Source organism: Aegilops tauschii, chromosome 3 (genome assembly GCF_002575655.3).
Source record: "Aegilops tauschii subsp. strangulata cultivar AL8/78 chromosome 3, Aet v6.0, whole genome shotgun sequence".
In the NCBI taxonomy this organism is placed as follows: Eukaryota; Viridiplantae; Streptophyta; class Magnoliopsida; order Poales; family Poaceae; genus Aegilops; species Aegilops tauschii.
The window spans coordinates 56685311-56756267 of NC_053037.3; the positions used below are offsets into that span (position 1 = coordinate 56685311).

Genomic DNA, 70957 nt, shown 5'->3' on the forward strand with positions numbered 1-70957 from the left:
ATTCACAGGAATAACAATAAATCTGGATTTACCACTCGAGCTTGCTCACCGGGAACAGGTTTTCCACGCGGATAGATATGGATATAATGTTTTCATTACTTGATCAGGATACGATGATTTGGAAAGGATTGACTCTGCAGAGTTTGTACTTAACCACAGCCAACGGATTTCAGTAGTCACGGGGAGTAGTTCCGTCTATGGTGTTTTGGAAGAAACACGTCTAACCAGTACACACCCAATTTAACCATCCGAAGCCAGGGATCACCCTAAGCATCGTTCAAGAAAAACCTTGAGACGGGGAGGCTACAACCTCACGTAGCATGGGATCAAATTTCTATACGCGCGCTATAAGGGGGTGCCCCCCCTCTCGGTCCCAACCGGAAACACCCATGCCCCCTGACCGGATGACTGGCTTTAATCCTGGGCCAAGGTACCATCATCCCGGCCTCTCTGTTTGGTGTGTACACGGAAAGAGGTTACCAACTTACTAAACCGCATCCCTGGCAATGAGACATGTGGTAGCACGGAAGGGGGAAAGAACGGTAACGCGGCTCCAACCACATTAACGTCAGAGAAAGTCGGATGACGCAAGGCTGGCATGCTACAATAGTACCACCTTGCTGCCCTTCATGTCACCACATGATTTGGCCATCTCTCATCAGAGATCATCGCAACTTTGGAACATGCGAACAAAGGAAGAACGATAACGTGGCTCCAACCACGTTAACGTCGGAGAAAGTCGGATGACGCAAGGCTGGCATGCTACAACAGTACCACCTTGCTGCCCTTCATGTCACCACATGATTTGGCCATCTCTCATCAGAGATCATCGCAACTTTGGAACAACCGGGTAGTTGCCTTGCAAGCAACGAGGTATTTACTGACACTCATATGCCACGCACCAACTTTCACGCAAACATGCAAAACACCTGTCATATCAAATGTTCAAAACATGCTTGTCTGGTTCGGAGAAGTCGGAGTCTAGCTCGGCGAAGTTCGCGCCTCCGTCACCTCTCCCGGAACCTACGGCAATCACGAAACGGGTACTAACGTGAAAACCAACACATGCACAGAAACTTTGCCAAATATTTTTCAAATAAATCCCATAAAAAACTAGACAAAATTTGAAGAATGTCAGAAAAAGAATCACTCAAAAATACCTTTTTATTAAAAAGTTATAAAGGTTTCTGTCCAGGGACTTATCTGTAATGAAACAAAAAAGTTCCAGGGTTTTAACTGAGAAAACAGAAAACGCTTCGGTTGGGAATGCGCAAGCGCAAAGGAGAAAACGTATTTGCCCGAAGGCGCCAACAGAAAACGGTTCACAAATAAAAGAACAGAGGCTGACACGCGGGGTCCACATGTCAGGTTTGAAAAGCTCGCCGTCGCCCGAAGACTGCGGTGGACGCCGGCGTTGAACCACGGCGAGTTAGGAGAAACGGAGGGTACCAAGAGCTTCAGCGTCTTCTTCCGCGTCGGTGGGTGGTGGACTCGTCCAACGGGGAGCACCATGTCGACGGCGACACTATCTCCGGCGGACGGCGGCTCGGGTGAGGATGGGGAACTCCGGTGGAGAGCTGCAAACTACGAATTGAGGCGCGGGTCAGAACGAGGGATGCAAGGCGAAGCTACTGGCAAGAGAATGGAGGCGGAGGAGCACACACGGGGGCGAATCGGGCTGGATCCCGTGGCGGGTCGCGGCGGCCGGAGTCGAGGAAGGAGACCTCCTCGGGGCTCTTCCAGTGGCTAGGCGTGCTCTAGGGGGAGTGCAGGGATGGTGGGTGCTCGAGTTGAAGTTCGGGGCCTCTATTTATAGGCAGATCGACGGGGTGGCCGTGAACGGGGAATCTCCGGCGAGCGATTACGGTGGAGCAGTGGATTGGAAGGTGGTTTGAGCGGCCAGGCAGCATCAGTGGGGGTTACTGGAGTCGTTCCACAGCTAAACGGGGCTGGTCTCGGTGTAATGGCGTCGGTCCACGGTGAGGTGACCGCACGGGCTCAACGGCGGCAGAGAGCGCGCTCCGCGCCCTGCGGTTCACGACGAGAGCGGCAGCGCATTCGGGGGAGTGGAAGGCCACGCGGCGGGCTCCGGTGGTTTGGGCGGCGCTGGGTGGAGTCGTCGGCGCCGTGTCTCCCGCTGGCGTCCGCAAAGCCGCCGCCGGCGTCGGTCACGGGGCGGCGCACCTTCTGCTGCTCGTCGCCGACGCCCGCAAAGCGCCAGGCGTTCGTGCGGTGCAGGAACAAGAGGGCGGGCACGAGGAGCAAGGTGACACGGTGGCACTGGCGAGATCGATGTCCATCTCTGTAGAAAACGACAGTGAGCACTGAACTGAATCTCTGAAACTTCTGAACTTGACAGTGACCATGCACTGCAGGTGTTCGACAGAAAGTTTTGGCTATGAGATAAATTTTTCTGGAGCTGTAACTTGGTGAGATGACCACTCAATGCACCCAGAGGCTGCATGATTTTACTTGGAATTTTTGGAGAGAGTTTTGAATGAATTCCACCAAATTTGTCAAATCTGGTCCAAACTTGCAGCAGATGTAGTTTGAAAATTTTGAACTGAAGACCAGTGGATCTTCATGGTTCTAGGTTGAGGGTTCAAAGGACTAGGAGGGGAAAAAGGTTTGGTGGCAAAAATCAAAACAGAAAAAGGAGTTCCTTTGTAAATCTCCAAGTAGTAGGATAGAAGACAGAAATTTGTTTGAGTAGAATTTGAACGGAAATAATCACATGGAGAGGTTCAACCTGCTGGATTAGGTGTAAAACATGATCCAAAGGTGAGGGAAGGGTTAGGGGAGAGGATTTGCACTAATGCCATGGCAAGAAGGAATAGTTGAAAGTGGCAAAGGACTTTCCAAAAGCCATAGTGCAAATTCAAAAAGATTTTCAGAAGTTATTCTCCCAAATGAAAAACATTTTGTCTTGAGCCCAAATGAAGAGCAAGAACTCCCAAGGCCAAAGGCAGATCTTGGGTGAATCCAAACAAAACTTTTTCCCTAAAGAAAATGTATGAGAGGGAGAGTTCTCTTGAAGAAAAATTTAAATCACCCCCCCCCCTCAAGTCAAATAAAATCTTTTGAAAAATCCAAATAAAAACTTGGGTGTCACAGAAGGTTCCTTCTCTTCTTTGTTTGATTTCGAATCCGAGAAAGAACTTCAACTCTCCCATCATAGACATCTTGAACTTTGAGGTCATGAGAGCGGCAAATTCTTCATTGAAAGCTTTGTTAGGGGAACCAAAACTAATATCATCAACATATAGTTGGCACACAAACAACTCCCCTTTGACCTTCTTAGTAAAAAGAGTGGGGTCGATTTTCCCGATTTCGAATCCACGATCTTGTAACAACTCCGTAAGATGCTCATACCACACACGTGGGGCTTGTTTAAGGCCATAGAGCGCCTTGTGGAGTTGATACACATGATCGGGGAAATAGGGATCTTCGAACCCGGGGGGTTGTTTGACATATACCAACTCATTTATGGGACCATTAAGAAAAGCACTCTTCACATCCATTTGTTGCAAAGTGAAATTATGATGAGAAGCATAAGCAATCAACAAACGAATAGATTGAAGGCGAGCAACGGGAGCAAAGGTTTCACCGAGTCGATACCCTCGACTTGGGAGTAGCCTTGTGCCACCAAACGAGCCTTGTTGCGAACAATGATTCCATGAGCGTCTTGCTTGTTCTTGAATATCCACTTGGTTCCAATGACATTATGATTACCGGTTGGCCTTGGCACTAACTTCCACACTTGGTTATGTTCGAAGTTGTTGAGTTCTTCATGCATGGCGTTGAGCCAATCCGGGTCCTCAAGCGCTTCATAAACCTTTTGGGGTTCGACACAAGAAACAAACGCATGATGTTCACAATAGTTTGCTAATTGTCTACGAGTGCTTACCCCTTTCTTAGGCTTCCAACCACATTCTCCATGAGATGACCTTTGGTGGTGAGCTTGGAAGCGATCTTAGCGGCACGACGCTCCAATTCCTCCTCGGAAGTGGAGTGAGGAGGGGTTACTTGATCATCTTGAGCGTTGTCTTGAGCTTGTTCTTGATCTTGAACTAGCTCGAGGGGAAGAACTTGACCTTGGGCATCATTTGATGGATCACCACCATCTTGAGGTTGATCTTGCCTTTGATCTTGTTCATGAGGTTGAGGGCCTTCACTTTGTTCTTCGGAAGCGTGTGGGTCTTGGGTTGGTGATGGCTCCACTTGAGTGGAGCATTGTCCTTCTCCTTCGGCCACAAGGGGTTCCTCAATGGGTAGGATATATCCAATACCCATTCTTCTTATGGCTTGGGGAGGAATTTCATCACCTACATCACAAGTACCACTTTGCTCCACTTGGGAGCCGTTATTTTCATCAAACTCCACGTTACACGTCTCCTCAATAAGTCCCGTGGACTTATTGAGAACACGGTAAGCATGGGAGTTTGTAGCATAACCAACAAATATGCCCTCATGAGCTCTAGTCTCAAATTTAGACAAACGAAGACCTTTCTTGAGAATGAAGCACTTACACCCGAACACCCGAAAGTACTTGAGGTTGGGCTTGTTACCGGTGAGGATCTCATATGGAGTCTTGTTCAAGCCTTTGCGAAGATAGAGCCGATTTGAAGCATGACACGCGGTGTTGATGGCTTCGGCCCAAAAGTTGTATGGAGACTTGAACTCCTCCATCATGGTCCTTGCCGCATCCATCAACGTCCGATTCTTCCTCTCCGCAACACCATTTTGTTGAGGGGTGTAAGGTGCGGAATATTGATGCTTGATCCCCTCATCACTGAGAAACTCATCCAAGGTGTAGTTCTTGAACTCGGTGCCGTTGTCACTTCTTATTGTCAAGATCTTTGCATTGTGCTGACATTGGGCTTCATTTGCAAAGTCAATGACTGTTTGTTGGGTCTCACTCTTCCTCTTGAAGAAATACACCCACGTGTATCTGGAATAATCATCCACAATTACCAAGCAATACTTTCTACCCCCAAGACTATCAAAGGATGGAGGCCCAAAGAGATCCAAATGAAGGAGCTCCAACGGCCTCTTCGAGTAAATAAGAGTCGTGGGAGAGTGAGCCTTCTCATGAAGCTTTCCTTCGATACAAGCACTGCAAGCACGATCTTTGGCAAAACTAACGTTCGTTAGTCCACGGACATGGTCCCCCTTGAGAAGACTTTGCAAAGATCTCTTATTGACATGGGCTAAACGGTGATGCCAAAGCCATCCCACGTCAACTTTAGCCATTAGGCATGTCGCGGTCTTAGTGGGTTGCTTCGAAAAGTTAATCACATAGAGACCGTTCTCGACATGCCCAACAAAGGCTACTTTAAGAGTCTTGCTCCACAAGAGGGCCACGGTATCAATATCAAAGAAAGTGGCAAAACCCATGATAGCAAGTTGACGAACGGAAAGTAAATTGTATGCAAGGGACTCAACTAGCATGACCTTCTCGATCATGAGATCATGAGAAATGACAACTTTGCCGAGTCCCAATACCTTAGAAGACGAGGCATCACCCCACTCGACATTGGTGGGCATAGATGGAATCTTGTGCACGTCCACCACCAAGTCCTTGCTTCCGGTCATATGATTTGTAGCTCCACTATCGAGCAACCATGATCCCCCACCGGAAGCAAACACCTACAAAAGATCAATGCTTGGTTTTAGGTACCCACTTTGTAATGGGTACTTTGATGTTAGTAATAAGGGTCTTAGGAACCCAAATAGACCATTCAATGTACTCATAAGGAGAACCAACGAATTTGGCATAAACATGCCCATCACTAGCACGGCATAACACATAAGAAGGATTAAAGTCGACGGCTTTGTTGGAAGGAGTGGCATTGCTCTTCTTGACACCGCCACCCTTCGCATTGTTCTTCTTCTCCTTGGAAGCACCCTCTCCCTCCTTCACAAAAGTTTGCTTGAGAGGAGGAGGTCGCTTGGTCTTGTCATTCTTCTTCTTGTTCTTGGAATTGGGTGTGAACCCAATCCCCTCCTTGGCCACAACTTCCTTTTGATTGCTCAAGAGGTCATTGAGGTTCTTCTCACCTTGTATGCATGACACAAGGCCTTTCTCAAGTTGCTCCTTCAACTTAGCATTCTTCTCAACAAGATGCACATGCTCGCAACACGGGTTAGTAGCATTTGCATTATCAATTAACACCATATGAGGAAAGGTGGCTTTCTCCTTTGTTAGCTTCACTTGGAGTTGATCATGAGACTCCTTGAGGCTAGCATGAACACCCTTCAAGACTTTGTGAGCCTTGTCGAGAATGCCAAACTCCTCTTTGAGTCTAGCAAGATCAACCCCAAGTTTTGCCTTCTCGGAGTTTAGCACACGAGACACAACAAGAGCATGATCAAGATCTTTCTTTAACTTAGCATGATCATCGTTGTATGACTCCTCAAGAGCCAAACGAATACCACGCTCTTCGTCAAGAGCATTGGAGAGATCCGAAATCTCATCGGCATAGTCACGACTATGCCCCTCCATCTTAGAGATGGTATCTTCATGAGCCTCGATCATGTCATTGGCTTCACCAAGTTGTTCCAAGAGAGCAACGAAGTGCTTCTTGGATTTACCCTTGAGTTTACCCATAAAGATCTCAAACTCATTTTCCTCCACATTTGTCCCCTCATGTTCATCAATGCTATCCGTCGAAGAAGGATGATCAATGATGGTAGTTTTGATGTTGGAGGTTACCTTATTGGTGGCTTTAGCCATGAGGCACTTGGCGGTGATGTTCTCATTGGGTGAGTCGAAGAGAGACACCCGTGGAGTCTTCGCAATGGCAACGGAGGCCATGGCAACCGACTCACTATCTTCATCATCGTCATCATCCTCGTTGTACTCTTCTTGAACCACCAACGCCTTGGGAGGAGTCTTCTTGGTGAAGTTGCTCTTGTTGGGGAATGACTTGGCCTTGTCTTTTCTAATGAGCTTGCCACCATTGTCTTCCCTCTTCTCGTAAGGGCACTCCGCAACAAAGTGGCTAACATTGCCACAATTGAAGCAAGTCCTCATCCGTTGCTTGCCCTTTGCGCCACTTGAGTTGCTTTTGTTGAAGTTTGGCCTTGTGTTCTTCTTGCTCCAAAATTGCCTTGAAGCAAGAGCCATGTGTTCATGATAGGCATACTTCATATCTTCGAGGTTGCCCTCCTCTTCTTCCTCTTCATCCTCTTCCTCCATACTAACCTTGGCCTTTAGAGCAAGGTTGGGCTTCTTAACTCTTTGAGAGTGAAGAACCGCATTGTCGGCGGTCTTGTCCAAGATGCTCATAGCCACAAACTCATCCAACACTTCACTTGAGGACAAGGTGTGAAAGTCCGGCCTTTGACGAATTACGGAGGACATGGCTTTGTGGTAGGGCATCATTGCCTTGAGGAACTTGCGCTTGATCCAATTGTCATCCGTGTCCTTGCTTCCATGATCTCGGAGCGAGACTGCGAGTTTGGTTACTCTCCGAAAAAGCTCACGAGGTTCTTCATCTTCTTTCATTGCAAACTCGTCGGCTTCATCTTGCACCACTTCATAGTTGGAGCGTTGAATGCTTGCGCTTCCCCGATAAAGGGAAACAACTTGGAGCCACGCATCTTTGGCCACGGTGTAAGGCCGGAGATGAGGAAGATCTTCGGGTGGGATGGCTTCTTGGATGATGAAGAGAGCATTTTCATTGAATTGATGATCCACAACTTCTCTAGGAGTGAAGTTACTTCGGTCATGCGGATAAAAGCCTTCTTCAATGATTCTCCAAAGGTTAGTGTTCACATGATTTAAATGACGCTTAAAACGATAGACCCAAGAATCAAAATCTACATTCTTCTCAATCTTAGGGGCCAGGCCGGCATGATTCAAATGAGTGGAAGGGAGCGGTCCACCATAGACAGGTGGAGGTTCCACATGGGCAAAGATGCCGGTCCCATTTTTATCACTAGAACAAGGAGCCTTCTCGCTCGAAGCTTCCCCCTTGTCGGAGGTAGCATCCGTCACCTTGTTAGCGGGATCACCCACTTTCAACGGTGCGGTGGTAAGTTTAAGCCCTTCTAAGAATTTATTCAACATGCTTTCTACCTTGGTCGTCATGGAGGTTTTCAATGTGTCCAACGCCACATTGAATTCCTCACGAGAGACCGCGGTTCCCCCATCTCCCGTAGACGAGACTGGATTCTCACCGGAGTGCTCCTCCGCACCGTCTACGACGTCAACCATACTCTTTGGACGGTAAAGTCCTTAATAAAGAGACGAGGCTCTGATACCAATTGAAAGGATCGATATAGTTGACTAGAGGGGGGGTGAATAGGCAACTAACAATTTTTAGCTTTTCTTTACCAAATTAAACTTTGCATCAAAATAGGTTGTCTAGATATGCAACTAAGTGAGCAACCTATATGATGCAACGACAACAAGCACACAATCAAGTAAGAGATATAACACAAGTAAACTAGCTAAAGTAAAGGAACGAGATAACCAAGAGTGGAGCCGGTGAAGACGAGGATGTGTTACCGAAGTTCCTTCCTTTTGAGGGGAAGTACGTCTCCGTTGGAGCGGTGTGGAGGCACAATGCTCCCCAAGAAGCCACAAGGGCCACCGTATTCTCCTCACGCCCTCACACAATGCGAGATGCCGTGATTCCACTATTGGTGCCCTTGAAGGCGGCAACCGGACCTTTACAAACAAGGTTGGGGCAATCTCCACAACTTAATTGGAGGCTCCCAACGACACCACAAAGCTTCACCACAATGGACTATGGCTCCGCGGTGACCTCAACCGTCTAGGGTGCTCAAACACCCAAGAGTAACAAGATCCGCTAGGGATAAGTGGGGGGAATCAAATTTCTCTTGGTGGAAGTGTAGATCGTGGCCTTCTCAACCAATCCCGAGCAAATCAACAAGTTTGATTGGCTAGGGAGAGAGATCGGGCGAAAATGGAGCTTGGAGCAACAATGGAGCTTTTTGGGGGAAGAGGTAGGTCAACTTTGGGGAAGAAGACCCCTTTATATAGTGGGGGGAACAAACCAACCATTACCCCCCTTCAGCCCCGAAGAGAGCGGTAGTACCGCTGTGCCAGCGGTACTACCGCTTGCCACTATAAGCGGTACTACCGCTGCACACCGCGGTACTACCGCTTGGCCCACAGCGGTACTACCGCGGAGGGAGGGCGGTACTACCGCACAGGAGCGGTACTACGGCCCCCACAGCCGCGGCCAGTACCGTAAAACCCGACACGAAAAAGGAGCCCTCGAATCGAGGCGGTACTAGCACGAGACCACCGCGGTACTACGGCTTGGGGCCACTAGCGGTACTACTGCTCTGGAGCGGTACTGCCGCCCCCAGAGCGGTACTACCGCTTGTGGCGCCCAAGCGGTACTACCGCTCCGTCCCGCGGTACTACCGCTGGGACCAGAGTTAGTACACACATGGGGCTACTAGCGGTACTACTGCTCTGGGCGGTACTACCGCTCCGGAGCGGTACTACCGCTTGTAGCACCCAAGCGGTACTACCGCTCAGGGCCGCGGTACTACCGCTGGGACCAGAGAGGGCACAAAGAGAGGAGACCCAAGCCCATCATCGAAACAGAAAGGCTCGGAGGGAGGGGCAAAGGAAGTGAACGTGATGATTCCGCCCTAGCCTTTCCAAAACGGACCCCCTCTTGATAGTACGGTAATCCCTATGAAACTAGTCCACCAAACTAATCCGAAAGCACTACACCGTCTTTGCTTTAAGATCCGAGGGGAGAAAATCATCTCGTGCGAAAAGGATGAATCTCTGAAAAACACTCAACGCACACGATTAGTCCGCAAAAGCATTGTCATCAATCACCAAAACATCTTAGGGATAAAAATGCCCTTACAATCTCCCCCGTTTTGGTGGATTGATGACAATACGGGATTTGCACAATTGGGAAATAACAAAGGAAATAAGCAAACCCCAAATCTCTAAAATATAGACGGGCTCCCCCTAGATGTGTGCCATCAAGATAAGTGCTTTGAACTGCACGACACACATACTAGGATCAACACTCCCCCTGTATTTTAGAGACCAACAACCTAAGCGAGATACAAGATAGCAGGATATATAACATAATGAAGCCTATAACTCATGAGATATCAAATGACTAGACAAAGATAAAGATATGATAATGATAGGGTAGCATATGTCTCACACCATATGACTCGAACTAAAGTCTCACTGAACACAAAACCAAGCAAAACCAAGCAAAGCACAAAGTAGCACATAAAGGACAAAGGCAAAGACACACTCGCAACACAACGACACAAATCCCTAGGTGATGGCTAGATGTCGACAAAACCATCAAAGATGCCTAAAAACCCTAGTGAAGGCTAGATGTCGACAAAACCATCGAAGATGCCAAAATACCCTAGGTGATGGCTAGATGTCGAAAAAACCATCGAAGATGCCTAAAAACCCTAGTGAAGGCTAGATGTCGACAAAACCATCGAACATGCCTAAAAACCCTAGTGAAGGCTAGATGTCGACAAAACCATCGAAGATGCCTAAAAACCCTAGTGAAGGCTAGATGTCGACAAAACCATCAAAGATGCCTAAAAACCCTAGTGAAGGCTAGGTGTCGACAAAACCATCGAACATGCCTAAAAACCCTAGGTGATGGCTAGATGTCGACAAAACCATCAAAGATGCCTAAAAACCCTAGTGAAGGCTAGATGTCGACAAAACCATCGAACATGCCAAAATACCCTAGGTGATGGCTAGATGTCGAAAAAACCATCGAAAATGCCTAAAAACCCTAGTGAAGGCTAGATGACGACAAAACCATCGAACATGCCTAAAAACCCTAGGTGATGGCTAGATGTCGACAAAACCATCAAAGATGCCTAAAAACCCTAGTGAAGGCTAGATGTCGACAAAACCATCGAACATGCCTAAAAACCCTAGGTGATGGCTAGATGTCGACAAAACCATCAAAGATGCCTAAAAACCCTAGTGAAGGCTAGATGTCGACAAAACCCCCAAAGATGGCTACAAACCCTATTTGATGGCTAAAATACATAAATTCTAAACAGATCAGATTTCATCCAAATACTCTAAATACCATCACATTTAGCATTAATTCAAATCCATACATAATCATAGTACTAGATTAGTACTTTACAGATCCATAGTTCAGGAAATTAAAACCATAATCTCATTACAGCACAGCCAACCACACCCAACAAAAGGTAAGCAAATGCCAAATAATAGTGCCCTCTTCCACAGCCAGGTGATCATTCATTTAGGATGGCCTTGATCCCCTGCAGCTTCAAATTGCTCTCCTGCAGCTTCACATTACTCTCATGCAGCTTCACATTGCTCTCTTCAACACTCTTCTGCAGCTCATCAATTTGGATCTGCAAGTTCTTCCTCTCTTCAGCTAGCTTGAGCTTCATGTTCCTAATGACACTGGCCTGAGCAGCTGCCAGGTTCTTCACCATCTCATACTTCTCCTCCAACTTCTTGGTATCAGCATCTGTCTTTTCTATCTCTACCCTACGTTGCTGGGCATCCACAAGTGCATTGACATCTTCAACCAGCTTCTCATAGCTGGCCTGCAACTTTTTCTTCTCTTGTGTCAGGTTATGAACTTCAAAAGAATTCATCAGAGTGTCCTCAGCCCTCTGTCTCTTGTTGTCTTCATACATCAACCATAACTTGTGCAATGCATTCTCAAGGGTATTGGGCCAAGCAGGATCAATCCATTTAACTAGTCCACAGTCTCTACCTTCCTGAAATAAGGTAGTATTCAAAACCATATTAAAACCTTTCATCACAACCAAAGCTAAAGATATTATATTTAAAAACTCCCAAGATAAAGTACATCAAAAAGAAAGCACTGATGTTCTGCTCTCAATTATACAATGATGTGCTGCTATTAGGAATAAACTAACCCATGCATCCACTATACTTTAATCTAATTAACATTGTTGCCAGAGTAAAAAAAAGACTGCCTAAACACTCTCCTCGGAGTAAACAATGACTGGCTCAACACTCTCCTAAGAGTAAACAATGACTGCGTCAACAGTCTCCCAACTTAACAATAAATAAACAATGGCCAAATCCTAACAATGATTGTGCTGTCACTTAGAAGCATATACCTTCTCAGCGCAACAGAGAAACCTCCTCCCAGTTAGAATTTCTTCAAAAGCAACGCGCCTCTCTGCTAACTTCCCGTGACCATGGCACAAAACCTGCATTTCAACTTCAGGGCCCTCAAAATCGGAGTCCTCAGTTGAAGCAGGGACCTGGGAGTGCAAAGAAATGCATAACATTTCATCAGCTAACACAGCTAACACACAAGCTCCTTTGAGAAAAATATCCCCAAATCATAGAACAAACCCTAACCCTAACCCTAGAAAAATATCCCCAAATGCATACCTGCACCCTGCCGTCGTCAGAATCAGAGCTGATGTACTGCCTAGTGTGCTCGCTGTTGTCGTCGCTTTCACTCCAGGACACCATGACGATGCGGCGGCGGCGGCAGCGCGACGCGGAGCGGAGCGGCCGGCGGCGGCGAGCAAGAACAGAGCGAGAGCGAGAGCGTGCGAGAGCAAAGTGAGAGTGAGAGTGAGAGACAGAGGACACTTAAGTTCACGTGCGAGAGCGCCGTCTAACGGCGTCTAACGGCTGTCCGACCAGCCGACAGCGCCACGTCGGCAAAAACCGGGCCCCACCTGTCATAAATCCACTTATCGGTGCCCGATCCGCCGATCAGTGGTATTTGCAAATTGTTTACGAGAGAGTTGGTGTTTTTTGCCAAGAAACTATAACGTAGTGATTTCTGCTAACCTAGCCCTCAAATTGGTGGTTTTCTGCAATTTACTCTTTTTAAGGTGTTTTTCTTTGTAATTTTTCAGAATATTTTGAAAAGATGATTCAATTTTTTGGTGAAAAACATTTTTTTGAAAATTATATTTTCGACACACACAGACAACTCTCTCTCTCTATCTCTATCTCTCTATCTCTCTGTTACTTACGAAAAGATGTACGGACTCGATCTCCCTTCCCGTAGTAGCAGGGTTTACGAAATACATTAAAATCAGCAGGACGTTAAGCACCGACGTATGCGTTAATTGAAATAAAATTCAGACAAAGCACTGAAATAAATCAAAACCTAATGTATGCTTCTTCTGCTAAACTTCAGATTGCTTCGAAGGAAAATATGAATACAACCAACTTGTCTTGCTCTATTTTTCACGGCTCATTGTTTCCATCAAGATGGACAATGCTAACATAAGCAGAACAGAATGTGACTAAGCGACAACCAATGCACTATCTTTAGGACAGCATTCAGACATGAATTGCAAAGACGCAGCATGGATAAATACCTTCACTCTTCTAAGTAGTTCATCATATCTCCGATGTCCTTCTTGCAAAAATCTTTTTGTACAGTTGAAAGGACCCCTTACTTATTTCTGTGTTCAAGCTCATTAACTGCTGAATTATACAAATAACATGTAAGATTTTATCTCTCCTGATTAAAGCAAAGCATTGACAATAAAATCTAGAATATCTCCTTATTTGCATGAATCTAATGCAACTTCAAGCATGTCCAATACACTCGTAATATTTAATCCAATTTTCTCCTTCTGACTCAAAGATCAAGAAGTATTTGATAGCATGAGGCTGAAGGAATCAAACACGACCTTGCACCGTTGAACGATAAAAAAATATCCATTGATCTGTGGAGGTGGCCAGCTTGTAAATACATCAGGATAGTCAGATGGACAGTCCACTCACGACGTTGTTATCATCCAACAAGAGCAGCAACGATTCGCCAAATTCACCTTGGCCGCGCATATGAGGATCTGCAAATATGGGTTGAGAAGGAACAACATCAATCAGCAAGAGCCAGCATGAACAAATTCGCTGCAATCTCACATGCCCGTATAAACAGATGAGACATGAACTTGAGGACATTTTTTTTATACCACAAAATCTGGTGTTAGTATTGCTGAACAACGGATGCACGTACACGAAGGTTGCTCCTTTATTGATTCCTAACGCGCTGAGGCTGCTCGAGCTTATCCTCTTCACCTCGCCATCCCGTTTCAGCGCCTCCGTACACACAACCCTGCCACCGTAGCCCCTGGCCAGCGCTACCTAGCTTGGCTCCACACGGCCACCGCGCAGCCGTCGGCGCGAGGGACTGAGGCACTGTCCTAGGTGTCGTGGTAGCCAGCGTCGTGGTGGGCTCGGTAGAGCACGGGACGGAAAAAATGACAAAATCTACTTTGCGTGCCACTACGCTTCACTTATATTCAATTCTGACAAACCTTGAAATAAGGTTATCCTCATCTCTATAAGGTGCATATGCTGATGGGTTGCCATGGGTTGAATTATCTTTATTAGGATCGTGAAGTGTTGGTGTGAGAAGCTACCCTAACATCCTTCATTGACGCATACTTAAGGTCTGCACTTCCATCGAATGAAAGAGTGGTGATGCATGGAATAGTCTTTTAGCGGGGGAAACATACAATATGATTCTTACATGTGCATGAAATAGTCTTTTAGCGGGAGAAACATACAATATGATTCTTACAGGTGCATAGAATAGTCTTTTAGCGGGAAAAACATACAATATGATTCTTATAGGTGCATGGAATAGTCCCTTAGCTATCCGCATCCGGTTGCATTTTGCAAGAAATTTGACGAAAGTGAACAAATTTGAGAGATATTTAGACAAACCGGACATATTAATTCATACTTGAATAACTTTTAGACAAAACGTGATGCTTTTCATCTAGACTGGAGGACACTTATTACATTTTGACTTATTTTAATTAAACCGTACTCTAAACCTAGTCTAAATGACTATCGGCCCCCGCTCGCCCATTTTTGCCCGGCCATGAGCCCCGCGAACTAAAGTTCCTGCTCCGCCTTGTACCCTCTGCCTTCGCATCCTGCAAGCGGCTAATCGGCTGACGAAAGGGCGGTGGCCTTCCTGAGACCAGAGTGTCGGCGACCCCCATGTTGTACTCTTCCTCACTGTCGACGGCGCCCTTGGACGTGCTGACTTCATGATCGTTGCGCTGGGGCGCGGGTGTGGCGGAGCTGGCAGCGTCACCCTTGTCTTTGCTCTTGTCGTAGACTTCACCGACCGCATCGTGGATCTTCTTGAAGGCGGCTTCTAGCTCTGCTTGACGTTAGCCATACCACCAGCGGACGCGACGGATTTGGCAGGCGGTGCAATAGGAGTCGCTAGGGCCTCCTGCTCGGTCTAATCCACGTCCAGCGCAATTGTCGTGCTAGCGGCGAGGTGCTCCACCGCACTCCTGTTCCGGATGAGGGTCGATGCTGGAGATGCCCTTATGTACTCTTTGAGAATTTACGAAAAAAAGTAGATCCTGATGATCCGGACAGTTGCGGCCGTTTTGAGGGTCGATGTGGGAGGTGCCCTTATATACTCTTTGAGAGTTTAATAATTCGTCTATAGTATTTTATAACATTATCAAAATATTCGAATTCTAATGATTTTTTATTATGTAGTTTTTCTTATCGAAGGTCCTTTGATTTGTAATTCATTCCCAACGTTTTTTTTTTTTTGCACTATTAAGGCCAAACGCAAGAAAATATCTCCATACTAAGGCTGATAAAAACAACATTGTGGTTGAGCGACCTGCACGTAGACTCCCCATCAGGCCATCACGTGTACCTCCACCGCTTAGCCTATCCATTCGTCTCCAGCGAGATGCATCTGTATCCCTCTCATCCCCATCCACATGTGCTTCCACAGATATGTGCAGTCGTTGCTTCAACGCTGCAGAGCCAGCGGGATTTGCCGCGCTGGGAGAGCCGGCTGTCCGGCGAGCGCCAGCGGGATTTGTGTCAATTTTGTGGCTGCATGCAGTTTCCACAGCATCTCTTTCCACCGGAGCGCCCGCAGCCCGATCCCCTCCCCTCTCCTCCGTGTATGTGTATCTCTCTCTCTCTCTCATTTCCTCATCTCTGTCAAGTAGCATGCTTGTTCGTCCTTGCTTGCACATGTATGTGCTAGTCCTGTTTGACGCGTTTTTTGTGTCTGTCTGTTTTTTTTTAAAAAAAACCTATATTAATTAATTAATAATGTTCCTTACAAAATTCGCCACACAGGGCGGAACACTATTAAGAAGAATCCCATCAAATTTATTTATAAAGCTAAACTTCGCAATTTCATGCGCCACCTTATTGGCCTGCCGATTAATTTTTGCAATTTTAAAATTCTTGAGCATCGTCAATATACTCAAGGCTTTTTTGTGTCTGTCTGTTTATTCCCAAAGCAGCTGGTTGATATTCCAAACAAATTCAGAACGTATTTGAACAGGTGAGAATCAGTCTAAGAAGGCGAGGTGGGACTATTCAAAGCAAATATCCTTTCCATTGTCAAACCGACGTGCTAGCCGAGTTGGTCGCTGCCTTAGCACATGGCTCGTGAGGTTATGGGCTTGATCCCCACAGCAAGCAATATTTGTTGACTGTTGGCCCATAAGAGAACGTTTCATCTAGCCCGTATATAAGAGAAAAGCACGTTCGTATGGGGCATTGCTCTATGGCCTAAATTCGTCACCGACGTACCACCCTTTATTAGTACCACCTCGGATATTAAAAAAACTTATGGGTTGGATGGACGAAAAACGTATTATAACATAAGAAGAAAGCGTATTGTGACGATGAACCCGACAAAGTTAATCCGTACTTTATTATTACTAGCACAAGAGCCCGTGCGTTACAACGGGATAATACTTATCTCTCTCCCTCCATCTCTCCCTCGGTGTTGATGCTTTCGATCTTCTTGAGCAAGTGTATAGTGTTAGAGCTTGATGCTCCTCTAGAAGGCAGCACTCATATTGTTGTACATAAATCAATGTAAATAATTAAGGAGCAAAGTCATATAAATTCAACCAAAATGTTACAAAATAATTTAAACCAATATGATATTTCTTTTTCTTTGTGTTTCGAGAATCCAGTGATTTGTTGTACATGGGGCAAAGTACAAAATGTGCCCCCAAAATGATAAATAAAGTTACGATCAGAATTTCTAGAGATTAAATTTAACTTTCTACATCTCTTAATTATCGAACCAAGTCAAAATCAAGCTCTCCAAAGTTGCTTACACCAGTAATCTGCGCAAACATGTGCCCATTGTGCTCTCAAATAAATTCCACAATATCATTTGTACACGTATGTCCATCTTATAGTTCGTATAATCCTCTTATAGTCATGTTTTACAGCTTGAGGCTAACAATTCTTTCAACCTAACATCGTCTATATGCCCCTTATGTGGTACATTGTGCTACTGTAAATTTTCTCTGAAAATGTAATGCATTCCACTTTCACATGGTTCGTTTAGCTATCGCAGATGGCCCAATATGGTTGATTTATTTTATTAGCATCTAGAAGTACACTAAGTCATGAAAATCAACAATGTTCTTAATCGAAGAAGAATTGAAGAGCTAAGTACTAAATTACTAACCTTCAGATTCTCTGTGCCCATAGCATCACTGCATGACCTCCAAAGAAGTAAGGAGTTAGCTTACAGGAGGCACACCACGACCATCAGGTGCAGCACATACACCACCTCATACCAAGCATACGCCACCGGCATGGATGCTCATGCAATCAGACCATGAACATACTCTGAACATTTATCTCAGCCTTATCTCTAAACATAGGTGTAACCCAGCCTACCTCAGCATTGTGTCGTCCTCGTTAGCACAAATAAATTAGACTTTATTTCTCAGATCACTGCATGCAACGTCACGCATGATGAATCAATCAAAAAACACCATATGAAAACCAAAGCAAAACATTGTAGGATTGGATAATAACTTTCTTTCACGAATTCTAGCTGGCATGTACTCTTCTAAAGCCTGGAGAAGATTAACAATGCTAACAGTCAAATAGAACAGGAGTAAGAGAGGAGATAGAGCAGACCGTGCAACTACACACGCAAAGAGAGGACGACAGTTCCTGCTTGAGAGTTGCGGCTTGGCATGTTCCCCTCAGATCAAGTCAATGATACATGCAAGCAGTCGGCTGCTTCTCACTTGAGGATCCGTTTGGCAGAGGCGGAAGCACCAGGCAAGTAGGACGCTGAGGCGTTCACTCCGGCGACACCGACACTGACAATGTGATCTAATCGGCGCCGGCAATTTGATCCGATTGGCGGAGTTAAAGGTATGAATTGGCCGCGAGTTTTCTTGGACCTCTGTGCCACTCTGCTGCTCTCTATACTGCCTTTCACCCTGCACATATTTGTTTTTGTATGTCCTTTCTGTCTCTTGATAAGCCCTTCCATCAAATTTATATACGCCTCAGACTGCAATTCTGTGGCCGGTGTATTCGTCGTTCCACCGCTGCGCCAGCAACATGAACGCCGGCACATCCGGAAGCGGCACTGAACACGCCAAGATCTACACAGTGGCCTTCCTTTTCCCCTGGTTTGGTTGGCTGCGCTAGGCCCAACAGCAGAAGCATCACTGCGTCTCTCCTCAAAATTCGCAGGAACCTTGGGTCGACCTCGAGTATGGATTCCCTGCCGGCGCCATGCTACGTGAGGCCCAGCTACAGCAGTCGCTCCGCATGGCCCTCGTCGAGATCGTTGGCGGTGAGCAATACGGATTCCCGGCCGGCGCCATGGTACATGAGGCGGCGTGCCTCGGGTCGGCAGCCTTGCACCCGACAGATCTTTAGGTTTATCAATTTGTTCCGATTCGATTCTAGAGATGCGATCTGAGGAAATCGAGAGGATTAATTCATCTTTATGGCGATGGCGATTGGATTGGTTCTCAGAGTCCGTATGATTCTATTCACGAGTCGGCAGGAACACGCTATGAACGAACGGACAAGAGTGGTGGGCTGGATGTAATGGGCTGACTTCATTGGCCCAAATAGATCAATAAAACATAAGGAGCTGTTAATTAGTACCACCTCGCCTATATGTCTAAATTCAAACTGAAAGCGTAAATTTAAGGAAAAAAGCGTATTGTGACGGTGAACCCAACAAAATCAATCCGTGCTTTATTATTAGGGAGAGATTATTATTATTATTATTATTATTATTATTATATTATTATTATTATATTATTATTATTATATTATTATTACTAGTACAAATGCCCGTGCGTTGCACCGGGCAAAAAAAATTGTACCAGTGTTCATTTCTTATATCCAATTCCAATAAACTGTCAATTGGTTTTATCTTTTGCTTTTCTGGAAAACACGGATATTTCTTTACTTTTTAAGAAACTGAACATTTTTTTAACTTTTTAATTAGAATTGGAACATGTTTTGAACCGAACATTTTATGAACACATACATTTTTTGTTTTTTTAATGATTTTGTGAACAAATTAAAATATGAAAAAAAATTGAAACCAAGAACAATTATGAACACTCATTAACTTTAAAAAAAACTCACACTCAGTGGCAGTAACTAAAAAATGAGTGTTGGTGTCCGGACCATGGAGAATAGAGTTAAGATATTCTACCGGGTGGAGATGAGTGGTGTATTTATTTTTAGTGGGACATACGGATGTTGGCATGTTCTATACTATTCGAGAGTTTAATAACTAATCTATTTCTTTTTGGAAATTTCAAAACATTTGAATGCAAACAGACTTATACTATGTCAAATTTTTATATTTGTGAGTCTACGTTTGTACTGTGGTTTTCAAAAGAAGATCTCCTTTAACCTTTGTATGCCACAATTTAATATGTCATGTGTTGCACCAGAAGGAAAAAAATCACCACATGTTGTTTAGTGATTCATTCATGTTGCCACTTTCCATGTTCGCCACCGTCGTCAAAGATGATACAATTTTTGGTGTCCGCGGCTGAAAAAAGTTGATGAATCCACATTCATGTCCCTCGCCGTTGCCTCAATCAGCATCACACTATCACCGGATGGGAGAGTAGTGGTGCATTGAAGTGTGATTGTTTATATACACAGTTATGTGTTAATATTCATAAGCGAAAAGGGTTTTTCTATGCTGTTTTTCTTTTTAGAAAATGTTGGTTATCTGGTTTGCAAAATTATATTATGTTCCTTTTCTTTTTGCACTTTTTTGGACTTGGCCAGACACAAGTTTCTCACGTAGATTGCAGGCTCTCTCTCTACAAAAACGTGCATGCTTTGGAGAGAGCAGAACTGCACCCACGCATCTCTTTCTGTTCGATATCACAATAAAAAGAAGAAAATGTTTCCTATCAGAAGATCTTAGTGTGCCTGCATCCAATGGCTTGGAAAGGCGACGGAGACTACGTTAAATCTCAATCAACTGAAATTTAGCGAATCTATTTAAAATTAGTAGCTAAACTCATTAAAAAATGGGCAGCCAGTTCAAAGTACCTAGCACAATGGCCCATGTTACAGGCGAAAGGTGATGATCGACATATTTTTAAGAAAACTTAGTCGACACTTTTGTACAATTACAATAGTTCTTTTGGACAAACTAATTGTGTCAATGTTAACAATACGAATCATATGCATAGCCAGCACAACTTCATACATAGATCCATTCATCGCCCACAATTGGTCCAATCCATCATTACTGATTTAGTTAATCCATTTAATTATGAAAGCAAGGCAACATGCTTCTTTAGAGGAAGGTTAATATTTATTACTTAACTCAGATAATGAAAATACACAAAATCTTATAATTACCTATTTTCTTGAGTTTAGATATTGTAGCACTAAACAACAAATTAAATTATTGTGACCGCATTCATCTTCGAGAGCACACACACATATATATGCACAAGACATACATCTGCAAGTGTTTCTTACCGCTCTATCACCCTTGAGCTAAAATTAGTGGACCTAGCATAAAATTTGAAATGAGCATATGGCAGAACAGAGACCTATAAAGAGTTCATTTTGTACCTTAGATATGTATAGTACGGAACATCGGGAAAATGCAGACTTTTAGTTAGAGAAATATGTAAGTTGCAAAGTATAATTTAAACCAATTTATCAAAGCTTCGTACCCAAAAGATAGACTTGCGAGGTATAGCGCTGAAAATACTTGAGTATGGGGACAACATCCAGACTGCATCCGAGTCATCTCGTTTCTAGAGTACGCGCTGAATTTGCCCAATGCCAATTGTGCTATTCCCAGGTTTGGGATCCCGCTTCAGATTGGAAAAGACCTTCAAGGCATCTTTGATGACACTCAACGAAAGGCTCTTAATTTTTAATTATGAATTTGCCCGATGCATTTTTCTAAAAATTAGCAAACATGCCCGTGCGTTGCAACATGACTTTAGAAAATAGCTCACGGTCCTAGATCCTAATCCAATAAGCATGACTGAAGACACCCCCACCCCTGAAGTTCAAAGTCTCAAAAAGAAAAAAACATCTAAATATTTGATTCATCGGTATGCCCTTACATATCAGTTAGAATCTAAACAGAAGAACCTCGACACAAAAACTATTGCCAACAAATTTCCTAGCTTTACAACAGATTGCAAAATAAACATTCACATGGATAACATTTCGGATCATGAATAACTTAATACAGCCATTCCCTGGATTTAGGTAAGAATCATATCTAACGTTGTATGGCTCGTGTGTATCAACTACATTTCGTGGTCTATACATGGTTATTCATATCAATGAATATTTGAAATATGAATGCTATTAATAAGCAATCTAATTTGCATAAAGGAAAATCTTACAAAGCCACGAGAGAATACTTTTTAAATGTGATATAGATAGGGGCTTTGGTAGCAATATACTGCGGTAAACAGATGTCGTATATCCTAAGATTGCAAAGTACAACTCATGGTGGTAACAAACATCATTTTGAACATCTATGATCACTCGAAGGATAATATACTATCTGATTGCAACAAATATTTAATATTATATCTGATTGCAGTGCTAACAATTACATGAGGCAAGCTTAATGATAATGACAGGAACACAAACAAAGGTCATAAAATCCTTATTTACAAATGAATGCACTACAATGGGATATATATCAACACTATTAGCTACAGCAACAAATGGGGAAAATAGCCAGGTAAAATGTCATATTAGTCTGTGAAGATGAAACATAATTCAGATGTCTCACCATATCTTTTGGAGATCGAATGTACCAAACCTTAACTTCATGTGCCAAATCTCCCTAGAGATCCTTCATAGAAATTTCTTTTTCGCTTTATTTCGTCTCCTAAAATAGAGCAGTATAAGAAAGTACTGAATATCGCAAATGAATCGGATAAGTAACTTGTTTTTTCTTTATATGTTCTCCTCAATTGATTTAGAAAAAAAAAAAAAACAGTTAGATGGAAACAGTCATTTCTTATCCTAAGCCATGGATGCATCATGCAGGACCAATCTGTGTAGAGTGGAGAAGAAAGCTCATCAGCTAACATAAAAAAATGGAGGAACTCGTATGGCGTATGGGGCCTACATGTAGTAACGTATATCCAGTCTGAATCTAACATATAAAGATCAAAGTCTCCTCACCATGACTCGCTGGAGTTATGTATGTACGTAGCGGCTGCCACTCCATGGCCACCAGATCCCTACCGCTGCAGCATCAATTCCTTGTCACCATGATCAAGGGTACATAGCAGCAGCATACATAAGGATATGTACATATCATGAAGCAATTGTAATCAGCAAGCAGCAGCCTTCTCTGTGTTCTCTGTATAGATGTGTAGTAACCAAGCAGCAGCATGAACAAAATTGCAGCAGCGGGCTGCTGCTCTCCTCTCTGATCTCTCTCTATATGCAATAGTAGTATAGCAGAACATCAAAATTAGCTACCGCAGAGCAATCTCGAAAAAATAGTAGGAATATAATTAAAAAGATTCTAATGTGTTTATTTTGGCATATCGGAACATTCAGTGTGTATATCTGAGTTCTACACCAGCTATAATGGCTGCCAATCTTGGTTAAGTACTGATCAAGTAGCATTGGGCTGAACAAAAGCAATAAACTTCAGTCTTTATGTCCAGAGAAAATTAGGAATAATAGTGAGCAAAGCATATGAACATATCTCATTATTCAAAACTTAAGTTAACAGATCTACAATGTGCATCCTTGTGCACAACCCATCTCTAAGAAATTGTTTGGAACATCATTGATAGAAATTTATTAGCAGAATTTAAGCTATAACATTGTAGGCAATACAAAGGAATTCAGATGTAAGCTGAATCTTCCTTGAACTTTCAGGCCTGGCCACTCCGACCCATTAGTCATTAGTTTAAAGTTCAAAACTGATGATAGAATTGGACGATGGCGTACCTTGGATGGAGCACATGCCGACAGTGTTTCGGCAAACTAAGTGGAGCAGCGAGCTTGAAAGCTTCGGGCGCAACTGGAACTGATGCCAGACGGTGTACAGGAGGAGTTTACCTGAGCCGATTGCACTCATCCCTTGTCCCGCACTTCCATCTTGTTGAGTCATCACAGCTACTGTTCTCCTGCACGCAGCCATGCAAATCATATCAGAACAATGTAACAATCAATGATTTAATTAGCATGGCACAAAGAGTCAGATCGACCCATAATCAATATGTCACGGCATGCATGCATCATGAAGATGAATCAAGCAAGGATATATTACATACCTCGAACTCCGCCGCGGCGGGATCCATCTGCCCGAGCATAGTTATCGCCGCTGGTCGCTCTGTGCTTGTCCTGCGCACTCGAGCCAGTCACCGTCTACGCCGAGGCAGCCCACACCGTATGGAAGAATCGAGACGGAGAAATTGTATAGCGAGACACACACCTTGGCCCAGGGTGGATGGCCATTGTCTCGCTTGTCCTCGGCTTCCGGCAAGGCCCAGTACGCCGTCCCGGCATGGCGGCGAGCGACAGGGGAGGAGGCCTGTGGTGGCTCGGCGTCGCGTGCGGGCCGTGGATCACCTTCTGCTTCTTCATCTTCCCCATGAACCCCACCATCACCCTTCCTACTCGCTCTCCTAGGAAATCCACCTCAAATCCCATGGATTCCTAGCGGGGGTCACTCGAATCGACCGCTGGTTGCTTTTGGTGCCGGCGGGCTTGAAGATTGCAGGAGGTTGGAGACCGAGAAGGCTCAGGGTGGCGCAGGAGAAGATTTGGGCAGATGGAGAGGGGAAGGAGACAGAATTGCAAAGGGTCGGGGTCGGGGAAGAAGATCGGCCGTGCGGCCGCGCGTGGGGGCGGCGGCGCCGCCGCCGTGCCTGTAGGCATCGAGGAGGAGAGCCCGTGCTGGTTTATTTCTTTTTACAATTCGAAGGACGGACGAAAACTGTTACGGACGAATTTACGGGCAAGTTAGAATAGTACCACCTCGTTAATATTACGATTTTGTTTATACAGATCGTAAAAGCGTATTATGACATGAGAAGAAAGCGTATTGTGACGGTGAACCCGACAAAGTCAATCCGTGCTTTATTATTAGGGAGAGACTAGTACAAATGCCCGTGCATTGCACCGGGCAGAAAAATGGGCATAACCTGCTTTATGTGCCATTGTGCATCATTTTTATATTTATTTTTAATAAACATAGCACATGTGCCCGTGCGTTGCAACGAAAAAAAATTAGCCTGAGAAGGAGTTTTCAACGGGATGGTCGCGGCGACATTTGTATACCTGTGATGCTGTGCACAACAAGAATGGGCGTGATGGCATAGGGGGAGCGCAAGGGCAACGATGCTGCTAGCGTTGGAGAGGGGAGAGGTCGACCTCACCAAACCATGCTTCCTCACAACGTGTCCCTTCCCTCCGAGTCGAAGCTTCCTCTCCGAGATGTTGCTCTTGTCTTTTCACCGCCAACTTCCTATTGTCGGAAGCACCTTCGAAAAACAGATGTACAGAAGCCACCTTCTGTTAAAGAGAAAAAGAAGAATGCCCAAAAAATAAATAATTAATCAAAACCATACTTTAGAACAATGTTCGTCATGTTTGGTACCTCGGAAAGATGTTCATGATTTTTGTCATTGCCAATAGATATAAAAATATGTTCACTATACCACTGAAAAATCCTTAGCATTCCCCATGTTCCGGTCAATCACAACTTCACAAGACAAACTTCAAGAATATGTATTCAAGAGGTCAAAGTGAACTGAAGCGGTTGATATATCAAACTAACAGAGTGATATTTCTTCACAGTTTTTTCTCGACAAAAATAGACATACCTCCTCTGAACCCCTTGTATAGTAAAAGGCATCACCGCCCTTGCTTACACATGGGCCATGGAGCCAAATTTCGCCTAAAAACTTACCTGCTAGTTGGAATGGATGACCCTACTTCCCTGAAAGCAACTGAACAGTAATTTGATGTCAAATATAAAATGAACAATAATTTTGTGAAAACAAAAGAATTATAGTATTGCAGCCAGGGAAGAGTAGTGCTACATGCTGACAGTTTAAAACTTTAAAGTATATCTGAGATATAAAATTTACAAAACCAGATAGTAAAATTAACTTGAACACACCGATTTTATACTGGATGGACACCACAAAGTCACAGCAAACCTTACTGACAAATCATTTAATAAAAATAGTGTACTGAAAGGTATATAATAAGGGAAACGATTCTATTCACCCGACCGGTCTGTCATGGGCATCCGCCGGTTCCAATGCTCGGGTCTACCCATCACTATCTTGCCCATCCTTATCCATAGAAAATGGCATCTACACATTTCTCCACCTCTGAGTAGTCATCTTCTTCCCTGAAAAAATAATCATGAGTACCTCGTTAGCTCCAGCGCTAGCTGTGGCAGCGAGCGCTGTGCTGAAAGCCAACAACCCAGGTGTTGGTGTGCCGACTGCGCGGACGCTCGAAACCACCGGACTGCACCAGCCGTCCCCGTGAGAAAAGATGTCGTCCGAGCCGCGTCCGTCATCGCCCGCCATGTCGCCGCCGTCCTGGAGTAACGCCGGTGTCCATGGCTGCCGCCTCCTCGAGCTCAACCGCCGGTGCCACCAGCAATAGTTCCTGCAACATAAATTTTATTGCAAAATAATTCTACAACATGATCTCTGTTGCGAAAAAATCATAAACTTTTTTGCAACATCATCTTTCTTGTAATTTTTTTGAAACATAACCTTTGTTGCAAATATTTCTACAACACGACTTATATTGCAAAAGTTTCCGCAATATTAGCTTTGTTGTAATGGTGAAGGGTGTCGGTCAGCCGCTCGATGGCGTTAGATCTAACATCTCGTGATCCGGCCGATCTTTCGATGGACCCGTAGCACGCCCCATATAATAAGGTCCGAAAAAACAAAAGCATGAACTGAAGGATTGCTTGAAAACTTGATCACTTTATCGTGAGAAAGACATTGCAAGAGCTAAACATACCTCGTTAGGCAAGGAGAGGCAAAGCATGCAACGCTATACTTTTAGTTCTTGCCTGACACCATCCAGTGCTTTGACCTGTTTTGACCGAATTAGAGACTCGCATGTTGCTGTTGGCCTGCCGCCACCCGGCGTCATCACAGGCAAGCTCGTTCATGCCATCTTACAATCAGATCAAAATCTGAGCTGATTAGCCATTGGGCCGGCAGCCACCGGCTCTCTGTTGCGGTTTGCATTGACAAAGCAAAGTGGAGATATTAGAGGCCACTCACGGGATTAAAGTTGAGGCAGTGGTCGGTGGAGTAGGATCAGGATGAGCGGCCACATGAACTCAGCGTTTGTTCATCGAGGGCTGCTCGGCCTTCATCGTTTTGGCGGTGCAAACTATCAGGTGACGATCTGGGGGCGACCATGTATGCGGAACCCTCCCCGCAGCCGCTGACACATGGTGGTGACGCGTAGATCCGCGGTTCTGCCAGCACCTATGATCGGCTCTCCACTCCACCGCGCTCGGCATCTCTTAGCCATCAACAGCACTCTGTGACGGGCACCGCCATCAGGTCAATGAGCCCGTGCGCTTTACGCGATCAACGGCCATGCCTACAGGGTGGTCCATGCCGACGGAACCTGCCGTCATTAACGTTGGGCGTCGTGTCTGGATATCTCCTCATTGTTGTCAACGATCATCATCCATGACCGTGCCGGCGCAGCGAATCCAAAGAACGCGAATCCTCCCGAAGATGTGGACTTGTTGGCATTGGCTTCGGCTGTTGCTACCGTCGGCTTTGGCAAGGGCTCGCACCTGGATGTATTGTCCATGGGATCGGCCTTGGTTTACGCTGCTCATCCGGCAGCACCGTCTGTTGTCTCGGGCGACGTATTTAAGGAAGAGGCTAGCGAAGATAGGCGAGAGACCAACTCGTGAGGGACTCCTGGATCGATCTCGAGGGACAGGGAGAAACAAATCTAGGTGAAACGATGACAGGAAAGCAATCTCCGCTTTTAAGTAGGAAAGCAATCAAGCTGCACTAATTAAATCATTGCCTTCCCGTGGACTCAACTTCTTCATTTGCCTTTTTTTTCTTGGCGTTATTCCTTCCTTTCTTGTCTTTCTAATTGCAGAAAATCAATTCATAAGCCAACACATACACGGCTTTAGCCCAGTTGGTTGTGCACGTTGAGATGAAACGGCAGGTCATGAGTTCGATCCCCATGAAAATCACCTAATTTTTGCTGCGCTCCTCTACAATCTCGGCCCATATGCAAGGGCAAAGTCGCTGCTCACAATCTCGGCCCATGTGGGGCAAAGCCCATGACAGATAGAAAAACGTAATTTGTCAAATCTACACCGATGGCAACATTAGTACCACCTCACGTATATGTTTTAAATTCAAACTGAAAGCGTAAAATTCACAGGAAGAAAGCGTATTGTGTACGTGTATGAGAAAACTTTGACGTGGAATCAAATTTAATGAGAGTTATAAAATGTGGCTCATTTTACAAATCTGCTCGGCGCGCCACTTCTAACAAATCCGAATATTGTACTCCCTCCGTCCCAAAAATTTGTGTCTTAGATTTGTCTAGATACGGATGTATCATTGTCTAGATACGGATGTATCAAGTCACATTTTAGTATTAGATACATCCGTATCTAGACAAATCTAAGACAAGAAATTTGGGACAGAGGAAGTATAATCATCAAACTGATCCTCCTTTTTGATTTCGACTTCTTGGTTTTATTTTTTTTGTAACGTTTTAATAAACATTGTGCATTTTTTTTAAATTTGAACTTCAAGGTTTTTTTACAAAACCGTGAAAATCCCTTTTTTATTCTAGCAACCTAAAACAAAAATTCTAGCAAACTAAAAATGCACACATAGTAATTAAAACACCACTGACAGCAACTTGCAATTTTTTTGATGAATCCCTCGGTGTATCTTTTTTGTGCAACCATTTTTATTGACCTTCTCTAGGATGCGATCCTGAACTTTTCAAAAAGAAAATTATAAGTGAATTCCCTCTGCTTACTTTGTCAAACAAATCGTCAAAAGAACAATTTAATGATGCTTTTGTGTTCTTGTTTTTTGTGAGCTTTGACTTTGCATTCTATATGTCTGAATAGTTGGCATAACTATAGTCTGCTGATTTATTTTCCACCATGTATATTTTCTAAATCTAAAATCGTATTGGTCAACATGGCCGTAAATCAACTTCTTTTGGGCCCAACTTATCTCTTCTCACCCATGGCCCAGCTTAAATCAATATGTTTTGAAGCTAGCGGCTGCTACACAGATAGGGTGATTAAGGCCACTAATTGTCTCCACATAAACATGAGATTTTTTGCCTAGTTTACTACGAGTCCGTTCCATCAGAAAGCACACCATATTGTTAAGTAACGGAGGAGATCGGGGTACGCCTCTTTACTATAAGCTCTGCAGGACTTTGGGGGAATGAACTCAGCAGTTCAGTTTGATGCATGGCGGCCGGTCTAAGAGAAGCTTTGCGGCCGTAGGGATGGTTCGTGAGACCAGAGAGAGCACGGGTACAGATTGAGTACAGGGCGTCGCGGGACAGCGTATTCCCAGCAGTAGCAGGTGCAAGCAGTGACACGAGACAGACAGTTCCGCACGGAGAAAAGCAGAGGACGGGAGGTGCACTGGGTCCCGTGGCAGCAGCAGAGCGCATGAGCCGAGCCATGCACAGACGGCGCTGAATCGATTTGCGTTGGAGGTGCTGACCGCCGTCGACGAAGACGAAGGCGTGCGAGGTGGCGTCAGTCGTGTTGGTGCAGTTAACTGCTGATGGTCCAACCACTGATCCGTTCAAAGTTCACACCGCTCCCAACCTGCAATAGAACACAAGGAGAATCAGGGCTGCATGAACTTGGATGAGAGAGGAGCACATGGAGTGGTGGCTCTCGCCGGCGGCGTCGGGGCGTGGACACCAGTGGAGTGGATCGGACAGGGAGCACCTTAGGAGGAGGGAGGTGGCGTGCACCAGCGAGGTTTCCTGGGAGATGGGGGATCCCGGTCACGTGCAGCCGAGCCAGGGGATGCGGTCGCCAGCCGAGGTCTGATGGTGGGGGCGTGCTGGGGATGGAGGGCGGAGTGGGAGGCGATCTGGGGATGGAGAGAGGTGCGTCAGGGCCGGGGCGACGGCGGCGAGAGGCACGTCGGGGGATGGGCGCCGGTGGTGGGAGGCATGCCGGGGCCGGTGCCGGGCGACGATGACGTGAGGCGCGTTGGGGTTGGGAGGGCCGTCGGCGGGAGGCGCGCCGAAGCCAGGGGATGGAGGTGGGTTAGGTGGAGCCTCACGGCAATGGGGATTTTCAGATCGTGATGGGGATTTTTGGACGAGCGAACGGGAACGACGACGTACCAAATTTTATCAGTACCACCTCGTGTATATGTTTTAAATTCCCAGTGAAAGCATAAACTTACGGAAAGAAGCGTATTGTGACGGTGAACCCGACAAAGTCAATCCGTGCTTTATTATTAAAGAGAGACTAGCAAAAAGGCCCGTGCGTTGCAACGGGAGAAAAATATCCGGCTCTCTTTTCTTAGTGAAAATTCACTGGTCAATGCTAATATGTGTTTCCAGGCAGGTGCATGATGTTCAGATCATAAGATATTTAATAGCGTAAAACAAAAAGGTCATTGCTAGCAATTTTAATTACAAAAAGTAACTTCTTTTAGGATTTGTCTTGTGTTTTCAGGGATTAGAAGTATATGAAAATATAGGAATGCATCAATATATCTCATCCGAGATAAGAAGGACAATTCTTGAGAAAAATGATTGAAAATTTGAAAAACAAATGTTAGTCATGCATGCTTGCATAGTTACCATAGATGGATGAATGCACGATGCATATTTTTTTTATTAGTTATCACTTAGACGTTAATAGTTTGTAAACATTTTGCATATACCAAACTCAAAGCCTATTTGAATATTGTAAATGGTATAATTGACTCAACCAATATCATAACACCAATAACTATATTAGCATACATATGTATTCACCCGCAAAAAAAAGAGCATACATATGTATTGGCTGAGCAAGTAACAAAAGAATTTAGTCCACATATGTATGTTTATGCACAAAAATCTGGAAAAGTTGTTGTCATGACAGGCATAACAATAGGAGTTCTGTACCAACATGGGTGTGTACTAACATTCAGAATGCGTGGCAAAATGAATAGCTACAACACTTAGGCCACAAAATTCACTCAAACTAAATAAAGCTACTTTTGAGAACACTAAAGTTATTTTGAGCTCCTCAATTGATCTCTCCAATAGCTTGACTTCTTCATCCTTCTCCTTTCATCTGCTATTTGTAAGAGTACAAAAGAAGGGTTCTAAAAGAAGAAAAACGGAAGCATTATTAAGAGCAGAAAACATTAATCCAATAGCATGAACACCTGGCTGGCGTCCGTAGCAATTACTTCCCTTTGTTTTGCCACTGGCAAAGCATCTCCAGCTTTTCTCTCAGAGAGGCACCTGGGAGTCACATTATTGCTTCTCTTCTGAGAGCTTGGAGAAGTTATTCTGCAACTTTTGAAGCAAATCGTTCCTTTCATCGTCAAGTAAATTTCTCAGCTCAATCAACACTTCCTCCAATATTGGAGTGGCATTTCTATTATGGGCTAACTCCTATTTCACAGAGCAATCAATCCGTTCAATATGGCTGAGCTGAGGTCGCAAATCAGTGTTCACTATAGAAACTGCATTTGGTTTGCAAACTACACTTGCTGGCTGCTCCTCCAACACCAAAATCTTTTTTTACTCTTCATAATTTAAGAATGTGCATGATTAATCAATTTAAACTCACTGGATTGGATGGATGGAGTGTCTAAATAGTAGGATTAAACAATTGGTCCTTTACTGACTGATTAATTAGTGACCTAAACATTTTTCTGAATCTTTGCTTTAATGGATGTGCATGATTAATCAGTTAACACTACAGTGGGGGAGGACATCCTGATGGAGCGGCGCAACCTACTTGACCAGCAAGCCCCACGCCTTCAAATTATTTTAGGAGATCTAACAACATTAAATAAGAAGCATCATCTCATTAAAGTCCTCTTTATTTATTTTATCGGAGGCTCGGAAGAACTTAGTCTCTTCAAAATAAGAAGCATCATCCATGGTCGATTTCTGGACCAAAATAACTACATGCATAAACGGACTCTCATGCCAAGTTGCAAACAGATCAGGGAAAACACCCACAAACTTGAATAAAACGTTGTGATTTTTCAGCAAAAGTAATGTTATGTGATCGAAATGAAACAACTGTTGTTCAGATATATCAGTTTCGATTGAATCTACTATGGCATTGACAGAAGCAGTAGACATCCAGCCATAAACATATCACTGGCCATAGGTTTTATTTTTATTTTTTGGCATGCACTGGCTATAGGTAGATAACATAAGAGCTAGGATCCAACAGTTAGGCAGAACAAGTAAGACACCAAGTCGCATAATCAAAATATGCCCATTTGCACACATGTAAATAGTTTGAACGTACTGAAACACAAAGAAAGTAGATAGTAGATTATATTGTCCTAAGTTGATCTTGCTTGATAGCATTATCTAGAGAATATCAAAAGGAAAAACATAACTAACCTTGACCTGTTTGTAGCGATCCAGATTTTACACACTCTGGTCGTTTCATCTGAAATCACATGAAAAAGTGTTGCTTTTCTTTGGCCGCTGAAAGGGAAAGTACCAATCTCCACTTCGATCCTCCCTCTGTAATATTATAAGAAAAGCAGTCAACAGAGCATCGCCCTCCCACCATGCCTGTTCTGATAGACACACAAAAGAATACACAAAGCATCTTCCATCAGTTTTTATAACTTGCTAGAAATACATGCAAACATCATCCAACAAATGAACGGCTTGTGCAATTTGTTTGCAAGCAAATAGAACGAATTATTGCAAACCTGAACATAATTCTATTGTCTATGCATCTTTTCTCTCAGCTCTACAAAAAAATTCGTCTAGCAATTTCTAAAAAGAATTTGAATGAAGCTACTGTACGTTTGTAGACAGCCACACAACAAATTGAAGGTCACGGGAGCAACAAAGCATCAGGGATCCTCCTGCGGTACACACGGTCCTCAACGATAGAGTTGCCTGGTTAGTGGGCTGCCGACAGAGCATCGACCAGAGCGTGAATAATCAACGGAGTTTGTAATCGTAGCCCTACACACGAAATTCCATGAGCATGGATAAACTGATCTTGTGATTTGGTAGAAGCAGCAAATTATAGTACCGGCTGAATGAACAGCTTGTGCCATTTATAGATAAACTGAAACCCTCACGTAGTCAGCCAGTACTATAATATGGTAGTAGCAACAGGCAGCTCACCATCTGGAACCCAGCCGCGAAGGTACCACCGGTCGCCGCTATACCGGGGCTCGTTCTGGAACTCCTTCGGCGCACTTCTGGAGGAACCTCGCCAGCTTCTCCGGCAGCGTCACCGGTGGCAGCTCCCCTCTAGTCGCCGGATCCCTTTGTAAAACGGACTCGGTTCGATCAGAGAGGAGGAAGCTAGGGACGTGGTGCGGTGCGGGTAGCAGAGAATTAGTGCCGCCTCTTCCATCCTCAGCCGCCAGCTCGCCGACCGCCCTCTCCATCCCCGGCCTCGATCTTGCCGGCACCCGCCCACTCCATCCCCGTCCACGATCCCGCCGGCGCCACCCTCCAATCCCCTTACTCGAGCCCGCTCGTCTCGAGCGCAACACGCCACGCCATGCCTCCCGCGAGGTCGCCGACGCGCAGATCGGCCCTCTCGAGCTCCTGGAGTCGGACGCCAGCGCCGCACCCTCCCATCCTCTGCCTCCCACGAGGTCGCGACCAGTAGGTGGAGGGGAGCGGTGAACGGCGAAGAAAGCCGCGAGATGGGATTGGGAGGCAGGAGAAGGCCGGCGGCGCGTGGTGAGGGGCGGAGCGGGGCAGGAGGCGGCCGGCGGCGCGAGGGGCGTAGCAGGAGGTGGGCGGGGCGGGGCGGAGCGGAGCGCCGCGAGGTAAAGCGCCGCGAGGACGGGGAGTCTGGATAAGATGAAACAGATGAATCGCGGGTTGAATACATACAGATGTAGGTTTTTTTCTTAAACGAAACGTTTTTTCAATATCACGGGCACCCGAATTAGTATCACCTCGGATATATGTTTTAAATTCGAACTGAAAGCGTAAATTCACGTGAAGAAGCGTATTGTGACGGTGAACCTGACAAAGTCAATCCGTGCTTTATTATTAGGGAAAGATTAGGGAAAGAAAGACTAGCAAAAATGCCCGTGCGTTGAAATGGGAGAAAAAGTACGCATGCCCCTATCTCAATAAGCATGTCTCAAGATCTCCACATGTCCATGTCCTTTTTTTCAACATGACGCCCTTCCGTGTCACCATCTATCCTCTTTCCCACCGTCACTGTCACTGTCGTAGTGCCCGAGACTACTTCTATACTTTGATACGAAGCAAAGCAAACACTGCTAGAAATGAGTAGCGCGTGTTTATTAACATAACTTCCTATCATTAATAATAAATAGCACATAGATAATTAATAGTACATACAATCAATTTTTGCGACCTTTTAATGTAACTAAATGTTTTAGCTAGCTAACAAAATCACTCTGAGATTTTTTTTTGTGGGGAAAAATCACTTTGAGATTATGAAGAAAATTAATGATTTTCCTCAATAAAGAATCAAACCATTACATGAGCAATCAATTGGATTTAAAGAATTGGTCGCTCACAAACATTAAAACTTTTTTTTGCGGGGTCACAAATTTTAAAACCATTACACGATGGAGTTTCCAGACTTGCACTAACTTTTCTTCTCAAGCTATAGTCATGCTCAAACATAGGGCATACGAAAGTGTACAGATTGTGGATCTAAGAAAATTGTGTGTACTCACATTTTACCTCTTTAATAGTTGTGAAAATAACCATATTATTTAATTTCATCCACTGTACAATTTTTGATTTGTTTATTAATGAAACTGCATGTGTTAATTATTTACTTTAACAACCATGCATTAAGTTTTAATGTTTGTGAGCGGCCAATTTTTAACACTTCCGTAAACAATTTTTAACTCGATGAAAAAAAATCGACAAAAAATGCATCCTCTTTGACATGTACTCCTAGATGATTAGGACTCCAGTCGGCTAAAAAAGAGTTCACGTCTCATTTCTTTTCCCCACTTTAAACTTGTTAGAAAAATAGAAAAAATATGATAGAAAAGATCCAATTCGCTGCCTACTTTTTTTTTTCTGTTCGCAGGACTTCGTTCTAGCGGTAGAAACATCAGCGCCATGGCGCGTCTACATTAAATTCTCCTCTTTCCACCTTTATTATGTAGTGCACATGCACAGCGTGTATTAAGAATCTCTCTTAAGGTTAGTCATAGTGGGAGTAACTTAACTAGTAATATAGCGCATTTCAATAATTTTTTGCTTATGTGGCAAGTATTTAATGTGCGGTGGTAACATAATATGTTACTCTAACATAGCGTTTCCCAAGACAAGATGAGTACAAGCTAATAAATAAAGCCATCTATGACACTACTATCATGTTACTTTGCATTATGAAGATAGTAACTTAGACTAGTGTCATGCATATGACACTAGTCTAAGTTACTCCCCACTATGACCAGCCTTAATTTCCCCTGTTTAATTGCCCACCATATTAGGAATCCTTTTCTTAGGAAGGAATCTCTTAATTACCCATTTAATTGCCCATCATATTTCCCAAGCATGCATTAGGAATCCCCTTCCTTAATTATCCCACAATATTACTGATTCCTTTTTGTCCCATTCGATTGCCCATAATATTTCTGCGGTACATAGGGGGTGTTTGGTTCCAGAGACTTTTTTGCGTTGGGACTAAAAAAAAGTCCCTAAAAGTCCCTAGCAAACTAAATAGGGGGGACTTTTTTGGGACTTTTTGCTAAAAGTCCTTAGAAGCACCTCCTTAAGAGTCTTTTTCAAAAAGTCCTAGGGACTAGAAAAAGTCTAGGACTAGAGAACCAAACACCACCATAATCCTTCCTTTCCTTTTCTTTCGAGAAGCCTTACTTCCTTCCTTTGTGGGCACCAACTACGAATCTTCCTATCATCAATTTCCAAGCCGGCTTATTAAGGTGATTGATGATAGATAATTTGAACATGTATATAAATTGGTGGTTGTGCTTTTGAAAGGGCGAGGTGGCACTATTTGCTAACAAAACAACAGCTATCATTTAACGTAGGTTGGCCTAGTTCAGGTGGCTGGTGTCGAGCGTATGGTTAGAAAGTTGCGAGTTCGATTCCTCACGCGCACGCTTGTGTATTTTTTCCCTTCTCGCGTTGCAGGCCATTTTTTTCGTGTTGCACTGAAGCTGGGCCAACGGCCCAGCCTGCAGGCCCAAGTCGGTAGGAGCACATCTAAGGTGATGGTTTTGATGCATGGGCAGTACCACCTCGTAAAAGCGTATTACGACTGGGCGGAAGCGTATTGTGACGGTGAACCCACGGAGTCAATCCATACTTTATTATTAGCGAAAGATTAGGGAGAGATTACTTTTAGTTTGGTCTTAGGTTTAGTTTAGTTTTAGGTTTATGTTTAGTCATGAAAAAAACTAAGAATAATTAGAAGAAGAGGAGGAGAAGAAGAATAGCTAGGTTTAGGTGTAGTTTTTTCCTGTTTTGTTTTAGGTTAATTAGTGCTAGGTTTAAGAAGAGGAAAAAGGAGAAGAAGAAGAAGAAGAAGAGGAGGAGGAGGAGAAGGAGAAGAAAGAAGAAGAAGAATAAGAAGAAGAAGAAGAAGAAGAAGAAGAAGAAGAAGAAGAAGAAGAAGAAAGAGAAGAGGAGGAGGAGGAGGAGAAGAAAGCTAGAGGAGAGGAGGAGAAGAAGAAGACCACCGACACCCTGACCCCGACCGCAACCACCGATACCCCGACACCTGACACCCCGACCACCGACACCCCGACCGCGACCCCGACCACCGACACCCCGACCCCGACACCCCGACACCCTGAGACCCCGACAATCGACACCCCGACCCCCGACCCCCGACACCCTGACACCACACCCCGACCTCGACCCCGACACCCTGACACCCCGACCCCAACATGATACCCCGGCACGACACCCCGACCCCGACACTCTAACACCACACCCCGACCCCGACCCCGACCCCGACCACCGACACCCCGACACCTGACACCCCGACCACCGACACCCCGACCCCGACCCCGACCCCGACCCCGACCCCGACCACCGACACCCCGACCCCGACCCCGACACCCTGAGACCCCAACAATCGACACCCCGACCCCCCACCCCCACCCCGACCCCGACAATGATGATGATGCATTTAATGATCCCGGAGCATATATAGACGATTCAGAGTAATATTAGTAATGTGAGCTTTAATTTTTTATTATGTTCATGATGATGATACACTTAAATTATATACATATTATTCATGTCAGGTATCCAAATTTTTTATGTTGTACTAATTTCGTTTACTTTTTGTCATTGCAGGTGTTGACAGGATGGTGGGCAAGGGTCCAAAGCGCCCCGAGCCTCCTGCGAGCGCTACTGGGAGGGGTGGTTCCGTTATTCCAGCCCAGCCCCTCCGGAGAGCGCTGCTAGACAGTATGCAGACAGCTGCGGAGGGCGCTTCTTCTTCGGCTGGGAGAGGTCGGGGGAGGACGAAGAAGGCTGCTAGAGGTGGATGTGGCAGCGGGAGATGTAGGAAGGCTGCTACGCCTTCCTCGCCGCCACCCTCAGCTGATTCACCCGACCACGTGGACCCGTCTTGGACTCCGGTCCATGACCCTCCGGTCGCCGATCCTTCGCCCCACCACACTCGGGTCGCCGATCCTTCGCCCCACGTGAGTCCAGTCCTAGAGTCTTCGTCCCAGAAGACTCCGGGCCCGGAGTCTTCATCCCAGAAGACTCCGATCCCGGAGTCTTCTTCCCACGAGACTCCGGAGGCTAGTGGCGAGATGGTCGCCGGTGTCTTGTGCGAGACGGTGGCCGACATGGTGTTCCATCGGTTTTGGGTAATTTCTCCTTTACAGAATTAAAAGTCAACACTACCTAGTGATTGTACTAATCAGTGTTGTCTTGTTTGATTGCAGACCTTCTACAGGGTTTCAGAGGGAGAGCAGGAGGCCGCTTCTATGGTTGTCGAAACCGAGTGCAAGCGCCTACTTCAGAACTTACGGCACGAGGCTCGGGTGCAGGCCGTTCGAGACTACTACGCCTCGAAGGGTATTAGGAGGGCCAAGAAGAAGTGTCGCGACAAGTTTCTGAGTAAGGAGAAGTACATGCAGGTAATTACCTATTCTTAAGGCCTTGAACTTAGTTTTCTTGATTTGATTCGTAGGCGTAGCGCTGAAATTTCTCTTGACTAACTTAGGTGCCCTCGAGATGGTGTGTGGATAAGATGGACTGTTGGGAGGCGTTGGTGGATGCGTGGTGCTCTCCCGAATGGCTAGTCGAACACCAAAGGGCCAAGGATAAGCGCGACCAAATAGAAGGTGTGCCACACCATCAAGGGAGCTCCAACCTGTTTGAGTACGAGGATAACTGGGTATGTGGTTTGGTACATGATTCATGCAATTTCATTCTTCATGCTAGCATTTATCCCTTCCAAAATGACTTAATATGCTTAGTTAGTTAAAAAATGGCATAACTACCTTGGATAGTTCATTTATGACATATTTAGCTCCAAAATGACATAATAACCTTAGATAGCTCTATAAAATGACTTAATATGCTTTAGTTAGTTAAAAAATGGCATAACTACCTTCGATAGCTCAATAACGACCTAAACTAATCTTCATTTGTATATCGGCCTAGGAATCCGCATATAGCTAGGCTCTTGCATGAGAGCCCACTACTCTTTTTCACTTGCTCTAAGATGACTTATACACCTAGACGGAGGGAGTAGTCTCAAGTCATTGGATGCATACGCACCCCACATCTCGTATTGGGTGATTTCTTTTTTCATGGCAAAAAACAGGGAACGAGGTGGGTAGTTAATGCACCGCGCCTAAAAGTTTTGGGATTACTATTTGGTTTTCGTAACGTGACTAATGCATCAGTACAGAGGGAGTACAATAGTAGTCTTTGATTGCAATTTTTTGTTGGTAGATTACAAAGCTGAGCGCTCGGTGAGTACAATAGTAGTCTGATTGATGAGACTTCAGATTTGAGCCATCTACCGGAAGGAATAAAACAATACACCATGTATTTATTTACAGAGGGAGTAGTACATTTTTTGTGACATGCATTACTAGATATTGCTAGTCAAATACTAAATCCAGATGGACGTGGTAGTACTACTAAATCCAGATGGTGGTGCTAGTACTAGTAGTAGTACTACCAATGTAGTAGTACTGTACTACCCGTTGGTCAAATTATTACGTGCTGCTCCTCACAGTGAAGTGACAAGACCCTGCGCCGGAGATGACACCTGAGTATAGGCGCCGTGTTCGGCATACCATAGTCAGCCTCACCCTCTGCAGTCACTATCATCATGGCTGTAGAGCTAGCCTGCTTACAACTAGCCGTGTTTGACATAATTTCCCGTGCGTAGATGCCCGTGCGTTGCACGGAACACCAAGATTGGGGGTGGACGTCGCCGGCAGCGGCCATCGCGCCAGATTTTTCCATGGCCTTCTAGATGTGGTGGGGAGGAGATAAGGCTGATTGTGAGAGACAAGGAGTTGTTTGTATATAGGGAACAAGTGCGGGCATCTTTTTGCAAAATTGGAGAAGTTTGGTTTGTATGCGTCAGATCTAGATCCGACGGCTATTGGTGAAAGATGGCAGGCACAACATCATCACCAACTCAGGACCTATTTGATTCGCAGGATTTTGAAAACACAGGAATAGGACACAACAATATTACAAGTTTCAAACTGATATTACAAATGTTAGGAGTAATGCTGCACTTACAAAGAGGGAATTACTAGGACGTAAGAACTTTCATTACTTTAGGTGGATGCAGCATTATAGTACAAACTAAAATCCACCGCCCTGACAAGTCACTAATGGGCAAATAAATTTTTGAGTCTCTGGCCACTTGATGTTTCAAAAAAAAAATCAGCTTCTGCGGAGGCTTTGTTATTTAGGCTTAGACGCTTGCGGTGATCAACACGCCATTCATTGTTGCGCTAGAGAACGCCAAACCTCATTACCTTGAGCACACTTGCCTCCAGAACAAAGAACCCGGACAATTTAATCTCAGATGTGTTGCCTCGGTAGTCGATCAAATCAATTTCTGTAAGATGGAGATCAAGGCATTCGATGAGATTGTTATAGTGCAACACATTTTCACTTTCGGGTCTTTTTTTTATCTGCAAAAGAAGAGAACATATTAGAGCAGCTGGCTGTATAAGATTGCCGTGTCAGCAAGAGGTACCAATATCATTCGCTCATATGATAGGGTTGGCTGGCTAGTGATATTTTTTCACTCTCTCTCTCTCCTTTTCTCTTTCCTCTCATTTACCTAGGAGCACGTGAAGAGCTTGGGCATTTGTTGCCTTCCACTATGTGGCCGATGCCATATTTCTCAAAAGTATGCCACATAATACGTATCGATGTCAAATCAAAAGATTTTGCCACCGCTCTCGTGATGTGAGAGAGTTGGCACCGCTGTGCACACAGACCCACATGTATAAACAAATCAATCAAACCAACTACACCAGCCTCTCACTCTCCCAAACAAGTGTTTTTTATTGCCTCAGTCCTCTCTCTCGCCCACGCAAGTGTTTTTTCATTGCGTGAGTTAATTTGGCACCAGAGCAAAGTAGGTGATCCAGATTGGGGCACCAGGTGAGAAATGGAGGGGCATCGATGCCAAATGCATCACAAGTGAATTTGGCACGTGTTTTGGCCTACATAGTGGAGGGCCGTTATAGCCCACTTTTGTACTACCTCGTATTTAGTGTAAAATTTTGACCATAGATTTACCTAAGTAAATGCCAATGCATGTCACCAAAAATTATACCATTTGAAATTATGTTCAAATACGAATCCAACGATATAATTTTTTAGTGACATGCATTAACATTTTGTCAGTTAAATCTATGGTCAAATTTTGATACTACAAAATAGGAAGAGTAAACCAGGACGGAGGTAGTACTTGCTCTTAGGGTAACCATAGAGTTACTAGTCTAAGTTACTTTCCACTATGACTATCCTAGGCTACTATAGTAGTACAACAAAAAAACAATGCAGGTGATCACATGAGAAAAAAATACTAAAAACATTTCTTTCGGTGCAGTGCGTAGATGCAGTTTTGAACACTACACTTGTCATCGTAATTTGGGAAAATTACAAAAAAAATTGAGCTACATTGTGATTACCGTTTACTAATAGGAAAGAAGTTTCACCTCGATGAGTAGCTTCTCCGTGCACGGAAAGCATGTAAGGAATCCAACAACTTGATCCAGATTGGGGCCGATAGATTTTATTGCCAAGATCTTCACTGTGCGCATAGACTGGGTCATGCTTGTGGGAATCATTTTCTGGAAGACGGTCGTAAATACATCAAGAAGAAATTTAAAAATGTGAATTTCAAGAAGATGGAGAAGAAGATGAGTGTTGTACCTGAACGATTACGGATCCAATAAAGAGTCCGAAGAATTTGGCAGACGAGTACACCAACACTGTCAATTTCGGCGCGTCAATGACCCTGATTTTTGTTGGACCTTCTAGATCAGATACAAGCAATCTCTCAAGGAAAGGTGCATTCTCAATGACCATAACGTGGAACAGCTGGAGTGATCTCTTCCCAATTGATGTCTTCTTGCGGGGCCAACAAGACACATAAATCCATCGGAGATTCGTCGAGGCGATGTGGAGGCTAATGAACCCGTGGATCTGCTGAAGACGAAGGTATTCGAGCGCTGTACAGTTGCGGAGCAGGTGCTCCATAGCCTGCTTCGAGATGCCAACGTCAAAGAGGTCGAGCTGCTTGAGTTGAGGGAGAAGAAGGGCGGGCGCGGCATTAATCTGGGGAAGATAGCAGGAGCTAAAGCTGGCGCGGCGCAGCATTGGCGTGAGGCGGAGCGCGGACGGCGGTAGAGAGCGACATCGTCCAGCTTCAAAGCTGAGCTCCTCGAGCTGATCTAGGGCGGGGGATAAGAACCACTCGTCGAACTTGGCTTGGACATTGCAGTTGGTACTGAACATGCGGATGTCAAGGCGTCTGGCTGGCCCAGGGTGCGATGAAAGGATCTTGGAGACAACGACCATGTGTTTGCAATCCCCGTCACAGAGGCAGCTGTCGACGGTGAGGTTGAGGGGGACGCGGCGTCAGAGGGGGCGCCACCGCTGGGAGAGCAGGGCGGTCCGCACTGTAGATTTGGTGGGGAGGAGGCCGATGATGACGAGCAGCATGTCATCGGGGAGGCTGCTGATGAAGTCCAGGCTCGCCGGATGCAGTTTTGGCTTGAGCCGCCTCCGCTTGTTGGCTGCCTCACCGTCCATCTCAACCGGCGGCGACGCCGGTGTACACGTGTGGTGGTGTGTGTTGTGTGCTGGCCTGCTGGGTGTGCGCGAGTGCGTCCTTCTGTGCATGCCACCGCGCAATGGTGAATTGTGCGCGAGTGCGTCCTTCACGCGGAAGAAGTGTGTCCTCAATGCGCCCTCAATTTACTAGCGTGCGGGGTGCTACCCCGAGTGGTTTCAACTTTGTTTACTTCACCGCGTGTCAGATGGGCCTCTAGTTTACTTATTTTCACCCACTGCCACATGGGCCAGCACACGAAGATAGAGAACACGAGCTGACAAGGCAGCATGTGGACTGGTTGACCGGTCAACTAAACAATATACTTAGCTATACGCTGACATATTGAGCGTATAATCCGTCGGTATAGAGAGTTCGAGTGAGAGGGGAGGCCCGTGAGAGATAGCAGAGAGAGAGAAAGAGCTACTCCCTCCGTTCAATAATGTAGTGCCAACATTTTTTTTAAAGTCAAACTTTTGAAACTTTGACCAAGTTTATAAAGAAATTACTTATATCTACAATACCAAAGATAAATGATAGTATGAAGTAAGTACATGTTGTGATGAATCTAATGATCGTTCCAGATGTAAATGTTTTTCTCCACATATACCTGGTCTAACTTTTCTGAGGTTTGAATTTTCAAAACATCCATATGCTTATGGACGTGAGAGAGTACCTAACTAGAGAGTGTGTGTGTGAAATAGAAAGAGTGACTGAAAAAAGTGTGTGTGCGTGTGTGAAAGAGACATGGACAACACACGATAAAAGTAGAGAAAAAGCGTGTGTGTCTTATGCAAACATATCAAACATGCATCTTTGACAGCGGAAGCAAGGTGAGGAGATAGTGTGTGGTTGTTTTCAACCGAGAGAGAAAGACCCCTAGCACGTGGCCAAGAGGGGTCTGACAAACAAGGGAGAGAGGTTGAGAGAGACGTACGAAGAAAATGCAGTCATGTGGAGGAGAGAGTGTATGTTTGTCATAGAGAGATCCCCTGGAGATCGTGATGGGACTACATGGGTGGGAGATCGAGTGACAAGGTGTGTGCGTGATAGAAGATACCCCGAGAGATATCGAGATAGACGTATGGATGGAAGCACACAATACATGTGTTCCTGATGGCTAGTGAGAGATAATCATACTTAGGGGGGAGTGCGTGCGCCTATGACGGAGTGAGGGATTATGGTACTTAGGGGGGTGCGTGTCACATAAAGAGAGAACAAGGGCGGATAGTGTTAGATGGGTCTATGTAGCACGAGCGAGACATGTGTATGTGTGAACCAGGGAGATATAAAGTTTGAGAGAGATAGAGGAGCCCTGATAAGGCTGAGTGGTGCGTCAGATAGCTGAGAGGGGGAAAGCGATATTCCATCCGCTCGATAATGAAGTGCATGTAAATTTTTTAGAAGTCGAACTTTGGAAACTTTGACCACATTTACACAAATGTTATTTATATCTACAATACCAAAGATACTGTTGGAAATATGCCCTAGAGGCAATAATAAAGTGGTTATTATTATATTTCCTTGTTCATGATAATTGTCTATTGTTCATGCTATAATTGTGTTATCCGGAAATCGTAATACATGTGTGAATATATAGACCACAACATGTCCCTAGTGAGCCTCTAGTTGACTAGCTCGTTGATCAAAAGATGGTTACAGTTTACTAACCATGGACATTGGATGTCGTTGATAACGGGATCACATCATTAGGAGAATGATGTGATGGACAAGACCCAATCCTGAGCATAGCACAAGATCGTGTAGTTCGTCTGCTAAAGCTTTTCTAATGTCAAGTATCATTTCCTTAGACCATGAGATTGTGCAACTCCCGGATACCGTAGGAATGATTTGGGTGTGCCAAACGTCACAACGTAACTGGGTGGCTATAAAGGTGCGCTACGGGTATCTCCGAAAGTGTCTGTTGGGTTGGCATGAATCGAGACTGGGATTTGTCACTCCGTGTGACGGAGAGGTATCTCTGGGCCCACTCGGTAGGACATCATCATAATGAGCTCAATGGGACCAAGGAGTTTATCACGGGATGATGTGTTACGGAACGAGTAAAAGAGACTTGCCGGTAACAAGATTGAACAAGGTATAGGGATACCGACGATCGAATCTCGGGCAAGTATCATACCGATAGACAAAGGGAACTGTATACGGGATTGATTGAATCCTCGACATTGTAGTTCATCCGATGAGATCATCGTGGAACACGTGGGAGCCAACATGGGTATCCAGATCCCGCTGTTGGTTATTGGCCGGAGAGATGTCTCGGTCATGTCTGCATGGTTCCCGAACCCGTAGGGTCTACACACTTCAGGTTCGATGACGCTAGGGTTATAGGGAAAGTATGTACGTGGTTACCGAATGTTGTTCGGAGTCCCGGATGAGATCCCGGACGTCACGAGGAGTTCCGGAATGGTCTGGAGGTGAAGATTTATATATGGGAAGTCGTCATACGGTCACCGGAAGTATTCGGGGGTTTGCCGGTATTGTACCGGGACCACCGAAGGGGTTCCGGGGGTCCACCGGGAGGGTCCACCTGCCCCAGAGGGCTCTATGGGCTGTATGTGGAAGGGAACCAGCCCCTAAGTGGGCTGGGCACCATCCCCCCCAGGGCCCATGCGCCTAGGGTTGGGGGGGAACCCTAAAGGGGGCGCCCCCCTTGGCTTGGGGGGCAAGCCCCCTCCCCTTGGCCGCCGCCCCCCTCTAGATCTCATCTAGAGGGGCTGTCCCCCTTCCCCCTTCGCCCTATAAATAGAGGGGAGGAGGGAGGGAAGCAGCACCTCATCCAAGGCGCAGCCCTCCCCCTCTCCAACACCCCCTCCTCATTCGTAGCGCTTGGAGAAGCCCTGCTGGAGAACCATGCTGCTCCAACACCACCACGCCGTCGTGCTGCTGCTGGAGTTGTCTTCCCCAACCTCTCTCTCCCCCTTGCTGGATCAAGGCGCGGGAGACGTCACCGGGCTGCACGTGTGTTGAACGCGGAGGCGCCGTTGTTCGGCGATTAGATCGGAATCGACCGTGATCTGAATCGCTGCGTGTACGACTCCACCAACCGTGTTATTGTAACGCTTCTGCATCGCGATCTTTAAGGGTATGAAGATGCACTCCTCTCTCTCTCGTTTCTAGTCTCTCCATAGATTGATCTTGGTGATGCATAGAATTTTTTTAGTTTCTACAACGATCCCCAACAATGGCATCATGAGCTAGGTCTATGCGTAGTTTCTATGCACGAGTAGAACACAAGTTGTTGTGGGCGTCGATTTTGTCAATTTACTTGCCGTTACTAGTCTTATCTTGATTCAGCGGCATCGTGGGATGAAGCGGCCCGGACCTACCTTACACGTACGCTTACGTGAGACAGGTTCCACCGACTGACATGCACTAGTTGCATAAGGTGGCTAGCGGGTGTCTGTCTCTCCCACTTTAGTCGGATCGGATTCGATGAAAAGGGTCCTTATGAAGGGTAAATAGAAATTGGCATATCACGTTGTGGTTTTGGTGTAGGTAATAAACATTCTTGCTAGAAACCTATAGCAGCCACGTAAAAACTTGCAACAACAATTAGAGAACGTCTAACTTGTTCTTGCAGCATATGCCGTGTGATGTGATATGGCTGAAAGGATGTGATGAATGATATATGTGATGTATGAGATTGATCATGTTCTTGTAATAGGAATCACGACTTGCATGTCGATGGGTATGACAACCAGCAAGAGCCATAGGAGTTGTCTTAATTTATTGTATGACCTGCGTGTCAATGAAAACGCCATGTAATTACTTTACTTTATTGCTAACCGTTAGCCATAGTAGTAGAAGTAACAGTTGGTGAGACAACTTCATGAAGACAGGATGATGGAGATCATGATGATGGAGATCATGGTGTCATGCCGGTGACGATGATGATCATGGCGCCCCGAAGATGGAGATCAAAAGGAGCAAAATGATATTGGCCATATCATGTCACTATTTGATTGCATGTGATGTTTATCATGTTTTTACATCTTATTTGCTTAGAACAACGGTAGCTTAAATAAGATGCTCTCTCACTGAAATTTCAAGAATTGTGTTCCCCCTAACTGTGCACCGTTGCTAAGGTCCGTTGTTCCGAAGCACCAGATGATGATCGGGTGTGATAGGTTCTAACGTTCGCATACAACGGGTGTAAGCCAGATTTACACACGCAATACACTTAGGTTGACTTGACGAGCCTAGCATGTACAGACATGGCCTCGGAACACGGAAGACCGAAAGGTCGAACATGAGTCGTATAGAAGATACGATCAACATGGAGATGTTCACCGTTGATGACTAGTCCGTCTCACGTGATGATCGGACACGGCCTAGTCGATTCGGATCATGTATCACTTAGATGACTAGAGGGATGTCTATCTGAGTGGGAGTTCATTAAATAATTTGATTAGATGAACTTGATTATCATGAACTTAGTCTAAAATTGTCTTTACAAATCTATCTTGTAGATCCAATGGCCCACGCTAATGTAGCCCTCAACTTCAACGCGTTCCTAGAGAAAACCAAGCTGAAAGACGATGGTAGCAACTACACGGACTGGGTCCGTAACCTGAGGATTATCCTCATAGCTGCCAAGAAAGCATATGTCCTTGCAGCACCGCTAGGTGACGCACCTGTTTTCCCAGCAACTCAAGACGTTATGAATGCCTGGCAGTCGCGTAGTGATGATTACTCCCTGGTTCACTCCGCCATGCTTTACAGCTTAGAACCAGGGCTCCAAAAGCGTTTTGAGCAACACGGAGCATATGAGATGTTCCAAGAGCTGAAAATGGTTTTCCAAGCTCATGCCCGAGTCAAGAGATATGAAGTCTCCGACAAGTTCTATAGTTGTAAGATGGAGGAGAATAGTTCTATCAGTGAGCACATACTCAAAATGTCTGGGTTGCACAACCGCTTGTCTCAGCTGGGAGTTAATCTCCCGGATGACGCGGTCGTTGACAGAATCCTTCAGTCGCTTCGACCTAGCTACAAAAGCTTTGTGATGAACTTCAATATGCAGGGGATGGAAAAACCATTCCTGAGGTATATTCAATGTTGAAATCAGCAGAGGTGGAGATCAAAAAGGAACATCAAGTGTTGATGGTGAATAAGACCACTAAGTTCAAGAAAGGCAAGGGTAAAAAGAACTTCAAGAAGGACGGCAAGGGAGTTGCCGCGCCCGGTAAGCAAGTTGCCGGGAAGAAGCCAAAGAATGGACCCAAGCCTGAGACTGAGTGCTTTTACTGCAAGGGAAATGGTCACAGGAAGCAGAACTGCCCCAAGTACTTAGCGGATAAGAAGGCCGGCAATACCAAAGGTATATGTGATATACATGTTCTTGATGTGTACCTTACCAGCGCTCGTAGTAGCTCCTGGGTATTTGATACCGGTGCGGTTGCTCATATTTGTAACTCTGCGGAATAAGCGGAGACTGGTGAAGGACGAGGTGACGATTGCTACGTCTTGAGCTTGCGTTGGTTTTCCTTGAAGAGGAAAGGGTGATGCAGCAATAGTAGCGTAAGTATTTCCCTTAGTTTTTGAGAACCAAGGTATCAATCCAGTAGGAGGCTCCTCAAAAGTCCCACGCACCTACACAAACAAACAAGAACTTGCAACCAACACAATAAAGGGGTTTTCAATCCCTTCACAGCCACTTGCGAAAGTGAGATCTGATAGAGATAATATGATAAGATAAATATATTTTTGGTATTTTATAATATAGATTGGAAAAGTAAAGATGCAAATAAAAGTAGATGGCAAACTTATATGATAAAAGATAGACCCGGGGACCATAGGTTTCACTAGTGGCTTCCCTCAAGATAGCATAAGTATTACGGTGGGTGAACAAATTACTGTCGAGCAATTGATAGAAAAGCGAATAATTATGAGATTATCTAGGCATGATCATGTATATAGGAATCACGTCTGTGACAAGTAGACCGACTCCTGCCTGCATCTACTACTATTACTCCACACATCGACCGCTATCCATCATGCATCTAGAGTATTAAGTTCATAAAGAACAGAGTAACGCATTAAGAAAGATGACATGATGTAGAGGGATAAACTCATGCAATATGATATAAACCCCATCTTTTTATCCTCGATGGCAACAATACAATACGTGCCTTGCTGCCCCTGCTGTCACTGGGAAAGGACACCGCAAGATTGAACCCAAAGCTAAGCATTTCTCCCATTGCAAGAAAGATCAATCTAGTAGGCCAAACCAAACTAATAATTCAAAGAGACTTGCAAAGATAACTTAATCACACATAAAAGAATTCAGAGGAGATTCAAATATTTCTCATAGATAAACTTGATCATAAACTCACGATTCATCGGATCTCGACAAACACACCGCAAAAAAGAGTTACATCGAATAGATCTCCAAGAAGATCGAGGAGAACTTTGTATTGAGATTCAAAGAGAGAGAAGAAGCCATCTAGCTAATAACTATGGACCCGAAGGTCTGTGGTAAACTACTCACAACTCATCGGAAGGGCTATGGTGTTGATGTAGAAGCCCTCCGTGATTGATTCCCCCTCTGGCGGAGCACCGACGAAGGCTCCAAGATGGGATCTCACGGATACAGAAGGTTACAGTGGTGAAAATAGTTTTTCGTGGGCGCTTCTGATGTTTTCGGGGTACATGGGTATATATAGGAGGAAGAAGTAGGTCGGTGGACGCCCGAGGGGCCCACGAGATAGGGGGGCACGCCCAGTAGGGGGAGGGGGGCGCCCTCCACCCTCGTGGCCGCCTTGATTGTTTCTTGACTTCCACTCCAAGTCCTCTGGATCACGTTTGTTCCAAAAAGATCGCTCCCGAAGGTCTCATTCCGTTTGGACTCCATTTGATATTCCTTTTCTTTGAAATACTGAAATAGGCAAAAAACAGCAATATGGGCTGGGCCTCCGGTTAGTAGGTTAGTCTCAAAAATGATGTAAAAGTGTAAAGTAAAGCCCATAAACATCCAAAACAAGTAATATAATAGCATGGAACAATCAAAAATTATAGATACGTTGGAGGCGTATCAAGCATCCCCATGCTTAATTCCTGCTCGTCCTCGAGTAGGTAAATGATAAAAACAGAATTTTTGATGTGGAATGCTACCTAGCATAATTCTTAATGTATTTTTCTTTATTGTGGCATGATTGTTCAGATCCAAATGATTCAAGATAAAAGCTTATAAAACGTAAAAACAATAATACTTCGAAGCATACTAGCAAATAATCATGTCTTATCAAAATAGCATAGCCAAAGGAAGCTCATCCCTACAAAATCATATAGTTAGGCCATGCTTCATTTTCATTACACAAAATACTCCCATCATGCACAACCCCGATGACGAGCCGAGCAATTGGTTCATACTTTTTAACGCGCTTCAGCTTTTTTCAACTCTTACGCAATACATGAGGGCAAGCCATGGACATAGCACTATGGTGGTATCTGGTGGTGGTTGTGAAGACAAAAAGGGAGAAGATAGTCTCACATCAACTAGGCGTATCAACGGGCTATGGAGATGCCCATCAATAGATATCAATGTGAGTGAGTAGGGATTGCCATGCAACGGATGCACTAGAGCTATAAATGTATGAAAGCTCAATAAGAGAAACTAAGTGGGTGTGCATCCAACTCGTTTGCTCACGAAGACCTAGGGCATTTTGAGGAAGCCCATCATTGGAATATACAAGCCAAGTTCTATAATGAAAAATTCCCACTAGTATATGAAAGTGACAACATAGGAGACTCTCTATCATGAAGATCATGGTGCTATTCCGAAGCACAAGTGTGGAAAAGAGATAGTAGCATTATCCCTTCTCTCTTTTTCTCTCATTTTTTTCTTTATATTTCTTTTCGCTTTTTTTTTTCTTTTTTTCTTTCTTCTTTTTTTTCTTCCCCCTTTTTTTTCTTGGTGGGCTTCTTTGGCCTCTTTTATTTTTATAAAGTCCGAAGTCTCATCCCGACTTGTGGGGGAATCATAGTCTTCATCATCCTTTCCTCACTTGGGACAATGCTCTAATAGTGAAGATCATCACACTTTTATTGATTTACAACTCAAGAATTACAACTCAACACTTAGAACAAAATATGACTCTATATGAATGCCTCCGGCGGTGTACCGAGATATGCAATGAATCAAGAGTGACATGTATGAAAAATTATGCAGGTGGCCTTGCCACGAATACGATGTCAACTACATGATCATGCAAAGAGCAATATGACAATGATGGAGCGTGTCATAATAAACGGAACGGTGGAAAGTTGCATGGCAATATATCTCGGAATGACTATGGAAATGCCATAATAGGTAGGTATGGTGGCTGTTTTGAGGAAGGTAAATAATGGGTGCAAGATACCGGCGAAAGTTGCGCGGCATAATAGAGGCTAGAAAAGTGAAAGGGTAAGTGTGCGTATATCCATGGACTCACATTAGTCATAAAGAACTCATATACTTATTGCAAAAGTTTACTTAGCCCTCGAAGCAAAGTACTACTACGCAGGCCCCTAGAGGGATAGATTGGTAGGAAAAGACCATCGCTCGTCCCCGACTGCCACTCATAAGGAAGACAATCAAAAGAGCACCTCATGCAACAAATTTGTCACACAACTTTTACCATACGTGCATGCTATGGGACTTGCCAACTTCAACACAAGTATTTCTCAATTTCATGATTACCCAACTAGCATGACTCTAGCATTACTACCTTTATATCTCAAAACAATTATCAAGCATCAAATTGATCCTAGTGTTAAATGCACTTTTTATGATAGTTTTTATTATACTCAACTTGGATGCTCATCATTCTAGGACCAAATTTGTAACCATAGAAAATACCATGCTGTTCTAAAAGACTCTCAAAATAATATAAGTGAAGCATGAGAGATCAACAATTTCTTCAAAATTAAGCCACCGCCGTGCTCTAAAAAAATAAGTGAAGCACTAGAGCAAAAACTATCCAACTCAAAAGATATAAGTGAAGCACATAAAGTGTTCTAATAAATTCTAATCATGTGAGTTTCTCCCAAAAGGTGTGTACAGAAAGTATGATTGTGGTGATCTAAAAAGCAAAGACTAATATCATACAAGACGCTCCAGGCAAAACACATATCATGTGGCGAATAAAAATATAGCTCCAAGTAAAGTTACCGATAAACGAAGACGAAAGAGGGGATGCCTTCCCGGGGCATCCCCAAGCTTATGCTTTTGGCTATTCTTGAATATCTTGGGGTGCCATGGGCATCCCCAAGCTTAGGCTCTTGCCACTCCTTATTCCATAGTCCATCAAATCTTTACCCAAAACTTGAAAACTTCACAACACAAAACTCAACAGAAATCTCGTAAGCTCCGTTAGCGAAAGAAAACAAAACACCACTTCAAGGTACTGTAATGAACTCATTCTTTATTTATATTGGTGTTAAACCTACTGTATTCCAACTTCTCTATGGTTTATAAACTATTTTACTAGCCATAGATTCATCAAAATAAGCAAACAACACACGAAAAACAGAATCTGCCAAAAACAGAACAGTCTGTAGTAATCTGTAACTAACGCAAACTTCTGGAACTCCAAAAATTCTAACAAAATAGGAAGTCCTGGGCAATTTGTCTATTGATCTACATCAAAAATAATCAACGCAAAAGCACGTTTGTTTGATTTACTAAAATTATTTTCGTGCGTGCAAAGTTTCTGTTTTTCAGCAGAATCAAATTAACTATCACCATAGGTTATCCTATAGGTTCTACTTGGCACAAGCACTAATTAAAACATGAAAACACATCTAAACAGAAGGTAGATGATAAATTTATTACTAAACATCAAGGAAAAATATTGGGTTGTCTCCCAACAAGCGCTTTTCTTTAAAGCCTTTTAGCTAGGCATTGATAATTTTAATGATGCTCACATGAAAGACAAGAATTGAAGCGCAAAGAGAGCATCACAAAACACGTGACAAACACATCTAAGTCTAACATACTTCCTATGCATAGGCATATTATAAGCAAACAAATTTGCAAGGCAAGTAAAAACTAGCATATGCGAGGAAGCGGAAAGAAACAATAGCAATCTCAACATAATGAGAGGTAATTTAGTAACATGAAAATTTCTACAACCATATTTTCCTCTCTCATAATAATTACATGTAGGATCATAAGAAAATTCAACAATATAGCTATCACAAAACATATTCTTAACACGATTCACATGTATGCAAAGTTGACACTCTTCCAAAATAGTGGGATTAACATAAACTAAAGTCATGACCTCTCCAAACCCACTTTTATCAAAAATACCATAAGATTGAACATTCTCCAAATATGTGGGATCTAAAGTTGACACTCTTCCAAACCCACTTTCAATATTATTGCAAACACTATTATAATCTCATATTCATTATGGGGCTTAAATAAATTTTCAAGATCATAAGAAGAATCACCCCAATCATGATCATTGCAACAAGTAGTAGACATAGCAAAACTAGCATCCCCAAGCTTAGGGTTTTGCATATTATTAGCACAATTGACATCAACAGAATTTATAGTAACATCATTGCAATCATGCTTTTCATCGAAGGAACTACCAAGTATGGGTGCAATAGCAACGATCTCATGTTTAACATAAGGAACTATAGCAAATGCATCTTCATAAATATTGGCATCATGGCCACGAGAATAGCAAGCATCATGTTCATCAAGGGATATTTCAATCAAATCATCGGAATCATCATTGTTTATAGATTCATGCATATCATTATTTTCTTCCAAAGCAACAGTCATTCTCTTAATAAATTCTTTGACATAGACATTATGAGCATAGTTTTCGTAGCAATATTTAAGTATGTCAAAATTTTCAGATTCGTAGAGAGTAATATCATACTTTTCAATCAAAGAAGCAACTTCATAAGCAGCCTTAAAAGCAACAAATTCTTCAATTTGTTCGATATCATAGTAACTATAAACACCCTTTGCATAAGAAGATAAGATTTCATTATCATTAAACTCACATAGGTAGGGAAGGTGTTTTTTAGGGTTCTTAGAGCAACAAGTAAAATCATAAATTTCACAAAGATTCCAAGCATAACACAACAATCTGTTTATTTGATCCCATAAGAGTCTCCCTTTTTCAGACAAATGGTGACGCACAAAATGAGCATGCTCATCTAAAGATTTCCCGTCAACTAGGCTAGTTGGGGTTTCAGCACGAGCGCATAAGGATCGAAGATGATCCAAGTAGAACACTTTAAGTGGATCCATATCAATAGATTTTTAGCAAGCAAAGATGCAAGCAAATAGAAGGCACATGGTAACACAAGATCGAACGGAAAGAGGGCGAATAAAACGACAAGGGTGAAGTGGGGAGAGGAAAACGAGAGGCAAATGGCAAATAATGTAATGCGAGGGAGATGAGTTTGTGATGGGTACTTGGTATGTCTTGACTTGAGCGAAGACCTCCCCGGCAACGGCGCCAGAAATCCTTCTTGCTACGTCTTGAGCTTGCGTTGTTTTTCTTGAAGAGGAAAGGGTGATGCAGCAATAGTAGCGTAAGTATTTCCCTCAGTTTTTGAGAACCAAGGTATCAATCCAGTAGGAGGCTCCTCAAAAGTCCCATGCACCTACACAAACAAACAAGAACTCGCAACCAACGCAATAAAGGGGTTGTCAATCCCTTCACGGCCACTTGCGAAAGTGAGATCTGATAGAGATAATATGATAAGATAAATATATTTTTGGTATTTTATAATATAGATTGGAAAAGTAAAGATGCAAATAAAAGTAGATGGCAAACTTATATGATAAAAGATAGACCCGGGGACCATAGGTTTCACTAGTGGCTTCCCTCAAGATAGAGTAAGTATTACGGTGGGTGAACAAATTACTATCGAGCAATTGATAGAAAAGCTAATAATTATGAGATTATCTAGGCATGATCATGTATATAGGCATCACGTCCGTGACAAGTGGACCGACTCCTGCCTGCATCTACTACTATTACTCCACACATCGACCGCTATCCAGCATGCATCTAGAGTATTAAGTTCATAAAGAACAAAGTAACGCATTAAGAAAGATGACATGATGTAGAGGGATAAACTCATGCAATATGATATAAACCCCATCTTTTTATCCTCGATGGCAACAATACAATACGTGCCTTGCTGCCCCTGCTGTCACTGGGAAAGGACACCGCAAGATTGAACCCAAAGCTAAGCACTTCTCCCATTGCAAGAAAGATCAATCTAGTAGGCCAAACCAAACTGATAATTCGAAGAGACTTGCAAAGATAACTTAATCACACATAAAAGAATTCAGAGGAGATTCAAATATTTCTCATAGATAAACTTGATCATAAACTCATAATTCATCGGATCTCGACAAACACACCGCAAAAAAGAGTTACATCGAATACATCTCTAAGAAGATCGAGGAGAACTTTGTATTGAGATTCAAAGAGAGAGAAGAAGCCATCTAGCTAATAACTATGGACTCGAAGGTCTGTGGTAAACTACTCACAACTCATCGGAAGGGATATGGTGTTGATGTAGAAGCCCTCCGTGATCGATTCCCCCTCCTGCGGAGCACCGGCGAAGGCTCCAAGATGGGATCTCGCGGATACAGAAGGTTACGACGGTGGAAATAGTTTTTCATGGGCGCTTCTGATGTTTTCGGGGTACATGGGTATATATAGGAGGAAGAAGTAGGTCGGTGGACGCTCGAGGGGCCCACGAGATAGGGGGCGCGCCCAGTAGGGGGGCGCCCTCCACCCTCGTGGCCGCCTTGATTGTTTCTTGACTTCCACTCCAAGTCCTCTGGATCACGTTTGTTCCAAAAAGATCGCTCCCGAAGGTTTCATTCCGTTTGGACTCCGTTTGATATTCCTTTTCTTCAAAATACTGAAATAGGAAAAAAACAGCAATACGGGCTGGGCCTCCGGTTAGTAGGTTAGTCCCAAAAATGATGTAAAAGTGTAAAGTAAAGCCCATAAACATCCAAAACAAGTAATATAATAGCATGGAACAATAAAAAATTATAGATACGTTGGAGACGTATCAACGATGCGCGTCGGGTATGGTTCCAAGGTCGATGTGATCGCCGTCGGCACGCTACCTCTACATCTGCCTACGGGGTTAGTTTTAAACCTCAATAATTGTTATTTAGTACCATCTTTGAGCATGAACATTGTATCTGGATCTCGTTTAATGCGAGATGGCTACTCATTTAAATCCGAGAATAATGGTTGTTCTATTTATATGAGAGATATGTTTTATGGTCATGCCCCGCTGGTCAATGGTTTATTTTTATTGAATCTCAAACGTGATGTTACACATATTCATAGTGTGAGTGCCAAGAAATGTAAGGTTGACAATGATAGTCCCACATACTTGTGGCACTGCCGCCTTGGTCACATTAGTGTCAAACGCATGAAGAAACTCCATGCAGATGGACTTTTGGAGTCTCTTGATTATGAATCATTTGACACATGCGAACCATGCCTCATGGGCAAAATTACCAAGACTCCGTTCTCCGGAACAATGGAGCGAGCAACCAACTTATTGGAAATCATACATACTGATGTGTGTGGTCCAATGAGTGTTGAGGCTCGCAGTGGCTATCCTTATGTTCTCACCCTCACTAATGACTTAAAGTAGATATGGGTATGTCTACTTAATGAAACACAAGTCTGAGACCTTTGAAAAGTTCAAGGAATTTCAAAGTGAGGTTGAGAATCAATGTGACAGGAAAATAAAGTTCTTACGATCAGATCGTGGAGGGGAATATTTGTGTCACGAGTTTGGCACGCACTTAAGGAAATGTGTTTGTTTCACAACTCACGCCGCCTGGAACACCTCAGCATAATGGTGTGTCCGAATGTCGTAATCACACTCTATTGGATATGGTGCGATCTATGATGTCTCTTACCGATTGTCGGTGTACAAAAGTAGGGGCTCTCCTTTTGACCCCTTTACTTGTGCACAGGTAGTCGGAGCCACGCGCCGCGGCCACACTTGGGAGGGCAGGGGAGGTGAACCGAGGTGGAACCAAAAGCACAAGACAAGCGAGACGACGCCAAGGCCAAGACCACAGAGAGCGGAGGAACGAAGCAGGTTCCCCCGGCAAGACCCTTGCCGGGGCAGCTCGTCCAAACACCAACAGAGCGGGCCACCCTTGAGCCCATGGTTTCCAACACCATCAACTACGTTGGGCCAAGGCTCGGGAGGCACCTGGTGGCATGCGGATCTTTGTAAAGACAAGAACACCATTCTTAATCAGAAGAGTGGAAGACGACGACCCTCGTCAAGATCCTTGCCGAGGGAAACCACAAGACCCCCGACAAGATCCTTGCCGGGGATGACTACGACGCCGCGGCAAGACCCTTGCCAAGGGCTTCAGCGGGGCCACTGCCAGGCCCGCACCAACCAAGCCTCCACCGCCAATCCCATGCAGCTGCCAGCCCACCAGCCGGGCAGGCACCTGCTTGTCGACGCAAGGCTCCTCCGACAACTCAGTACATGCCTACGTGGTGGCATGCAGATCTTCGTGAAGGCTCCACCACCGCGCCACCTCAGCTGTTTGCCTGCCTACATGGCACCACCGCCTCGCTGGCCCAGGCGCGTGTCGAGACAGGGAAAAGCGGCGGTAAAGTGGAGGGGACACGTTAAGGGCGCATTAAATGCTTGTCCCGTAGTAGCTAGGGATAAGCCTAACCATAGTACCCCGATGCCACCTCCTGGTGCCACTGTGGCGATCCCTTTGCCTATAAAAGGAGACCCAGGGCATCCAGGAGAAGGATTCGGACTCTTGGACAAGTTACGCCCCCTTGCAGCTAGTTCAGGAGCTCAAGAACACTCAATACATCCACCAAAGCAGGACTAGGGTATTACGCATCCCTGCGGCCCGAACCTGGGTAAACGACCCTTGTGCTGACTGTTGATCCTGCTCTTCTCACAACCCCGCACCCCTGCAACCGTAGTAGGGATTTCAGTGATCCCATAGGTGTTGTTTCCCACCGACATCTTTGGCGCGCCAGGTAGGGGGCGCAATTATGGGAATGTCGGGTGGTTGGTGCGACATATGCCAACGGATGGCTTATCATTGTGGGTGCCAATAAGACGTCGGCAGTGCCTGGAAACGGGATGAGGCGAAGACATGCACGCCGGCGGATCTTACCCAGGTTCGGGGCTCTCGGAGGAGATAACACCCCTAGTCCTGCTCTGCGGGGTCTCCGCATGATCACTAGATCGGTGAAAGTAGCTACAATCGCTCCTAGAGCTGTTGGGTTCAAGGGAGAAGAAGAACAAGGCTAGCTCTCTCTTCTCTCTATCTATGGTGTGTGTGTGCTATGCTTAGAAGCCAACCCTTTGCATGGGTGCTCCGGGGGGTTTATATAGGCCTACCCCCCGGGGGTACAATGGTAATCCGGCTGGGCACTGGTCCCAGCCGTCAGTGCTACGCTCGCCGGCTTTTCCGCCGGCTGTTGGGTCCCGCCGACTGGTGGGTCCCGCCGGCTGCCGGCTTCTTGGTCGACAGGCCAGCCCCACCGCCTAGGGTCTTGTCGGCGGCTGCTTACTGTAGCCTCGCCTCTGATGACGAGGGCTTTGTCGAGGTAAGCGTGGCTACAGTGGGCCGCATCGGGGGCTCTCACTGTAGCCTTACCTCGTCTTGTCTCCTTAATGGGGCTCCTGCTTCGAGGAAGGGAGTAGCCGGCTTCTGGGGGCCGGCTACGCCCTTGACCGACTGGGAAAGGCCGGGCCGCCTTCACGCCTCTCTCTGGCTGAAGAGGCCCGCCGCCCGTGGGCCGTACGGGAGTCTGTCGTGGATGACATTGAGGCTAGCATGGCTACAGTGTCGAGCCGCACGGGAAGCGGCCATCCCGTACGGCCTCCTGTAGCCATGCCCGCCTCGGGCTTCGGGGGTAGTGGGCCGCACTGTGGCCACACCCCGTCTTGTCACCGTTATGTGGGAGTAGCTTTGGTGGTTGTGGTCTTGGCCGGCTTCTTGGAGTCGGCGCTCTTTGAAGCCGGCTTCTTGGAGTCGGCCACCCCGCGGTTGTCTTGGGGATGGAGGTCGCTTGAGGCTGGGCCGCCTTCCGTGAGTCGGCTTCAGGGGTAGCCGGCCAGGGAAGGGGGTCCAATGCTTGGAGCGTTGGGAGGCCCAAAGGCCTGATAATTTTTCTGAAGAACCAGGGGTAGTTGGTTAGGCTACCCGTGGCCATTTACTCCGACAGTTGTCCCCGAAGCTGATTGGGCTTCGAGGTTGAGTAGGAGTTGAGAAGCTCGATCAGCTTCCCATCTTAGCAAGCCGGCAGCTGGGAGCCGGCCTTGGTTAGGTGTGCCGCCTGGGTCGAAATCTTCCGAAGTCGGAGGGCGGGAGCCCGCCAGTGCGTGCACCGGGCCGCGGGCCGGCCACTGCCCGTCTGCGAACCACGTGGCCCTTCTTGGCCGGAATGCCTGGCAGCCCACGCGCGTGACGGGACGTCGCCGCAGGGAGGGGGCCCGCCACGTCCGGGCCCTGGCCCAGGCGCGGATTGTCTACATCCCGAAACTGCCCGCACGTCTCGTGCGGCAGTTTCGGCTCGCATTTATGCGCAATAACCGCGAGGAGTGGGGGGAGTGGGTGCAGTTAATCCCACGTCTCCCCCACGTTCGGCTTCCCCGGTCCTGCCTCGCGAAGCTATAAGTAGGGGGAGGTGGAGGGCGGCAGGCCCTCGCACGCTCCTCGTACCTCCACCATCTTCTTCGTTCGCCGGTTCTTGCGACAGCGCCTCGCCGCCGCGCTCTTCCACTACGCATTCCTCCGCCGCCGTGCTTGTTTTCACCATGCCTCCTGCCACGGAGCAGTATGGCGGGGATTGGGATGGCTCCAACGTCCACGACGACCACGTCGAGTTTCTCCGCAACACGCGGCGGCTGCCCAGCGCGGACAAGGTGGAGGTCCGCCTCGCGCCGGCGAAGGAAATCACGCTGGAGCCGCAGGAGGGCGAGCGGGTGGTCTTCCGCTCGCACTTCTTGCGCGGCATCGGCCTTCCAGCGAGCGCCTTCTTCCGCTCCTGGCTCGAATTCTATCAGCTCCAGCCGCACCACCTCACCCCGAATGCGGTGGTGCCGCTGTCGGCCTTCGTCACCCTATGCGAGGGCTACCTCGGCGTCCTCCCCACCCTCGAGCTCTGGGGGGAGTTCTTCCAGTCCAAGCTGGGCACGCGCATGCAGGGCGTGCCGGCTCAGACTGGCGCCTTCATCGCGTCGCGGAGGTCAGTCGCCGACAACCCCTTCCCCGTCATCCCGCTGATCCAATCGGTGAAGAAATGGCAGAAGTCGTACTTCTACGTGCGGAACATCGCCCCACGGGGCGACTACATCAACCTGCCGGCTTACGTAGCCGGCCCACCGGCGGCAGGCGGCCCCAGTGGTCCTTCCGGGCCGTGACTCTGACGCCGGCCGGGTCCGCAACCGTCGCCCGAGTGCGAGTGATGACCCAGTCGGAGGGCTTGACGGGGGCTGACCTTCTGGCCGCCTTCGTCACGCGCCGGGTTCTTCCGCTCCAGAGCCATCCTCATCTGATCTGTCAGATGAGCAGCCAGCTCGATCCGAGCCGGATGTGCACCAAGGACATGCCGCACGAGGAGGTCGCCTATATGGTGAACTACCTTGCGAACTGCAAGCTCTCCGAAGAGTGGCAGTTCGGCAAGGAGCCATACAGCCGATCCAATCCACCGCCCACGGTATGCTCTCCCTGTGTCTTCTTCTTCTCTTAACTTTGTCGCCGAGTTCCTCTTGGCCGACTCTAACTTAGTCGGCTTGTTTTTTGACAGAGTCCTCTTCTCCGGCCGGCCGGCGGGTCAGACACGGAGCGTCGATTCGTCCCCGACCGGACGGAACACGATCTGGAGGACCCCGACCTGGGGGCGGCCGGCATGGACGACAACATCGAGCCGGGTGGTGGCCAAGCCGGCGGCGAAGCAGGCGGCTCCGGGCTCGGAGTCACCTTTGACGACTGGCCGGACGACGACGAAGCCGAAGTCGCCCCGCGCCGCCAGCCGGCTTCTGGGCGCGGCGCGGGGCTCCTCCGCTACACCGCCTGCTCGGGGCGGAGGGCAGAAGCGTCGCGCCGCCCAAGGTCTGTTCGGCAGTCGGACGAAAAAACCCAGGGGCGGGGCAGCCGCCACCAGGCGGGAGGAGGCGGCCGCGAAGGCGTCTCGCTTCCGCAAGGCGGTGAAGCAACCGCAGACCGTGTCGGCGTAAGTTCACTTTCTTTCATATACTCTTTTTCTTTCTTTTCTTTGGTGGTTTCTGAACCCTTGTCTCTTTCTTCAAATGATCAGAGCTCCGCTGTCGCTTGAGCGGGTGGCTGCTGCCTCCGTCGTCGAGTCGCCGAGGGGGTCTGGGAGCACCACCCGCCGTGTGGACCCCCGGGTCGATCTTCAGGAGGCGACAGAACGGAACGCGCGGGAGGCGCGGGCGGAACGGGAGGCGCGAGAGGCAAAGGCACGGAAGGCGGCCGCCGCTCAGGCGGCACTGGAGGAGGAGGCGGCGAAGGTGCTCGCCGACGCCGCTGCCAGGGCCCAAGCGGAGGCTGCAGCTGCAGAAGCGGCGGGGGAGGTCTTGATGGTCACCCCTCTGCGCTTTGCGGTGCCGGGTTCCATGGAGCCCTTGCCAGAAGGAGCCAGCGGCGACCAGCCAGGGCTGGGAAGAGATGACGACGTCATCATCCTGGAGAGGGCGCCGGTGCCGAACCCGCCGACTCGGGCGGCTCAAGGCGGCCGGCCTGATCAGCCGCCTACACAGTCGGCGGGGGGCGAGCCGATCGTGAGGACTGAGATGGCGGTCCGGACACCGCCGAGTCGGCGCGCGGGGAAGGCCGTGTCGGAGCCACAGAAGGCCACGTCGGAGCCACAGCCGGCCGTGGGCTCCAGCTCGTCGGCCCAGGATGCGGAGGCGGCCAGCGCAACCTCAGGGTGGACGCCAGGCGAAGGGACATCCGTGATGAATGTGGCTACGCAGGACGTCCGGACCCGGCTCCAGGGCCAAGCCGCGGCGCCGAGGCAGTTCACCGATGAGTTTCTCGCGACACGGGCGGCCATCCGGGTTAGTCTTCCCATCTAGCTTCTCTTGATCTTGATTTCTTCCGTGGGGGCGCGTCAGCGCACCCACTGGGTGTAGTCCCCGAGTTCCGAGTCGGCTGCTGGGCAGGCGGCTTGGAACTTCTTGGAGGATTTGTCTTTGCTATTCTTGTTCTTACTCCGATCTTCTGTTTATTTGGCAGGACTACCACAATCTTCGTGCGGCCGCCTTCAACTCCCAGGCTCGGGAGCTGACCCAGAAGACCGCCGACCTTACTGAGAGCCGAGGTACGTGCTTGGTTCTTTGTCTCATGTGGGGGCGCGTCAGCGCACCCACTGGGTGTACTCCCCGAGATTCGGGCCGACTGCTGAGCAGTCGGGTCGGATATTCCTTGACGACTTCTTCTTACTATTCTTTCTTCTTCTGCCGTCTCTGCAGCGGCCAATGCCAGTCTGAGGGCACAGCTGGGGGAGTCCCAGACTGCCCTTCGTGCCAAGGACGCCGAGATCGCCGCCTTGGTACAGGAACGCGACCGCTTGGCCAAGAAGTTGGCCGACCAGGAGGAAGGCCACAAGGCGGCTCTGAAGGCTGTGCAGGACCGCGAAGCCACTCTCTAGGCCGAGTACGAGACGGAGGCGGCTGGCTGGGCTGAGGCCAGGCAGACTCTGATCTCTGGCTATGGCCAGATCGAAGATCTGGTTGACGGTAAGCCGCCTACCTCTTCGTCCTTTCTTGCCATCTGCCACTTTGGCTTGTTTTCTGATTTTGGTGTTCTTTTCTTCCTTTCTTCTTCTTTCTTGCGCAGAGTATTTCCCTGGCTATTCTACTGCCGCCAACCAGACCATCGAGGCCCATCGTCAAGCGCAAAGGCAGGCTGGCTTTGAAATCTCGCCAACCGCCGGCCGCTCGCTGGAGGAACAGCTTCTGGCGATCCAGGCCCGCATCCAGCCGGCTCACCGACTGCTCCACCGGCTTCAGCGAGCCGGGGCGCAAGGCTTGGCCGCCCTCTGGCCCGGCCATGTGGTTCCTCGCACCCCCAGTCGGACTGCCGACTGGCTGGAGGTGGAAGTCGGCCGCTTCGAAGCTTGGAAGGCCTCGGCGGCTCGCTCTGGTGCCAGGCGGGCGCTGGAGTTCGTCAAGGCCTGGTATCCCGGCCTGAGCCTGGACCAGCTGACTACCTGGCGGCAGCAAGCCGACACAGAGCTGGAGCCGGCACGGCCGGCCATCATCCGGCGGGCTTCGGCAATCGCCGACTACACCGACACCAGCGTCTTCGCCCCCGAGGTGGACGACAACGGTGTCGCCCAGCCGGAGGAGTGGTTCGGTCTGAACCCGGTGGACGGCGAAGACTCGGCGGAGGAGATCGACTCCAGCGACGAGGGTGAAGAAGAGGAGGAGGAGGAGGGTGAAGACGCCGAGCCGGCTGGTGGAGCAGCCGGCTGGTGGAGCAGCCGGCCAGCCTCAGCCTGACCGCACCTCCAGCACCATGTCGCGCGCGAGTGCGTCGCCTGCCGTAGGTGGTGATCAAGCCGAGACCCGCTAGGCGGCCACCCCTTCAGCCGGCAAGGCCGCCTTCACCGACCAGCTCGGCCTCCGCGTCGCGCCTTAGTCTGCTATCTTTTGTTTTCCTGTCTAGTTACTTTTGGAACAATGTTTGGTTAAGTCTGCACAATTCCACCCACTGGGTGTATTCGAACTTATGTCTGTTGCCAACCCGTTGGGGGCTTTATGTGTATATATAACTTATGCATGCATTTGGCCTTTCCTTGTACTTTGCTTTTTATCCTTCCGCTGTTTCCTTTGCCGCCCTCCCTTGGATGCCGCCTCCCCAGTCCAACAGTTGCTCCGCAATCTGAAGTTGGAGGAGTGCTTGGCCGATTGGGGGGGGGGGAAGTACTTTAGCTTTGCTGGACTAAAGCTAAGTTTTTAGGAAGCCAGCCAGCCGGCTGTTTTTGACAGCCGGCAGGCATATTTGGAGGCCGTCTCTTTGCTATATAGGTTCGTTGTTCCTTAGCCATTTTTCATGTGGGCATCCTTTCTGCCTTGCCTCTTGTTAGTCGGACAGTCGTTTCTTCGAGCTGCGACTTTTAACAAGAGGGGACTCGGGAGCCGGCGCACTACTTTGCTGACTTCAGGTAGAACTTTCAATATAGCTCGAGGCGGCCAGTCCCCGGGCCGACTAGTCGAACCCGGTGCCAGACAAGAATTCGAATGTAATAATTCATTCATGGATATGACACTTGTCATTCATAGATAAACAAAGGCAGTCCCCGAGTACTGTTTGGGGGGCCTGTTGGTTTGTACTTAATACAAAAGGGTAGCGTGATACATACTGCTTTCAACTGTAAAATCGTCTTAGGAGGTTTGCGTTCCATGGTCGCTCTGACTCCTTGCCGGAGTCGTCTCTCTTGCGTGCTCTTGGTTTTTGCGCGTCGATCAAGTAGTAGGAGTCGTTGCCGAGTGCCTTGCTGACGACGAAGGGGCCTTCCCAAGGGGCCGAGAGCTTGTGCTGGCCAGCTGTTCGCTGGATCAGCCGGAGCACAAGGTCGCCCTCTTGGAAGGATCTTGGCTTGACCTTGCGGTTGTAGTAGCGACGCAGCCCTTGCTGGTAGATGGCGGACCGGCTGAGTGCTAACAGCTGGCCTTCTTCCAGTAGGTCGACACCGTCTTCTCTTGCTTCCTTGGCCTCCTCCTCTGTGTACATGGTGATCCGAGGCGAGTCGAACTCGATGTCTATTGGGATGACAGCCTCGGCACCATACACGAGGAAGAATGGAGTGAAGCCGGTTGACTTGTTGGGTGTAGTGCGCAGACTCCAAAGGACAGCCGGCAGCTCATCGAGCCAGCAGCCGGCTGATCGTTCCAGTGGTACAACTAGTCGAGGCTTGATGCCGGAGAGGATGAGTCCATTTGCTCGCTCGACCTGGCCGTTTGACTGCGGGTGGGCAACGGACGCTAGGTCCAGTCGGATGCCCTGCGTCGCGCAGAAACGTGCCAGTGCTCCCTTGGCGAAGTTCGTGCCGTTGTCGGTGATGATGCTGTGCGGTACGCCGTACCGAGTGGTGATGTCGGTGATGAATGTCACGGCAGTCGGCCCGTTCAGCTTCTTAATCGGCTTTGCTTCGATCCACTTGGTGAACTTGTCCACCGCGACCAGTAGATGTGTCAAGCCGCCGCGGGCTATCTTGAAAGGGCCCACCATGTCCAGTCCCCAGACGGCAAAAGGCCAAGTGAGGGGAATGGTCTTGAGTGCAAAGCCGGCAGGTGTTGCTTGGAACTAAAAACTTGACATCCTCTGCAGCTCTTGACTATTTCTTTAGCATCCTCCAAGGCAGTCGGCCAGAAGAAACCGTGGCGGAAAGCCTTGGCCACGAGTGATCTTGAGGCTGCGTGGTGGCCGCATTCGCCTTGGTGGATGTCTTTGAGGATTGCCACTCCTTTTTCTGGCTCGACACAACGCTGGAAGACTCCAGTGATGCTGCGCTTCACAAGCTCTCTGTTGATTATTGTGTATGCTGCGGCTCGTCGTTGCACTAGCCTTGCTGAGATCTCATCAGCCGGCAGCTCTCTGCTGACTAGGAACTTGAGGATGGCTGGGCCCATGACGGAGCTGTGACTTCTTCTTCTGTTAATGTAGCCACCATGACTCGGGTGGGTGGGCTGGGTGGCATGGAATTGGAGCCGGCCACCGCTTCTTATGTCGTTGCAGTCCCCGGGCCAACTGCTGCAGTCCCCGGGCCGGGTTCTGAAGTCCCCGGGCCGGGTTCTGAAGTCCCTGGGCCGGGTGCGACTATGGCAGTCCTCGGGCCTGTTGTTGAAGTCCCCGTGCCGCCTGCGGGGTTTCTCCAGTCGGATCCGGCTATGTCTGGCGCAGGCGGTACGAAGATGGAATCTGACTCTGGAGACGGCTTGATGGACGGCTTGAGGAGGCGCTGGAGGGAGACGCCAGTCGGTATGGCTTGTCGGGTGGAGCCGATCCGTGCTAGGGGCGTCTGCTTGGTCGTTGTCGGCCCTTGGCACGTGAAGGAACTCGCATCCCTCGAAGTATCCGCTGATCTGCTGGACGAGGAATTGATAGCTCGCCATGTTCGCGTCCTTGGCGTCCCAGTCGCCAGACGATTGCTGGACCACCAAGTCCGAGTCGCCGTAGCACAGGATCCGGCGTATGCCGAGTTCTTTGGCTAGCCGGAGCCCATGTACGAGCGCCTCGTACTCGGCCACGTTGTTGGAGGCGGCGAAGTGGATCTGCAGCGTGTACTTGAGCTTGTCGCCTTTGGGAGAGGTGAGGACGATGCCGGCTCCCAAACCGGTGCGCATTTTGGACCCGTCAAAGTGCATCCCCCAATGGGTAGAGTCGGGAGCCGGCGGTAGGTACTGGGTCTCGGCCCAGTCGACGAGGAAGTCGGCCAATGCTTGCGACTTGATGGCGGTGCGGGGTTGATAGAAGATTGTGTAGGGTGCCAATGCAATGGCCCATTTGGCCACCCGGCCGGATGCATCCCGGCTGCCTATGATCTCGGCGAGCGGAGCAGTGCACACGACCGTGATGGGGTGCTCTTGGAAGTAGGGCTTCAGTTTCTTGGCAGCGAAGTACACCCCATAGCACATCTTCTGGTAGTGCGGGTAGTTTTGCTAGAGCTGGATAGCACTTCGCTGAGATAGTACACCGGCCTCTGGACTAGCTGGGCTCGGCCTTCCTCCGGGAGCTGGACCACAACAACAGTGCTGACGACTCGGCTAGTCGCGGCGATGTAGAGGAGCATGGGCTCCTTTTCAGTCGGCGCAGCCAGGACAGGCGGAGTGGTCAGCATTTTCTTCAACTCATGGAAGGCTTGGTCGGCTTGATCATTCCACTCGAAGTGAGTGGACTTCTTCATGAGTCGGTACAGGGGGAGAGCCTTCTCTCCTAGTCGGCTGATAAAACGATTCAGGGAGGCTAAACAGCCAGTGAACTTCTGCACATTTCGCAGCTTGGTGGGAATCTCCATCCTCTTGATGGCCTTGATCTTGACGGGGTTGCATTCGATGCCGCGCTCGGAGACCAGGAAGCCCAACAGCTGGCCGGCTGGCACTCCGAACACGCACTTCTCAGGATTGAGCTTGATTTGGAATCGGCGCAAGTTGGCGAATGTTTCTTTCAGGTCTTCCAGCAAGGTACCGCGCTTCTCTGTCTTCACCACAATGTCGTCTACATAGACGTGGGCATTTCTGCCGAGTTGTTTCAAGAGGCATTTCTGCATGCAACGCTGAAAAGTGGCACCGGCATTTCTCAAGCCGAATGTCATTGTCAGGTAGCAGAAAGCTCCAAAGGGTGTGATGAAGGCAGTCTTCAGGCGGTCAGCCGGGTCCAACTTGATCTGATGGTACCCTGAGTATGCATCCAAAAAACTTAACAGCTCGCATCCGGCTGTGGAGTCTATTACTTGGTCAATCCGCGGCAGAGCAAACGGATCCTTTGGGCAGGCCTTGTTCAAACTGGTGTAGTCTATACACATACGCCACTTGTTATTCTTCTTCAGAACCAGAACTGGGTTGGCTAGCCATTCTGGGAAGAATACTTCCATGATAAAGCCAGCGGCAAGGAGCCGGGCTATCTCTTCTCCCACAATTCTTCGCTTCTCTTCGGACAGTCGGCGGAGGGGTTGCTTGACCGGCTTCGCATCAGCTCGGACATGTAATTTGTGCTCGGCGAAATCCTTCGGGACACCCGGCATGTCCTTTGGGGACCATGCAAAGATGTCTCGATTCTCACGGAGGAAGTCGACGAGCTCGCCTTCCTATTTACTGTCCAAGTTCGCTCCAATGACAGCGAACCTCTCCGGGTTCTCCGGGTCCAGAGGTATCTTCTTTGTCTCTTTGGCAGGCTGGAAGGAGCCCTGCACATCACCATCTTTGGGGTTGGGGGACAGGGCCGGCTGCTTGCCGGCCATGGCCACAACCCGTTCCAACATCTTCTTCTCTTCTGCCACCACGAGGGACTCGGCCAGCCGGCTACTGGCCATGGCGCACTCGATGGACTTCTTGTAGTCGCCGGCTACCGTGATGATTCGCTTCGAGCTCGGCATCTTGATCTTCAGGTAGGCGTAGTGGGGCACAGCCATGAACTTGGCAAAAGCAGGTCGGCCAAGCAGTGCATGATAGGGGCTCTCCAAATCCACTACCTCGAACCATATTGCTTCCCGGCGGAAATGATCTTTGTCTCCGAAGAGAACATCCATTTTGATCTTGCCGATTGGAGAGCAAGACAGGCCGGGGACAATACCATGGAAGACGGTGCGGCTCGGCATGAGCTGCTTTGCTTTGATGTTCAGCTTCTCCATGGTATCGTGGTACAGTATGTTGATACTGCTTCCGCCGTCTATCAGGACGCGGGAAAATCTGGCTGCTCGCTTCTCCGTCGCGAGGGTGACGTCCAAGACCATTGCATAGGAGCCAGGCGAAGGCATCACCTCTGGGTGGTCGGCCTGGCTCCAGCTGATCGGCTTCTCTGACCAGTGCACGAATTCGGGGGTGCTGGAGGCGACTGCATTCACTTCTTGATGCTGTCGGCGTCGGCTGCGCTTGTCGTCGGCTTGACTGGTGAAGACGATGTAGGCGGCATGCTCTTCGGGGAATTCGTCTTGGATGGCGCCGACTGCCGGCCGAGCCGCGGGCTGCTGGGGGGCTGGAGGCGGCGGGCCGGGAGGCGGAGGCGGCAGCATCCCCTCGCCCTTGGTGATGCGGGTGAGCCAATGGCATTTCCGGGTTGTGTGGTTGGACGGCTTCGCGCCGCTGTGGAATTTGCAGGGGGCATCAAGAGCCTGCTCGTAGGAGAAAGCCGGCTGCCAAGGCGGCCGGCCACCCTTCTTCTTGGAGCGGGCCGTTCTTCGGGCTGCTCATCTTCAACGGTGGCCACTTGCCGACTGGAGGAAGTCGGCATGGGGCCCTTGCGCTTGTGGTCGTTCTGGTAGGGGCGCCGATTAGGGTCGCCAACCGGCGTCTTGGGAGCCGGAGCAATCACCTTCCCCGAGGCGTCTACTTGCAGCTCGGTCTTCATTGAGGAGTCGGCTGTGGCGTACTTGTCAGCGATGACCAGTAACTCGTCGAGGGTAGCCGGCTCGTCACAGAGGAGTCGGTGCTTGAGGAGGGTGCCCTCTCGGCACCCTGCGGTGAAGTACTCGATGGCCTGGACCTCATGCACCCCCTTGCAGGAGTTGCGGAGCTCGGCCCACCGCGTGAGGTAGTCGCGGGTCGACTCGTTGGGCCCTTGGACGCAGAGGGAGAGCTGGCGAGGCTTGGGAGGCCGCTTGTAGGTGCTAGTGAAGTTGCGGACGAAGACTTCTGTGTAGTCCAGCCAACTGTTGATGCTGTAGGGCTTGAGGCTGTTGAGCCATGTGCGCGCCGTGCCCTGCAGCATGAGGGGGACGTACTTCACGGCGACGCGTCGATTGCCGTTGGCTATGCTGACGGCTGTGGAGTAGTCGATGAGCCAATCTTCCGGCTTCACTGAGCCGTTGTACTTGGGCGTGTCTCTGGGGAGCGAGAACCCTTTGGGGAAGGGCTCGTCGCGGATGCGGGGGCCAAAGCATGGCGGGCCGACATCGTCTTCTTCTTCTAACGCCAAGGATCGAGCAAGGCGGTCGATCCTGTGGCGGGCGTCGTTCTCGCCGACTCCTTCTCGGCGGCCGAGTCGGTCGCCAAGAGTCGGGTGTGTGATAGGCGGCGGAGTGAGGCGTCTTTCTCTTCGAGGCGGAGGAGGGGGCAGATTTCCTTGGTGCTCTACTGCTCGAGGGCGGTCCTCCGCATCGCGCTCGATGGTGATGCGAGTCCGGCTGCGGCTGGCAGCCGGCTCCTTGTCTTTCTTCTGGCATGCGCCGCTCGCAGTCGGCGAGCGGGACGTCGCGGCGTGCTCCCGGCGCGGGGGATGGCTATCAGCACGGGCGCCGGCTTCGTGCCGTTCTGCAGCCGCGTCGATCAGCTGCTGGATCCGTCTTGTCTTGTAGGGGAGCTCGTCGGCTCCCAGCCCATTGAGCTCTTCTGCGGCCGCCTGAGCGGCTCGCAAATTCTCGAGCGGGGTGGCGTAGACAGGGCGATCTGCCCCCAGCATGCTGGCGACGGCCGCGCCGCGCTTCTGGACGAAGCCGGCTCGGCTCGGGCGGCTAGGCGGCGGCGTACCGAAGGCGGTGCGGTCGACTTCGCGCTGGTGAGCCTCGGTGAGGCATCTCATGGAGGCTATCTTCTGGCCCTCCGCGATGAGGGCGAGGCGGCGTGCCTCCAAGGTCTCGGCGTTGGCATCGGCCGGGATGGGGACGGAGAGGTCGTGCATTGCCACTTGCAGGGCGTCGTGGGCGTTCTCGCCCGAGTTGGCGACGTGGCTGATGACCAGCACTTCGGTGACAGCGCTGCTGCCGCTGTCGGCTCGTGGGAGGGGGTCGTCGAAGACCACCACGTCAGAGGGGTAGGCGTCAAGCGATGCGGTGTCGGAGTCGACAAGCATCGGGTCGGTGGAGCCGACCGACTCCACATCTGCAGCAGGCTCGCTGGAGACGTGAAGCTGGTCGAGGAGGCTGACGAGGCGGCTCTCGGGGTAGTCCGTGCCTGCGTCGGACGCAGGCTCGTCGGAGATGCGAGTCTCGCCGAGCAGATCGGCGAGGCAGCTTGCTGCGCAGGCGTCGCCGACGCCTTGCAGCGCGTCGAGGTAAATGCCATCGGGCGCAGCAGGCTGGCTGCGCTCGCGGGGGAGGAAGAGGGTTCCCGTCCAGAACAGGTCTCCGGACGACGGTGCACCTGGCCCCACGGTGGGCGCCAAATGTCGGGTGGTTGGTGCGACATATGCCAACGGATGGCTTATCATTGTGGGTGCCAATAAGACGTCGCCGGTGCCTGGAAACGGGATGAGGCGAAGACATGCACGCCGGCGGATCTTACCCAGGTTCGGGGCTCTCCGAGGAGATAACACCCCTAGTCCTGCTCTGCGGGGTCTCCGCATGATCACTAGATCGGTGAAAGTAGCTACAATCGCTCCTAGAGCTGTTGGGTTCAAGGGAGAAGAAGAACAAGGCTAGCTCTCTCTTCTCTCTATCTATGGTGTGTGTGCTATGCTTAGAAGCCAACCCTTTGCATGGGTGCTCCGGGGGCTTTATATAGGCCTACCCCCCGGGGGTACAATGGTAATCCGGCTGGGCACTGGTCCCAGCCGTCAGTGTCTACGCTCGCCGGCTTCTCCGCCGGCTATTGGGTCCCGCCGACTGGTGGGTCCCGCCGGCTACCGGCTTCTTGGTCGACAGGCCGGCCCCACCGCCTAGGGTCTTGTCGGCGGCTGCTTACTATAGCCTCGCCTCTGATGACGAGGGCTTTGTCGAGGTAAGCGTGGCTACAGTGGGCCGCCTCGGGGGCTCTCACTGTAGCCTTACCTCGTCTTGTCTCCTTAATGGGGCTCCTGCTTCGAGGAAGGGAGTAGCCGGCTTCTGGGGGCCGGCTACACCCTTGGCCAACTGGGAAAGGCCAGGCCGCCTTCACGCCTCTCTCTGGCTGAAGAGGCCCGCCGCCCGTGGGCCGTACGGGAGTCTGTCGTGGATGACGTTGAGGCTAGCATGGCTACAGTGCCGAGCCGCACGGGAAGCGGCCGTCCCGTACGGCCTCCTGTAGCCATGCCCGCCTCGGGCTTCAAGGGTAGTGGGCCGCACTATGGCCACACCCCGTCTTGTCACCGTTATGTGGGAGTAGCTTTGGTGGTTGTGGTCTCGGCCGGCTTCTTGGAGTCGGCGCTCTTTGAAGCCGGCTTCTTTGAGTTGGCCACCCCGCGGTTGTCTTGGGGATGGAGGTCGCTTGAGGCTGGGCCGCCTTCCGTGAGTCGGCTTCAGGGGTAGCCGGCCAGGGAAGGGGGTCCAATGCTTGGAGCGTTGGGAGGCCCAAAGGCCTGATAATTTTTCTGAAGAACCAGGGGTAGTTGGTTAGGCTACCCGTGGCCATTTACTCCGACAGAGAATCTGGGTTAGTAGTTAGCCTAGCAGTTCTTCGTCGCCATGGCTCCCAAGAAGAAGGCGGCCACGGCGGCCGGTTCATCAGGAGCCAAGTGGCCCGATCCG

General features: G+C 47.8%; 3 protein-coding genes and 2 long non-coding RNA genes across 15 annotated transcripts; 1 reads left to right on the forward strand and 4 right to left on the reverse strand.

Moving 5' to 3' along the window:
- Nucleotides 1–11035: 11035 nt before the first annotated feature.
- On the reverse strand, nt 11036–12361 carry LOC109749411 (uncharacterized). The gene is made up of 2 exons (XM_020308378.4): nt 12124–12361; nt 11036–11754 (listed from the first exon to the last, which is right to left on the reverse strand). Exons 1-2 carry the CDS (start codon nt 12295–12297, stop codon nt 11257–11259), a joined length of 672 nt encoding a protein of 223 aa, XP_020163967.2. The 5' UTR covers nt 12298–12361; the 3' UTR covers nt 11036–11256.
- A 3208-nt stretch (nt 12362–15569) lies between these two features.
- Nucleotides 15570–45884, forward strand: LOC109749406 (uncharacterized). 7 transcript variants are annotated; one of them, XR_012204233.1, is made up of 5 exons: nt 15570–15936; nt 17909–18181; nt 36833–37356; nt 37435–37629; nt 37716–45884. XR_012204233.1 is itself a non-coding variant. In XM_020308374.4 (4 exons), the coding sequence occupies exons 1-4, from the start codon at nt 15717–15719 to the stop codon at nt 37977–37979; spliced, it is 1203 nt and encodes a 400-aa protein (XP_020163963.1). In that variant the 5' UTR covers nt 15570–15716; the 3' UTR covers nt 37980–45884. The 7 variants fall into 7 exon arrangements, 1 of the variants encoding a protein (XP_020163963.1); XR_012204230.1 differs by lacking the exon at nt 17909–18181 and having other exon boundaries at nt 37716–40280; nt 40361–45884; XR_012204231.1 differs by having other exon boundaries at nt 15571–15936; nt 17914–18181.
- Nucleotides 21835–22613, reverse strand: LOC141042262 (uncharacterized). The gene is made up of 2 exons (XR_012204234.1): nt 22478–22613; nt 21835–22178 (listed from the first exon to the last, which is right to left on the reverse strand). It is a non-coding gene; the product is annotated as an uncharacterized lncRNA (long non-coding RNA).
- On the reverse strand, nt 23190–24874 carry LOC109749408 (uncharacterized). Its single transcript, XM_020308376.4, has 3 exons — nt 23748–24874; nt 23587–23656; nt 23190–23439 (listed from the first exon to the last, which is right to left on the reverse strand). Exons 1-3 carry the CDS (start codon nt 23963–23965, stop codon nt 23368–23370), a joined length of 360 nt encoding a protein of 119 aa, XP_020163965.1. The 5' UTR covers nt 23966–24874; the 3' UTR covers nt 23190–23367.
- LOC109749409 (uncharacterized) lies at nt 28040–33392 on the reverse strand. 5 transcript variants are annotated; one of them, XR_002229631.4, is made up of 4 exons: nt 32675–33392; nt 31928–32109; nt 29277–30850; nt 28040–29150 (listed from the first exon to the last, which is right to left on the reverse strand). It is a non-coding gene; the product is annotated as an uncharacterized lncRNA (long non-coding RNA). The 5 variants fall into 5 exon arrangements; XR_012204228.1 differs by having other exon boundaries at nt 29277–32509; nt 32675–33385; XR_012204227.1 differs by having other exon boundaries at nt 29277–32109; nt 32675–33382.
- Nucleotides 45885–70957: the final 25073 nt, after the last annotated feature.

Bases quoted from the DNA above. Each gene is read 5' to 3' on its own strand.
- LOC109749408 (XM_020308376.4), bottom strand. From the start codon at position 23,965: ATGGGATTTGAGGTGGATTTCCTAGGAGAGCGAGTAGGAAGGGTGATG. The intron at 23,657-23,747 runs GTGTGTGTCTCG...TCGAGTGCGCAG, and splicing joins GCCATCCACCCTGGGCCAAG to GACAAGCACAGAGCGACCAG. The intron at 23,440-23,586 runs GTATGTAATATA...GGCTGCGTGCAG, and splicing joins CCGCCGCGGCGGAGTTCGAG to GAGAACAGTAGCTGTGATGA.
- LOC109749406 (XM_020308374.4), top strand. From the start codon at position 15,717: ATGCATCTGTATCCCTCTCATCCCCATCCACATGTGCTTCCACAGATA. The intron at 37,357-37,434 runs GTAATTTCTCCT...GTTTGATTGCAG, and splicing joins TGGTGTTCCATCGGTTTTGG to ACCTTCTACAGGGTTTCAGA. The intron at 37,630-37,715 runs GTAATTACCTAT...TGACTAACTTAG, and splicing joins GTAAGGAGAAGTACATGCAG to GTGCCCTCGAGATGGTGTGT.
- LOC109749411 (XM_020308378.4), bottom strand. From the start codon at position 12,297: ATGTTATGCATTTCTTTGCACTCCCAGGTCCCTGCTTCAACTGAGGAC. The intron at 11,755-12,123 runs GTATATGCTTCT...ACCTTATTTCAG, and splicing joins TTCTCTGTTGCGCTGAGAAG to GAAGGTAGAGACTGTGGACT.